This window comes from Solea senegalensis, linkage group LG20 (assembly GCF_019176455.1).
Source record: "Solea senegalensis isolate Sse05_10M linkage group LG20, IFAPA_SoseM_1, whole genome shotgun sequence".
Taxonomy (NCBI): Eukaryota; Metazoa; Chordata; class Actinopteri; order Pleuronectiformes; family Soleidae; genus Solea; species Solea senegalensis.
In genome coordinates this window covers 6,278,972-6,339,919 of record NC_058039.1, presented here as the reverse complement: position 1 = coordinate 6,339,919, position 60,948 = coordinate 6,278,972, and the positions used below count along the sequence as shown (strand labels likewise).

General features: G+C 41.3%; 1 protein-coding gene across 3 annotated transcripts; it reads right to left on the bottom strand.

The window, feature by feature from the left end:
• Nucleotides 1-1,122: 1,122 nt before the first annotated feature.
• Nucleotides 1,123-23,001, bottom strand: LOC122786862 (adhesion G protein-coupled receptor B1-like). 3 transcript variants are annotated; one of them, XM_044053369.1, is made up of 32 exons: nt 22,565-23,001; nt 19,059-19,964; nt 18,059-18,208; nt 17,870-17,968; nt 17,563-17,724; nt 17,076-17,240; nt 16,029-16,193; nt 15,768-15,932; nt 15,552-15,653; nt 15,353-15,459; nt 15,025-15,219; nt 14,791-14,859; nt 13,748-13,856; nt 13,115-13,258; nt 12,954-13,023; nt 12,628-12,730; nt 12,164-12,207; nt 9,955-10,081; nt 6,761-6,864; nt 6,526-6,628; nt 6,234-6,384; nt 6,047-6,116; nt 5,879-5,945; nt 5,689-5,774; nt 5,354-5,525; nt 5,143-5,238; nt 4,987-5,023; nt 4,177-4,799; nt 4,044-4,079; nt 3,825-3,929; nt 3,517-3,567; nt 1,123-3,276 (listed from the first exon to the last, which is right to left on the bottom strand). In XM_044053369.1, the coding sequence occupies exons 2-32, from the start codon at nt 19,759-19,761 to the stop codon at nt 3,079-3,081; spliced, it is 4,578 nt and encodes a 1,525-aa protein (XP_043909304.1). In that variant the 5' UTR covers nt 19,762-19,964; nt 22,565-23,001; the 3' UTR covers nt 1,123-3,078. The 3 variants fall into 3 exon arrangements, with proteins under 3 accessions (XP_043909304.1, XP_043909303.1, XP_043909305.1); XM_044053368.1 differs by having other exon boundaries at nt 4,987-5,026; nt 22,565-23,000; XM_044053370.1 differs by lacking the exon at nt 3,517-3,567 and having other exon boundaries at nt 4,987-5,026.
• Nucleotides 23,002-60,948: the final 37,947 nt, after the last annotated feature.

The following is a 60,948-nucleotide window of genomic DNA, read 5'->3' as shown; positions in this document are numbered from 1 at the left end:
AGTCATTGACAGCTTTAGGATGTTATTAGCATTGGGATTCACACTAACACAGACATGACATCTGCATACTAATTATTACTGAGGAGAGAGAGGCTGTGTCCTTTTCCGTATTATCCATCTATCCATTTTCCACCACTTTATCCTACATATGAGGGTTGCAGTTGCAATAGTCTGGGCCTTTTTATACAAACACTCTGTGTTTATGTATTCAGCATTCAGATATGATTTAATCTGAATTAGGGAACACCTGTCTATTTATCGGTCTATCTTGCTCACTGGTTGCAACTTTCTGCAGATCATAGCTAGAGAGATACAGACAGTGACTCTATTGTATTCTCCAGAATCATATTTCAGTATGAGCTCTGAATTGTCACTCACAGACTGTGCAGACATTGCTCATGACGTTTGGTGTGAAAATAAATTAGCAAGCAGTGTTCTCAAAGCAGAATCACTGTGAAACCCCATCTTGCTAACAAGTATGGAATGCTGTGAAAATGGCACCATATAGTAAATCTCCATTTGCACTGAAACTGGTCTGCTCTCCAGCTGACCTCAAAAAATGAGCAGAGCTCAATAAAAGGATGATGTAAATCTCCCTTTGCTCGTGCCTTGCAGCAGAATTACCGCACATTTGTTCAATTAAATTGAAGAATGGATTATGGATGAGAGGAAATGCAGAGTCATAGACACAGAGGGTAAAACTAAATTTAAAATGATAAGACTTCCTCTTTCTAAAGAGGGCAGTGTCATATTCTGGAATCTGTCTAATTTGTTTGGTCATTACTCAACTTCTAAGACATTTTCTTCCTCTAACAATTTGTCAATAAGAACAGAGGACTACACTTCTTTCATCAGAGTTTGCTATTTGCTGTCCTGCAAATCACAGCTATATATAGAGAGACATGTTTGCCACAGACTTTAATGTGACATTTATATCTCTTTATACACACTGTTGTATTTTTAGTTTATTTATCTTTGTTTTTAACTTTATTTTTAGGTGATTACTCGCTTCTCGGTTTTAGATACTGGCTGTCAGATCGTCATCCCGGTTTATTTGTTCTAAATCTGTGTAAATGTATGACTATGCTTACTGGTCAATAAGTGTGGACCACAATCTTCATGTAATATTAGATATCTTTTTATTAGAAATAAATCACATTCATTTTGTGCTGTGAAAACTGTACATTTACCGAAGGTAAAGACAGAACATAAAAAACAAAGTCGTGACAAGGAGATACAAATGGGTATTCAATACGAGTAACTCGAGGTATGACTCAGGCTGTGGGAAAGACAGACGAATTTGGAGGGACAGGGCAATTAGCTGGTAATAAATACTGATCAGGTACTGACAAAGTTATCAAAAATGCACTGTTACAGAAGACATGAGGTTCGTTTACTCCTCGCTACACAGCGGAGAGTAATTACAGATATCCCGAAGCACAGTTTAGAGATATTCATAGGCTATCATTCACTCAATATAATGTTGACTTTATAGAAGTACAATTATCTACCTGTCACAGCTCCAAATATGGAGTGTTGTGCTAACAAATCTCTAGCAAATAAATTCCTTGAATTACTATAACAGATTTGTTAAACACTATTCTCATAAAGCATCTATATGCTCTGTAAATATGAGGAAGATGGTATAAAAGTTTTGAAACATTGGTAAGAAAAAACTCCTGCCTAAATCACAATATCAGTCTTGCTTGAGCATCAAGCATCCCATCATATTGCACTATTTCACACTGATGGCTAAAACACAAATGTGTTGAAGTCTTGAGGACCTGGCACTGGGCAGGAAGTCGTATTAGTGCCAGGAGCCTCTGCCTGCTCCAAGAGTCCTGCAAGGCTGAGAAACAAAAGGGCGATGATGAAAGGTCTCACTGACCCTCTTGAATCCATATATATGCGACATGGAAGAGCCTGCCTCTTGTGCCAGCTGAGAGGAGGAGGCGTGTTGTCCACCACCACCTCCTCACATTTCCACACAGCGTTTCCCAGAGTGCACTGCTCTTCCTGTGTGAGAGTCTGTGTTCGTCCTGGTGCTGGTGTTTGGTATAGAAGCAGAATGCTGGAGAAACCAGGACATGTTGGGTATTGAACCACTACCTCCATCACCACTCACTATGTTTGTCCCGATGCAGTCCATATGGGCTTAGAACACATTTCAGATGAACTGGATCCTTTTTTCTTCTCTTGGAGCCAATAGAATTGTTATGTAAAAGAACAAAAAATAATAAAACTTGTGCCTGACAGTCATAAGGTGAATAGAAATTCAAATGAATTCAAAAGGGACAACAACAGTAATAGACTGAACACTGACGGTAATCATTAGAGCATTACAAATCCTGATGGAAAACAGCAGAGAGAGAAACAATATCAGCATATTCAGTTCTGTTGTAGCAGTTTCAGGTACGAATCAGTACAAATAAACACACAAACTGAAAAACTGAAAAAGAAATGAATAAATAATCAACGGTGTGAAGCTAAAATGTGTGTGCCCATCACACAATGTGCCCGAGTGTTGGACTCCAAACATGAAACTGGTCCCTTTGCTCTCATGCCTTGTCCTAATTTGGAACCAGGCTGGCCGAGAAGCAGCCGAAAGTTTTGCAGTCGTTCCTTCCGGGAAACGGGGAGGATGCACTGTTTCAGTATCATTAGATTTTTCTTCAAAGTTGAGTTGAAGGAAAAAGAAACACAGACATGTTGACCACATCTTCTGAAACCCAGGCAAAAGGGTTCACGAAACTCCCGGTGAAGCCTAATGGAACCGGTCCGGATCCAAGGAGATCACTGTTCATTCCACTAACCCCTATGCCCTTCAGAGCACTGTGACAAGAGTGAGGTCCACACAGAGAAGCTACATTAAACATCCCATCTTCACCGTCACTCCTCCATCTCGCCCTCTGTTATTTCCTGCTCTGGATAAGGCTTTGAAGACACTGATTCTGGGGCCTACTCTCTCACTTTCCCCCTTTCTTGGTATCCCCTACTCTATCCATAAAGGATTACTTTCCCAACCCAAAAAGGTGACTGAGGTGAAATCAGGTGGCTTTGCCAGACCCCCTCCTCCCCTCAGACCTCTGTCTGCAGATCGATAATGTCCTGCCCCACTAAAGGAATAGTGGTGCCGGTTTTCTCCCAATCCACAGAGTGCAGTTCCAGAGGCGAGGCAGCTAGGGGCTCCATGTCTTTGCGCACCCATGCTGGAGGTGACTGTGGTATTCCCCGGACTCCCTCCCATGGTCTCTCCAGTGGTGCCTGCTGTTTGTCCTGTTGAAGCACAAGGAGGAGCCACTTAAGCACTGGTGTCTCTCATCAGCAACAGAGCAATTCCAGATTTAATCAAAATGTAATGGATTTCATTGCATCAAAAGGGATTTTCTAATGATGAAAGACATGTTGTCATTCAGGGAAATTATTCTGCCTTGAGGCAAGTGTAATATCTGATGGTATGTCTCATTTATAGACATCAACTTTGAGGTATGTGTGAGGTTGTATATAAACACTCACGCTGTGGTTCGTTTTGTCACTTCCACCAGAAGACACACTCCATCTCACAGACTATAAGAAGGAAGGAAGAAAATAAATCTTTATTTATTTGACCTCAATGTAAACAACAACCACAGTTTAATACATAGATCACTGGTTGTTTTGTAAGGCCGTTGTGTATATACAGTACATATATATATATATATGTATATAAGTATATAAAATGTTGCCTCTGTTGTATTTTTTTTTTCTTTTTTTTCTTTTTTTGCATGACCTGGAAATGAGTGTCAGTGGAAATGGAAGAAAATGCTTTCAGAATGATGTGTTACCTTGCTGTCAGAAGCAGGTGACTCTCTATCCTTCTCAGCATGATGTAGCTTCCTGTTTAGGTCCTGGAACATGTTCTGGTGCCGTTTCTTTGTGTGCATAATTTTCTTTAGGGAGCAAAGAAAGGAATGATTTAGAATTGGTATTGCACATTTCATATGCTATGTATTTTATGCAATTCTTATTATCTTAAGCAGAGATAATAGCCAAACAATATTCACCTCAAAGTCCAACTCAGCATATCGGGATTTCTGTCTCTGTGAAGAAAAGACATGCAAAGAAAATTGGTTTAATGTCAGATCAATTTAAAAAAAGGTGCACAAGTATTTGATCAAATGATTTCATTGAACCTACCTCCAAGGAGCTCATGGAGAGCGTGGAGATGGTTTCACTCTTGGACATCATGGAGTTCATAGACTCGAAGGTGTTCTCCAGGCTACTGTGGGTGATGTGAGACTCACTGGACATGTTGTGGATGTTCTGGATGGGCGAGTCTCTCTCTGAATACGACACGCTGACCTGGTCACAAGGAATTGTCTTGATCCCAAAGGCAGCCTGGGGCTCAGCAAAGGGCCCACCAAGGTGCATCAGTCTGGCCTGTGGCAGCTGGTCCACGCTGATGTTGTATTTTGTTGCGTCATCTTTGGGCTTGGACCTCAGGGTGGAGGTAGTGTTGGGCATGAGGACGTAGCCGCTGCCATCAGACATGCTGCCCTCCACCTGAGCCCGAGCAAGATCGGCATCAAGCTGCTTGAAGAGCTCTCCCTCGCACACGTACACAGGTTTCCCGCAGGTTGGGTCCACTCCACCCGCCAGCCTGCTCTTCTCTCTCTTCAGGGTGAGTGTGTGGCTGGAATATTCGGGAACGGCCTGCATGTGGCTCTTACTGGGGTTGGATGGCAGGGTGTGGAAGTTGGAGCCCATGGGAAGAGGCATCTGTGGAGGAGGCATCTTCTCTTCGGAGGAGCTTTTCATTCCTTGTAATACAAATGGTGCAAATGTTAAAACATAATAAAGAACCATCTCACATCTAAAATACTGGCTAATTAAATATGTTCTCTTTTTATGCATGACCAGATGTTTTAAGTGCCAAACTAATAGATATGGAAATGCAAATGGAAAAATGGTTAAGGGCATGAAAAAAGTGGATGTAAAAGTGCTTACCTTGTCTGCTTGAATCTCCATCCTTTTCGTTTTCAGACTGCTGATAAAAGAATAAAAGAATGTTCGTTCAGTGCTTAATGTAAGCACATATCCATTTGGGGGTAAAATACAAGAGGCACTCAAGACATTAAAAAGGCAATAAGCCAAGAAATTTACCATATGCTGGGTGTGGCCATTGTGAAGGGAACTGCCAGAGTCTCCATTGCCATCGTCCTTGCGATCCACTACTCTGCACTTTACAGCTTCTTGAACCTAATGAATGGAGCGAGGGGAAAAAAAAGTCAGGAATTTCTGTACCCAGCACACATAACTTCATAAACAACTTTAATTTCCGTTTTATTCATCTCATCTAAATGTTTTCTTTTACCTCTCTACGCAGAATGCAGTGAACCATCACAATGATGAAGCCCTCCAGAGAGTCGAACACGGCAAAGAGGATCTGGAAAAGGGCTGAGCGGCGGTCGGTGATGGCCAGGACAGCGGACATCCAGGTGAGGGCCAAGAGAGGCAGAACCACGCAGGAGCTCCACAGTGATGCACTGCACAAAAAGAAACAACAAGGCTCGACTCAACAGGCTCATACAGGTGGCTCTGCAATATTTCTCTACTGGCAGAGATCTATTCTCTCACATCATCAATATGCCTGTAATGTGGGCAATAAGAGCAATACTCAGGTGTACAGAGGAGATCAATAAGACCTACCCAGCTCTCTCCTTCAGCTTCACATCGGTGATGCCGTCCTTGGATACCAGCTTGTTGAAGACCAGAATACCAATGACCATATTCACCTGTTTGTAAGAAAAACAAACATGGATGAGAAAATGTAATAATAGATAATTCATTTACAAAGAGACTGTGTATTGCGAAGGACTGGGAAAGTCAGGATACACACCAAAACAACAGCTGCAGCAGGGCCAACGAATGAGTAGAGGAGTCCGCCCTCAAGAGACAGCCAGCAACTATAAAAACAAAGGGGGGAGAGGTTTAATTTTGAGCTCAGGGATGGAAATCTCAGGATAAATCGATAGATAAATATGATAATAATTGAGGCTCGACTTACTAGGTGACAGTGCCATATCCCTTAGCCTTTGTGAAACCCACTGACACAGCAACCACCAGTGCAGGAAGGCCTGTAAGATGAAAACATGCACATAAAACAGAAAACATTAGCACATGAACACAGACAAAAGAAATGCAAAAGAAGAGGAAAAGAAGGGACAGAAGAGAGGAAACTTAAGTGCTCTTACCCCAACCCAAGCACAAGAAGCGCTTGCGGATAATGCGGTTGCGCAGACGACCAGTGACAGCCATGTAGGACTGCCAAGCTTCTGTCAGCACCCAGCAGAAGGAGGAGAGGAAAAAGAAGTGCAGTAAAGCAGCCACAAGAGTGCACACCACCTGTGGGAGAGTGAGAGGAAGCAAAGGTGGAGGGGAAAGATGAGAAATCTGTGTCAGTGGCACTGCTACCCAAAGACCCCAAAGCAGCAAGTCTCAGAAGGGTTTAGAGAGAGGTTAGGATTGGCTAGAGGAGCTTCTTACCTTGTTGCGAGCCTGAGTTTGTCCGACAAGAATGAGGGCATTGGAGCATATAATGGAGAGGCAGAAATTGATGAGGATAACGGAGCGCTCAGAGCGGATGTACCTGGAGTTTTTGAAAGGGGAGAAGAAAATAATAAGGTTAGCTGGGGATTTGTGAGAGGAGAGAGAAACCGGAGCACAAAGCATATATAGATATAGGCTGAAATGGCGAGACTGAGCTCAAAGGTTTACTTACTTCCACACAGAGACGTAGATGATGATGAGGAGCAGCAGGGTGAGGGAGGAGACCCCACAGCCAACGATGAGAGTCACGGATGGGAGCAGTGCCTTGTCCATGATCTACAGAGAGAAGACAAGACCAAACATGTCTCTTAGAGCTGATATCAAACACACATACATGAAGAGAGAAAACCAGCACTGTGACACACACACACACACACTAGTGAAGCCTCTGGGTGTGTGGTATCTGGAACAGCAGACGGCTCCCTGTAGGCAAACAGCTGAATGGCACAATCAGGCCATGGATGAGGCAAGGTGACCCCAAGGTGAACATGTCAGAAAGATGGAGCGGCAAACTAAACAAATGGTCAGGGTCACTGCGTTTCTCCATTGAGCTTTTTAGCCAGCAAATGAGGCGAGCAGGATACTGCACATAGATCTCCATCCACTGAGCTGGGGGGTTGTTCAAGTCCCAGGGGCAGTTCAGGAGGACTGCTGTATTGAATCATTAGTCTGAGATGTCACAGCAACCTTCTAATCACTGACAGACATCCTGAGCTATTCTTTGCTATTCTCTTGATAACACTTTCCCACCATGTTGGTGTTTTGGTGCCAAATAGCAGCTCCTTGCTCACACCCCTGCTGCAGGAGTGAAACAGGTGGACCATTATCACCTGTGCATTAATCTGCCACCACCTGCCCTTCTGATCTCTGACAGCAGCTTAGCGCTTGCCACCGTTGGCAGCGGTGACCATCCCATGTTTCAAATCGCCCTGGCACTGAACCTCTGGTGGAGGAAATGGAGCATGGACCGTCTTATGCCTGTCTTCCCTGCTGCTCGTTCACCTGGAGCGCTGATGGGTCACTTGTGCACACACAATCTCAGCTGCTTAAGACTTCACAAATCTCACGCTATCTATATGTGTGCTTTCACTGCCTCCATCACATTTGTCTGTCTCGCACCTTCTCAGGAGGCTTTGATAAGGTTTTGAGTTAATTCCACACGTCTGATCTGTCATCACCCCACAGCGTGTGATGAGGAGATCCTTGATATGGTGTGATTATAATTTTGGAAATGTGCTGAGAGGAAGGCAGGTGAGAAAGAGCGAGGTGGCTCCAAAAGGTGAGTGAGAAAATGTCCTGAAATATAATAAATCTGCAGGTATCAAATTAGCACAGCTAGAGGGGAAAGAAATAGACACCACTTTGGCCTTCGTGTGATTTATGACGGACATAAATTCTGATCTTACAAGTGTGTGAGGCAGCGCATCTAATACTTCTACCATTCTTGATAGTGTCTCAGGATTTAAATGGCACTACACTGAGCCTTGAAGGATTATTCCTCTCCATCTCAATATGTGATCTGCATGGACGCGACTGATATCAAAGCACAGCTGGTGAGGGCCAGCCTATGGCGGCCAAAGACTAATTTACTGTGGAAAATTTGTTTAAAAATCTATCCAACTACATCAGAAGCACGGCGGAACAGATGGCAGATAGCAGAGCGGTGAGATGTCTTTTTGCTTCAACCTTTATCTGAGGAAAGAAAAAAACAGAGTTTGTTCTGTTCTGTCTCTTCCCAGTCTCTGTATCTGGGTTGACGATTGCACCATGGGCTTCTGAGTGAAGACAGACAGCCAGTTTGACCTAAATATAAAGCACGTCCTTGACTGAATCGTGTAATTTTAAAGAAATGTGAAGCGGGTAAAGGAAGAAAAATGTACGTGGAAACCCTTAAACATTCACGTTTTTCATTTTAAATTGGTGGTAAAGAGCATCTGCTGTAAAAATCTATGTACAGCAGATGCTGGACCATCATGTTTCCAACACTGGAGTCTTGAACCTACACTAACTTGAATAAGCGCTAACACACTGCAGTATGAGGCCGTTTTTCACGTCTCCTGACTCCCTTCTCTCTGCATCTCTGAAATTGCTCATATGATTTGCAGTGTGGTGTTATTAAAAATGTCCACATCAAAGGGACGGATAGGGAAGTGGGAGGAACCATCAATGCATGACCAGACGTCTATGTCTCATTGGTCCTCCTCTCTGACATTTTAAGTCTCTGTGTCCGAAGAGGAAGGAGGAGAGATGTGTTGGACGTAATGGAGAATTCAGAGATACTGACAGACGGATTGATTGGCGCAGCTGCCTTTTTACTGTCATGGGAGGCTGGAAGGAACAAAGGTTTATAGGTGGCGCTGTTCAGACTGACATCGGCAAGACAAATCAAATGTAGGATGTAAACAGCAGGTTACACACTGAATTGATTTTTCAGCTGAAGAAAAACACCGCAGCCCAGATTGAGTTCAGTTGTCTTGCCACTGAATGCACGGCGAACAGAAGAAAGGAGGGAATAAAAAATAATTGCAGATGTACATTTCCTCACACTAACGAACATCTGTTGACTGTCTTCTCTGTGCAGCAGCAGCAGCAGTCACATGCACAGCAGAGATAGACAGAACATTTCCTCTGTCCTGGGGGGCTGTGAAGAGGGGAGGGGAGGGAGGTGGTGTGAGTGTGTTTTTTTTTTCCCCACAGCACCTCAGTTATCAAAAAAATCACACAGGCCGAGTTTGCCTGCAGAAGCCGTTGCCACGGCAACTAAAGAGGAGCAGCTTTAGAGGCAACACAGTCGGGGGGGGACATTACACATTGTCTTTTTGCGCATAATAAGATTTTCTTTTTGTGCTCAAACCATGCACACACCCTCTGTCCCTGTGTATTCAATCTGTATGTATTGATGTCAAATGTAATTAAACTATACATCATAAAACACATAAATAATTTAATTTTTCTTGCAACCGATTGTTATACAATCTGCAATAAATGTTTTCGCGCAAGCAGCTGCACCAGTTGTTTTCCACTGCTGCAGTTGCCCGACAAACAACAACAAAAAAAACATCGACAACATGCCAGTATGCATGTCAGTGTTAGTGTCCTAATTGTGAGTCGCAAGTGCAAAATTCCTGCACATCATCAACACGTTGGTCGTTTTGTTTTGCGGTCAATAAAAACGGGGCATCGAGCAGCGACACCTGCACGGAGACAAAGAGGCAGCGCTGTCTTCAGCAGCAGCAAAAACAAAGTCCACACTGCACCGCATTCACACACACACACCATAACATTCAAGACACAGGGATAGAAAAAAAAAAAAACATCGCACAAAATCTCACATTTTTGTAAAGAAAGGGACAAGAGCAGACTTACCGAGTCGAGGTTGACGCGCGCTAAAATGGCGAAGGTGGAGGGGCTGTCACACACGCATTTGGTTCTGAATGAATGAACGGGGACGGATCTGCAGCTCCGAGCAGACCAAGAGCCAAGCAGAGAGGAACTGCACGGGGGAGGAGAGGAGAAGAAGGCAGCGACGGGTTAGCAGGAGAGGAGAGATCTGACAAGTCTCTCATGTGAAGGGATTTTTTTCCCCCCTCACACACATAGAACCTTTTAAATATATAGGCTATATATATATGTATATAGGCTATACATATATATATACATACATATATATATATACATACATATATATATATATATATATATATATATATATATATATATATAAAATACAATATTCTGCTTATCTGAGTCAAAGCAGCACTGATACATATGAAGATGTAGCTCTGATGTTTTATTTAACATGCAGAGCACACATATACTGTATATATATAAAAGCATATAGGTTTATATAATCTGAGGTGCTCACTTGCATCTCAGGGAGCTTAGATAATGACTTTCACATTTATGTGATTAATAGCCATCTGTGCCATGATTAATGATGATAGGCCTTCATAAATCTCAATATTAGCATAATCTGTATCATGGTTTATCTTTCCCCCAGTAGACACGGGATTATTGGCAACACTTGGCCAGTGCACGCATGGGGACAAAGGACACCATGTTCCCTCTTTTCAAAAGAAGGATGTGAATGTGAAGACAATATGAATTATGATTGTGTGTCTGCACTGCGCTTGATTCTTCAACATCAAATTGAAGTTGTCTTCTTTGAACCTAATATACATGCATAATTATATGTTACCATTAAATGTTTTTATTTTGTGCTAAGCCTGATCAGTAGGAAAAACAATCAATAATGGGTGCTTTCTCAAATGAGATGTACTTCTACAAATCACTGAATCTTAAGTGCTCAGTTCTAAGAACCAAAGATCTGCCTCTGTGTTGGCTGCACCAGCAGCAGATGCCAGAGAGCAAAGAGCAGAGAGGAGGTTAAGGCAATGAGCTGCATCCTCAGACTAACCAACGCATCCAGCCTGTTCCAGACGGCTGCAGGGGAAAACTAAAATGGCAGTTCTGCGTGCTGTGGTCAGGTTGTCATATAATGCAGATACTGGGATAAAAGGTCATGTGTAATTCAAAGTAAATATAATAATATATGTATTTTGATTCTGCGCTGCAAATGGATGCACACTGTTCTATCTGTATCAGATTTCAGTGGCCAGAGAAGATAATCGACCACTTCCTGTGATCAGAGTAATCTCAAACATTTGCAGGTCTGCAAGCAAGCTTTGACCCCTGACTGTGCCCCGAGCAGACCTTCTGCCAGAACCACTGTCTGTTTCCTGCCATTAATCACATCCACTGTCAAAAAAATGTAATTTGACTGAGGCATTGAGGCACACACACATTGGCCTCCCTCTGAATGTGTATACGTTAATTACATTTTCTTCTATGGGTCTCTCTTTTTTTTGCTTTTACTTATAGTTTGACAGTGGCTGTTATGGTTTATGGGACAAAGAGTGACAGCACGTGTGTGTGTGTGTCTGTGTGTGTAGGGGGCAAAACTATTTATATGCAAATGGTGCACCTGTGTATTCTTGAGGAGGACAGACTGAGTCTGGGGGCTGACGGATCCCAGCCCAGGCCACTAGGCGTTTCTTTCATAAGTCACTTAAATGCACACAAGCATCTGTGAGGGAGTGTTGCTATTGTCTGTACATTGACATTCTGATTAGTGTGTCCTGTAGGAAGCTACTATGAATCTATGAACGTACTGCCTAATGTATAGAGTGCGGTCATAAGTGTAGCCTGTATAGTTTTCCCTCCTGACAATGTTTTAAGAAAAGCAGTGAAGTGTCACTAAGTGGACGTTTTCATATTGCAAGTCTGCATTAAGTATGTCAGACCGCCGAGTGAGCGAGACCCGGCGCCCCTGGCAAACATGTTGTTGCTCTGTCCTCTCCAGTCTGAAATGATTCAGAAATGGCGGAAACATTATTGCTCTCTGTCTGGTGACTACGTGACCAAAGAGGGAGGGGAGGGTTGTAATGTTTCTATGCAGTGACAGATGCATGACTGAACGGACTGTGGCTATAATTGAGGGGATGAACAACAACCATGTGACAAGACCAGCCAGGACGGAACAGTTACGTGAGCAATGAAGAAAAACAACACTTACGCTTCGCTCTCGTCCCATGAGAGGCACGTCTCATTTATGGTGCCCTGCAAAGGAACACACAGATGGAAAAGTCAGTGTCAGGATTCTCTACACCAGAGGGAAATGTGTAGGTTGGGACACCATACTATAAACGTGTGAGATGCAACAGCAACAGTTACAAGCCACCTGCCAGCATTTCTTGCCTCCCTCCTCCGCAATACAAATATGAAACCAAAACAGGTTTTTGTTCGCTGCAGAGACTAATTACTGCACGTGACTTCTCATCATCGTCATCATCTACTGATCAGTTGGTTATACTGTGATTTTTTGCCAGGTTTCAAATGGCACAAGTGTCTGTAAAAGTCACACGGTCACTGCAAATGTCAACAAAATGTCAGGCTCTGTGTGCACTGCAGCGAGCAAACACCCGTGAGGAGGCTGATATATGTTTTTCAGAAGACTCCATTAAATTAGGGGGGACTTACATTGTGGAGGTGGGGGAACTCGATCTCGACTGGGGAGGACACGAGAGTTGATGAAGGATTGACAATCACTGACACCACCTTGGAGTTGAGCAGGGTGGAGTTACTGTGGAAAATGAGGCCATTACACACTCAGTTTGGTGCAAATGAGACATTAGAGCATATTGACTTAGTTCAAGGTTTGATGCGAGGCTGAATAGAAAAGATTTAAGACAGAAACTGCAGCAGAAAATAGAGAAATCTTCTAGCTAGGGTGCCATCTTGTGACAACAAAATATACTTCATGTCGAGTCAGTTCTATACACACAAACGCAGAAAAATTGATTTACCTCTGCAAGGACAGAATAGAAGCAAGGTTTCTGTAGAGGACGATGCCTGTCACAAAAGCATCATTGCCATCTAGAAAGGAGAAATGGCCTGTTTAGAGTCAAATTCAACAGTGGAACATCAGCTGATCAGCTTCAAAGTAATGATGTCTGTTTGACCTTACCAGTCTGTTTAATGGATGAAGCATCACGGGACACAGAAATCTTCTCCTCTGAGGTCCTGACCCAGTCAAGCATGCCCCTCCAGCCTTTCACAGGGAAGGTGAAGTTGGAGATCTCAGACGCAGGGCGCTTGTGGATGCTCAGCACTGAGATGGACAGAAATTGACAGAGGCTTTTGTTAGTGAACAGTCAACGAAATGAAGAAAACGCTGCCAAGGAGACTTTCTGTCTCATACGTCATGTGTGTCTTGACCATGTGAGTAGTCATTTCTCTCTCAATCCTGTGAAAATGTCACGTTCATGGAACCAAAAAGAGTTACACTAAGTCACCAAGTGTGAATCAGAGTGTGAGAATTACAGTTCCTCTTACAGTATTTGACAGAAGTGTTTCTGTAAGCCATGTGTTCTGTGGAATATTCTCATAATCGCATGCATAACATGGCACAACTGACAGAGCAAAGCTGGTGGACTTGACACGCTGTTCAAGTGATAACTGATGCATTCTGCTGCTGCTGCTGATGATTATATAGACTCAGAGACGCAGGTGAGGTTAAGATTGATGCACTCTCTGGCCAGAGAAAGGACACATCACCCTGACTAGATATGAGGAGCTGACAGAGGAAATCAATGCTCACCAAAATTCTCGGTCACTTCATAAACGTCTTGGAAGCCGCTCATTTGCAGACCGATCATGTTCACAAAGTCCTCGACCAGGCGGAAGAATTCTTTAACACTGGCACCCATCTGGATTAAAAACAGGGAAAAGAGATAGAGGACGAGTCAGAAAAAGGGAAACGGAAGATAAGGGCAGTGGCAATTTCCTCTCATATCATTATACACAATTGACAAAATTGGTTTAATTGTGCACTTAAACGTGGCTGCAAAACGAGAGCTCCATATATGGATTTCCTCTGAAGTAAACTGTAGTTTATTCTTTCAGAGCGCTTAGCAGCAGAGTGGAGGGAAAAAAAGAGAAAGAAAAGCCACACTTCTTGCTGCTATGCAACCTCACAACTTCCTGAAGGCCATAAATGGGCAGGCTGTTGATTCATACACAGGTTTTTTCGTCCTCTCCCTCTCATTCAGTGTAAGGGAGGGCTGCATGACTTGCGTGTCTCTGACGCAGAACTGCAGTGATGTGGGCGCAAGGTGTGTGCTTGGATGCGATGTTCTGTCTGTGTCCCTTTACAAATGCCATCAGTATGTAGGATGGCATAGAAACTCACAGACTGCAAAGTGGGCGTTGTGATTCTCCCTGATTCAGTCGCACTCTGCTCTCTCTTGTTGTCACCTTCGACCGTTTGCTTTCTCTAGTTGCTGGGGTCTCTGTGATTCAGTTAGTGTGTGCACAAACACGCATTTACTCTCTGCAGAGGGAAGTCTTTTGTTCACTAACTTTTCTGCAATGCCCTCGTCTTTGTGTAGGGATATTGAGGGGGTAAGGAATACGTCAACAGGTGGTCAAACAAGACAAAGTAATGCTTAATTAATTTTTCTTTCCTACGTCATGTTCTCTTTGCTCTTACGTGCTGTGTTTGAGTGAGTAAAAGGGCATTTCAGAGAGTTAACTAGTTCAAGTACGCCATCAACGCTCCACAATTTTGTCCAGGAAATGCTCATCTCACAAGTTCGCTTGTGAGTGCCCCCCCCAGCCCATAAACACATTCTTATCACTTACCAGCTGTACTTCTTCCCATTTGTCACGATGTTCCTCCTTCAGCAGGTTGCTGATGGTCTGAACGTAATTCTGCAGATCATTAAGACAGAGGTGTAAGAAGAAACCAAATCCAGCTTTATTAGAAGCTATTTTGGTCAGAGAGGCATGAGAAAGACTATTTCATAATATCACGTTTAGAAATGTGCATAAGGTGTCATAATTGAAAATTAAAAAAATCACAGGATTTCCTCTTACCACAACATCAGCATTACTCAGTCTCTGCCTGGAGCCGTTGAACAGTTCAGTGGTGTTCTTCAGGGTTTCCATAATGGCTAAGAGGTCACCACTGTACTTGGTCCCTTCATCAGAGGAAAATCTCAGACGTGAAATCACCTCAGCAACCCCATCCACGCTCTGCCCCATCTGTGCTTTGGAGATGTAGTCCCTCGACTATTGAAGAGGAGACAGGAGGTTAATCTGAATGTCTGACACTTACTGATTTGACCACATTAGTGTAAAATGAGAACATGGCAGAGGAGATATTTAACATTTTAATTAGGGCACTTTGTCTTGCAGGGCTTACCAGCATCTGAATGTTTTCATAGTTCTTGGAGACACACTTGATGTGAGTTGGAGTCTCCCATGAGGCAAGACCTACAGCGTCCAGAGAGCACCGGCGCAGAATCAGACCTGTTAATGAAAGGAAGTACTTGTAGCTGGTGTGATGGGCATAACAAACAATTAACATCTCCAAGAAAGCGAGGTCTTCAATGTCACCGCACCTGAGGCATCAGCAGGGCAAGCAATGGCAGCCATGTCTCCAGCTGCGGTTTTCTTCCAAACAACATCTCCAGTGTGTTGCTCAGGGCAGATCTCATGGGGCTCTGAAAGGTTCGAAGAAAAATACTACATGATGATTTGTAACTAATTTATTTGCTTATCGGGCTATATTGTAATGAAGATGCTGCTGTGAATTGCTTTGTATTGAAGTCACAAACCAGGGCATCTCTTCTCACTGCAACGCCTCTGCTCTCCCTTTTCACCAGGGCAAGGTTCTCCACCAAAGAAAGGCCCCTCACAGACTCTCTGTCTCTGCTGAATGCCTCCACCACAAGTCTTGCTGCAGCTGCCCCATGAGCTCCATGAATGCCAGCGTCCGTCAACTAAAGACAGAGAATATTTCACAGCATGAATTCTGCTTTTACATTGCATTTGGAAAGTGGTTTTAAAGATCTGGGAGTTTGGTTCTGTTTCTTTACCGGGACATTCTTTCAGGAAGCAGTTGGCTGTCTCTTTCCAGCTGCCGTGGCACTCAGAGCCACCATAGGATGGCCCGTTGCATTCCCGTGTTCTCTGCATGGTGCCGTTGGAGCAGGACGCAGAGCATGCACTCCAGGCAGCCCAATCGTTCCAGAATCCGTCCACTGGAGGGAGACAGAGAAATTTACATGCAATTTTAGTTAGAGCAGCAAGCAAGGACAAGACAGACTCCGAGGTCACGGGCATCGAGATGCAAAACACTGATTTATTAATATTTCAAGTTAGATGAATTCACGGAAAATAGATGGAGGACCTTATCTGACATTTAAACATGACTGCATGTGCTTTCCTTCCTAAAATCAAGTTTATCCTATCATTAGACGGTCGTAGATGATCACATTCAATTTGTAATCATTAGCTATTGCTGTTACACGTTGCCCTTTAAAACTGTGTGGATTTTCAATGTTAAATTGGCCAAAAGAGAATTTATATCTTTGCTTAATGGGCTATTAAGGGAGGACTCGATTTCCTTAGCCTTTCATTTTCAAAAGACCCATTGACTTCTCCTAACAGGTGCACTGGAAGTAAACGAGCTGCAGTGTACAGTGACATCTGCTGATGGCCACATGTAATTGCAACAAAGCTATCTCTTGAACTGTGAACCATCTTCTTTGAAAAAAGAAGATGGGACTGACTGTACCAACCGAGGCTGTGAGTGAAACACGGGCGAAATCCTTTCAGCACACGTGTAGGTGGCAGAATGGGAAAGAACGGGCTAATGTATGAGTCAGTAGTTATTATAAAGACTTTGAGTCATGCCAACAAAGGCTTTTATTCTGTTGATGTGTCAGATGTAATGTCAATCTGCCACTGCAGTTGTTGTTTGTGATAGTGGTGGTGCCAATAACTGGTTTAATTGGCTCTTATTCAGTGTGAATCAGTTAAGAGGCACGTATCACAGAGTCAGTTGTTATGAGAAATAATAATTTGCATGTGCTTAAATGCAAATCAACAATTAAAAAATTATTTTACAAAGTAAAACTCACCAGGGCAGACAGCAATGTTGCAGAACTTTGTTTGTTTTGCAGGACCATGGCAAGGCTGTCCTCCGTTCTGGGGCTGCTTGCATGTGCGGGTGCGGTCACGGTAACCACGGCCGCATGTGGATGAGCACAGGCTCCAGGGGGTCCACTCATCCCAAGCACCATCAACTGCACATGAAGAAAAAAAAAAAAGAACTGTCTCAAAACTATGTTTTAAAATGGTGCAATTTTCTGACTCAGAATACCAAGCTGTGGGGTGTGCACTACAGGGGCTTTCAGTAAATCCTCCACAAGGTGGAGCAATCCTCCACTCAATCCTACACATCAAAACTATAATTTGGCTGAAAGTGAATTGCACCTTCCTTTCCATACTTGAAAGCTCATTATGTGAAAGTTGACAAGTAACTATCTTGCCTCCACTTCTTGTGAGAGAGTACTTTTTTTTTTACTTTTTCTTTACTCTTTATCCGAGTATACATCAGGCACTCACCGGGACAGACGGCTGTGTTGTTGCAGGACCTGTTCTCGCGCAGGGGTCCGATGCACTGGGTGGTGAAGGAGGAAGTAGCACAGACGCGGGTACGACTCTGCCAGCCTTCCCCACAGGTGACTGAACATGAACTCCAAGGGGTCCACTCATCATTCTTAGCATCTAATGTGCAAAAATAAATAAATAAAGAATAAGAAAGAGTCAGCACTGATTAAGATTAATCGGTATGCTTCAAAAACTGTGTGTTTAAAGTAGTTTTTGTGTAAAATTTGCATTGTGAATACATAAATGATCTCAAATAAGTCACCTGTTTGGGTTGCAACAACTCCATAGTTGGAATCAGCAGTTCCGTCTCTCTTCAAACCAATGATGGCCCCTAAACCCTGGCTCCTGTTGCGCTCTTTGCCTGAGAGAATTGGAAGAATTACACGATTAACACACTCAATAGGAGCCATCTGCAGCCAAGTGCTTGCAGCTAAATGAAAGGCAGGCTTACCGATGCAGAGCTGAGGGTTGCAGGCCCGCCCTTCTTCAACTGTTCCTTCACAAACGTCGTTCTCTGGCTGGCAAGTTCGGCTGCGCACCTGGACTCCGCCACCACATTCCTGGCTGCATGCAGACCAGCGGCCCCAACCAGCCCAGCCCTCTGCAAAAGAGGTCATGAGAGAAGAAGCTTGAGCAAACTGTATGACAACTACAATAATGTCATTGAATTTGTGTTGTGTAAAAGTTGAGAAGTTGAAAGTTCCCACTTTCTTTGCACAAAAGCATGACCCAAAAGATGCTGCCTTGATGAACTTTGTCAGAACAGGAAATAACATTTGTTTTAAATGCAGCTAAGGAGAATTCTATGTTAGCAGGGAGCACTCAAGCCGATAGGTGTTCCATTTGAAATGGTGATTGTTCGCTTTTAACCACTCTCCATGTGAACCATGACAGAGTGGTATGTGAGGATGTCAGGTGGGTTGCCATGACGACTAGGAGTGCTGCACTTCGATTTCCTCTGCCAGTTGACTGAGGTCTTTGTACTCTTGTCTGCTCTCCCCACCTCCCCACCCAAACTAACACACAGACATGCCCTCTATCTCTCTCCAAGCCCTGACTTCTTGCCAAGTGTTAAACACTAGAAGCCTACCTCTGAAAATCAGAGAGCTGTGGGTGTGTGCAGTTCAGGTGGTGCTGCCACTTAGGCCTTAAGAACTCTGATTTACTTCTCATTGCTTTGTGGTGGCAGAGTGCACACCCTGTCTGTGCCTCTGTCCCACAAACATGGATCATTAACTTCAGCAGCTCCTAATCCCTTGTAATCACAGAATGATTACAGAGCTGTGTGAGCTTCAAGCACATGATCTCCCCATCAACTGTCCAGTCTCGTGGAGGCCAGTTCAAAACAACACACCACACCTTGGGGATTACATAGTTTTTGCTAGTTTCAATATAGATAAACCAGGTGGAATTATAGTTTAAGTTTACTTTGAAAATAAAAACAAACTCACTGATAATCTCAGCATCACGTCCATTATCTTTGGGAACAGGAACACATTTCTCAACGTAGACGCCACCCCTGTAGCAGCTTCCTGGTTTCCTCTTTGGGGCCTCCCAGCACTGGCAGGGGGTGTTCATGATGCCACAGGGATGATCATGGGTGCTACTTGACAGGCACTTCTCCAGCCACTGGCACAGCATCTGGCAGGCGGGCATACTTGGGTTCCTCTTCCCAACAACCAGGAATTCAGCCTTGAAATCACTAATATCGCTCTCCTCTGCCACAAACTCCAGCCCATTCCTTGGTGCCACCTTGCGGATTTGCAGGAACTGCTTGGTTGACTCCAGGTAGGTGACAGTGGTTGAAGCGTCGCACAGCCGGACCACCTCGTCGAAGCTCTCCATGCCCAAGTAGGTACGAGAGGTCTCAATGAAGGAGTCGAACTGGAAGGTCCTGATCTGGCGGGGCACGCAGGAGTCGGTGGGCTTGGTAATCTTCATGTAGACTGTGTAGCGGCGAGGATCAGGGTTCTGCAGGGTCCAAGAGCATGGTGAGGAAGGGAAGGTCGTTGTAGAAGAAAATACGCCAAAGAAACGACTCTGCTCAAGGGTGGCACAGGTTGCAGAGGCTGGGCCAGAGGGAGTGCTGGAGGTCGAACCAAACAGGAGGAAGAGGAGGGCCACACAAGGGCCGGTGAGAGCTGACCACGCCATTGTGTCAGCTGAGATCAAGGATGCTGCTGCTCTCTTCTGTGCTTCTGTGGTTACTGGTTACACCAAGGTTATTTCGTTGACTTCTTTGTTGCAAGTTACTGCACTTGTTTCAGATCTTCTGACTTATCTTTACAACCTCTCTGAAGAACTGATGGACTGATTTCTGAGCTTCAGACAATCTGTCAATTGTATCAGAAAGGGCGCTGCAGAGAAATAAGGAATGAAAAAAGAGGAGGAAAAAATCTGTCAGTGCAAAGAAACCTTTTTGCATATGTGTCACAGTGATCATGGATTGCATTTGTCAAATAATTTAAATTCATCAGAGATTTGCCCTCTGATCAGTATCATAGCGTTTCAGGCAGATTCAATGATCTAAATGCCCAGATCTGCAGGACATAATTGCTCTAGCAGTGCAATTACAGTCCTTCACAGAAGGCTAGTATCTCCGAGCTCTTGCTCTTCCTCCCACACAGTGAACTGATCTGTGAATCATGTGCGTCAGTCTGACGTTCATAGATGCATTGCCACCGGCAACCACAGACGCTTATTAGTTTCATTATTTGTGCGACACACTCCTCCTCTTGAGTGGTAAACAGGAGAAATTGTCCGTCTGTGACCATGGTGAAAGTGTGATTACATTACCTGCTGTGGCATTTCAACAACTACTGTGGAACTATTTCCTGCACACACAACAGTCCACTGATTAAAGATAAAACACTTTTCTAGAATGACAAATGACAATCATGCTTGCATAAGTGCATGCACAATGTAACTTCAGCAATCACCTAAACTTCCTTGGATCAGGATGTTTAATGCTGCTCTGCAGGAAGGCTACATGCATTCAAATAATGCATGAACAATTTTCCCTCATTTAATCTTTTCCCATGTAACTCATCTTGCAAAGATAATTTGTGAACACTTCACTGTATTTGTAGTGACTCTGACCCGTGTCTCTGAATGACCAATCCTGCCTGGAGAGAGCCCCCCGAGTCACAGTCAGGGTCTCTCTGTTCCACAGGAGCGGCTAATGTAAAGGGAGATGCTCTGTGGATCTCAAGCCAGTAAAGGAAACCCTGTTGCCCGGCAACATTTTCCTCAAGATGTCAGGATATTTGTGTGCCTTTTCATGCTCTGCGACATATTCTTACCTTTGTCACTAATAAGAGTCTGCCGAACAAACCACAGATATCATCATTATGTGTGCAAATGATGTGATCAGGAATTGGATAATGTTTGCATGAAGGAAGATTCAGGTCTGTTGTAAAAGACTGCAAGTAAAAGTGAGTGAATAATCATGTGAAAGGGGCAGTGAAGAGACATGGCAGCACAACTGATGCCTATTGTGATGTTCTCTTTGAGAGGCACCTGCACTTTTCAGGCAGAGACTTAATAATTACCATCCGCACATTTCTTTTCACCATCTCTCCCTCCCTCTCTGTCACCCTCTTCTCTCTGCACACAACACAGCAAAGACCTCTGCTTTGTGTAGGTGGGCACCAACTCCCCCGCCTCCCAACAACCGGAAGCACCATGAATGGCAATCTGATGAGATGCATGGTGGAGAGAGAGAGGTCCAGCTGTTGAGGGAGAACTCTCGAGTGCCTGTTGCTGTTTGTCTACGTGCTCGCGCACCTTTTTTCCCCGCCTCAACTTTCTTGTCCCTTTCTTTTGCTTTTTAAATTTGCTGTCGTCAACGACGATTTCTACAAAGCAGGCACCCTACAGAGTGCGCAGTTTGTTGTTATGGTGACAGGATTTATTTTTGTGCAGATCAGTGTGAAACACAGCAGAGAACTTGAAAATAACAATGGGCAATCTGCTCTCTCTTTTTGCTGGTGTGCACAGTTTTGTCGTCTCATCACAGTCGCTGAAGGCTTTCAATAATTAAAAGAGAAGCAAGACTGCAGATGGATGTCTGAAACATAATTGCACCAGAAAGCTATGAAAACAACATAAATCTTATTAAAGTTTGAATAAATTAAGACCTTATCTGATGGTTGTCATACCCTGTCTATGCTGTAGCTTTTGAGATTTTTAGTCTGTGGCTCAAGACATGTTTCTTTTCCTTATGAAATGATGCATTTTCTTTCATGCGTGTGTCCAGTTGAAGACACAGAGAAAAGCAGACTCTGACCTCACTCTTTTGCAACTTCCTCTCTTTTGTTGAAGAGTAATGTGGCTATTAAACAAGCAATCCTTCATCCACAAGTTGCTCATGCTCTTTCTATTGCAGTGCCCGCAGCATGTATGATGTGCAAGAAACTTGACCACTTTGCAGCTAAAAGCAACAGACAGCTAAATCAAACAAGTCACTGCAGATGGCTGATATTAAGTCCCTGGCATCAGGGAAGAATGTGGTAGTGCTTGTTCATAAGGTGTAGTCATGGTCTTACAGATAAGTAGTGCAACTTACCAGGCATTTAAAGTGAAGTGAAGTGAATGATATAATGCACAAACATGGTTTGAGTTTTTTGTAAGAAAACACCTAAACAATCACACAGCCTTTGGGATACAAGCACGTCAGAACGTGTTGTCATGCAACCTGTTGCATGAGACTAACTTTCACATGGCCTCATCCAGCATGATTAACAACTGCTGTACATAAGAGAGGGAAAAACTTGAAGTCAGTAAGACATGATGGAAACCGTGAGTGTTGAAGCTGTAATGAATGTTTCAAAGTGTGAAAACAGAAACTTGAGAGTTTAAACTCATCATCACTTTACAGCTTCGCTCATGAACACATTGCACAATAATTCACACATAAAGCAGAAGCAAAGACACAAGGCTCGTCGCTTCTCCTTACCTCAACTAAGTGAGTGTTGCTTGAAGACCGGTCAGCGGCTCTCTGTCCCGTCGTCCAGGTGTCTCGTCACTGGACTCGGTCACAGCAGCGGCTGAGTGAATCTCAAAGTCTGACTCGGCTCGAAGTCTTCAGATCTTGCGCTCTGGCCAAAAACTTTCGCAGCGTTCGAAGCGGCGGAAAGAATGCGCCAGGTCCAAGCCCGACCGCGAAGGGTCGATCCCAAGTTCCAGTGCAGTCCACTCTCACAAGCAAAGAAAAAATAATGTGACTCTAACCAAACTCCAAAGAGTTTACTACCAACTTTCTTTAGTGGCTATATCCAGAGAAACTGGCTTATAGCGGAGTGACAAATTGGTTGTATCGGAGCTCCAGCAGACAGTCCGCAGAATCGCTTGTCTTTTTCTCTCTAAGCTCCAGTATAAATGTTGGTAATTCTACTCCCGGCTTCGGAGTCTTCTTGCTTGTGGTCTTTGCACTGCAAGTGGATCCAGTCTCAGTGTAGCTCGTGGCCTGCTCCTGCATGTATATATCCACCCCCCCCTCCCTGCCTCATGATGGAGTTAGTGCGTGGATGGCACACTGGAATGAATGAGACAGCACCATGGACAGCGCCGACACGAGGGGAGGGTGCGGGGGAGACGTGGTTGTGTGAGTATGCGCGCGCGCGCAAGGCAGCGCGTGCGTAAAGCTGTGTGTCAGCGCACAGAGGAAGGAGGAGGGAGGAGAAGAGAGAGGAAGGGAGCTGAACAAACTTTACGCAGAGCTTAATAATACTGCCGGTGTTCCAGGTTGTGTTGGACGCAATGAAGAGAGATGAGCTGACATTTGTGCACACAAAGGTTTAGTGACGGCAACGTTGTGCTGCATTATTTATGACACCTTCTTATGACAATGAACTCGTTAGTTAACAATAAATGGTTGTAGGTTTTTTTTTTATTTGACTTTTTCATGTGTAGTTTTCGCACACATTCGCCTATTTTTTTTCCTCTGAGACCTGAAAGGGTTAATCATATTTTAATGCAGGGGTCAATTCATAGTTGAATAGTCATGTGCGGTGGGGTGTAAATGACAGCAGCGCAGACAGCGTAATGCGCGCGCTCTTTCCGGCGGCTGTCATAGTGACGGTACCTCCACAACCAATGGAGGTGCAGACGATGCTGTAATACAGGAGAGGAAACACAGGCGCGCGCTCTAACCCTCCCTCCCTATGTCTAACTGCCTCTGGCTCTCTCTCCAAACACACACACACACACACACTACATACACAAACACACAGGACTAGGCGTCACCAACCCCCTCCCCCCCCTCTTCTCCCTCCATCCCTCCCTCCCCTCCTTCCTCCACATCCTCCTCCACCACAGTCTCTCTCCAGGGAGGTGGGCGGATCTGGGGTAGTTCTCCAAGTGTGGAAGGGATAACCTAACGTGGGTGTCTGCCTGTTGGTGTGATGGGAGAGAGAGAGAGAGAGAGAGAGAGAAATAACGAATGAATGAACAGGCCTGCTGTCCAAAAACAACATGAGTCAGGAGGAGGAGATGATTCCACGGTGATCATCATCATCAGTCATTGTCCTTCCTCTGTGCTGTCCCCTAGGTTTCTTCACGCACACACGTCTGGTGGGAGTGAGAATTCACTACATGGGAATTTTTAGATCCCACGTCTTCTTGGGGGAGAAATTACTGTAACAACTAATTATAAATACTACTAAAAGTGCTGTGTATTATTATGTGCATCAGAATGTGCACCAGGGCAGTGGCTAACTTGACCTGAGGTTAAGGTGACCCTTCAGGACTGAAACCACTCTGCTCAAATTATCTGGGAAATGTAATCTATTCTCAGCTAATGTACAGGACATGTACCCAAGATGAACACACCACACAATGTCAGATTATTACAGAGCAAAGTAATTATCCTGGCCACACTGTGTCTATACTGTATATATATATACACATATATAAAGCTCAACTTACATACGTCAGCTACATTAAGGCTTATATTTATTAATTAATAATTAATTAAAGCAAATGCAGCTGGCAGTGGCTATTCCTTTGTTTTAAGTTGGAAAAAAGTCTTTCAAGTTTACCTTTGGACTGTTGTTCCAAGACCATGGACTATTTTGATTGACACGATTTTTAATTTTCAGCTTTCAGTCAGTCTATATATACGTTATATATACTTTGAGTATGACTGCATTAACAGCAGATTAATTATTTTTTATGATTCAGTTTGTAGTTTTAAGCAAAAAAAATAGTGAATTTATTATTTTATGTGTGTGTGTGTGTTTAATTACTGTATATATCACTGTTTATTGAATAAAGATGACACATTATTGATAATTGGCCAGGCGAATGAGATGTAACCTTAAACGATTTCTTACTAATTGATTTGATGTTAAAAATCTGAAATGAGCTATTAATGGTGTTAGAACAGTGACTTGGTTTGATGTGGTGCATATCCTGGAGAGTAATCTGGATGTGGCTGACCAAACGTCATATGTGAAGTTATTGAGTGCATGTGGTACGTGGGGAACACTGGCATGATTGTTACATGGTGCACCATGACAACAAAGAAGGTCAACATATAAATATATGTTACGAGATTACTTCCTTTTCATTCTATTTCAAGGACATGACAAATGTGGAGGATTGTTTGGCATTGGTGAAGGTCATCTGTACTGTAGTTGTAACCTTTTCTCCGTGTCTTGCTGCTATCTGTGTTGCTGTTCTTCTAGTGTGGCAGTAAACCAAACCAAATTATTTTGGTGATTTACACTTAATGATGTTTTGGCCATTTATGAGAACAACTTTGTGTTAAACATCGACCCCTTAATGGAGTCAGCAAACAGCCTTTATTACATTAAGTCACTCATGTTTATCCCTGGAGTAAAATGTGTGACCATAAAACATTTTACTCACATGTACAATAATTATAATGCAGGACAACAGACTCAAATGATTCAACCACAGAATCTGTAGATTATATAGAAGAGGATTACACAAAGAAACACCATTTTTCACAATTGTTTTTTTTCTTCAGCTTGTTAAATGTGTTGATAATAACAGTTACAGCTTAATCTGAGTTTACATTTCATTCCACATCCCTTCTGCCCCAGAGCAGAGATATTCTCATAGTGATGAGCCAGATTCATGTCCAACTGTGTAATCAAAAGAGCCCGGCATGAGAGAAGCCAAGGACAGGTTTGACCCGATGCTGAATGCCCCTGCAGGTTGTATAATTGTGATGCTGGGCACATGGGACCAGCAGAAACGATGATGAGCTGGTGTTTATTAAACTGTACAAACAGTGGCAGTCAGTCTGCTGGGAAACTCCCAGACAGTCTGGGAGTCTCTTTGTTCTCTGTTTACTGCTAAACTGCCCTTAAGCAAACTCCAGCTTGTGAAGCAGTGGCCAGAACGCAAGGGCATGTGTGCATATTTAACAAATATACACCACGGGCAAATAAACACAAATAATAACAATCAAAAAATCAAATTCTAACATCTGACAGTCAAGCTGCTGAACCTGCTCATTGGGACATGTAATCACAGCTGGTTTCTCATGCAGAGCTCATTTAAAGGGGAGTCAAGGCGTGGGCAGCTGCAGGCACAGTTACATAAACACACAGAACAAGTGCTCATAGAAGTGAGTGTTAGAGGGAAGAAAAAAAAGTTTTGAAGGCATGTCCTGCACCTGTGCATCCATCTCCTCCACACTGTGTTCCACGTTATCCAGGACATCCCACTCAACACAGGTAATCTGGAGGCAGGGTGAAGCACTGGAAGGCCGGAAACAGGTGTCATGTTCAAGGAGAACATGGTTCACCACAAACACCACCCTGACCCATCCCACTCCCTCCAACACTCCTTTCAATTAATGCCATCAAGTAGACTCTATAAAGTCCCACTGGCCTGTAAAAACATTTACAAGAAGTCTTTTATTCCCTCTACAAGTCCACCCTTAACAAAATCAAACAGCCATCACACTGTGAGTGTGAAAGTGTCTTGAGAGTGTTGAATGTGTTGTATGTTTTGGTTCTGTCTTTGAGAGTGTCTCTATGTGAATGCAAAGGTGATTCACAGGATGGAGTTTACTCCCTAAAGAGCTTGTTTGTCTGAATCTTAAACAGATGATGAAAGGCAAAGTACACCAGTGTTGAATCTTTCAGAAACAATCTTGATAGTTCTGAAAACCCACTGACTTCATTGTGAATGTAGCATTTCTACATTCTCCTCATGTTGCTCTCAGTCAGGAGGTTATCTGGGCCCTAGATGGTGCTGTTTTCAGCTTCCAGTGTAAGAATCTGCAGCAGGTTGTGTCTATGGTTTATTAAAGAATAAATAGAATCATTAATTCATTTGCACAGTTGTTATTCAGAATAAAAATCAGCATCAGAATAAGAATCAGCATCAGCATCAGCATCAAGATCAGGATCAGGATCAGGATCAGAATCAGCATCAGGATCAGAATAAAGAATCACGTTTCTTAGAATGATGTTTATTATCACCTATCCAAACCTATTAGGCCTTAAATTGTTTACTGAGATGGTATGAACATAATTCAAAAACAGAGTTTTGAGGACCAGCCAAAATGTCCTCACAAAGACAGGTTCAAATCAAAATTTGAGGGCGAGAGAGATTCATGTTTTCATCCAATTAACAGTAGAACATCTAATGTATCCTACAGGGACCTGTACTGTATACCAGTGTCAGCTGTAGCAGTGTGTTGAATTGCCAAACAAAAAACAGGCTGTTCAAAGTCCAGCTGAATGAAATATTGTCTGTTTCACACTAGATTCAATATAACTTGCAGCTTGCAAGAGAGAGAACGATGGATTCACAGAAAGTGTGAGCCTAATCAGAACTTTTTTTTGTTGCTTCAATCCTCTGTCCCCGCAGACTTGGACAGCAGAGCGCAAAAGTGGGGCACACACAAAAGAGCGGAAACGAGGCCAGGTTCATGTTTGCCTTAACAACCGTGACCCAACCCTGAACTGTGGATGTGCAGCTCCTGTGATAAAGAAGGCTTTTCTTGAAGGCATCTGGGCCACCAGGACAAGGTAAAGATGAACAGCATCTTGGATAAAAAAGTGTGCTCAACCATAAAAATCTGAGCTGTTAGTGTGAAATATGAGCATATTCACTGTAACGTCTAAAGAATAATAAGAGATTAACAAGAATTCAAGACGTATATTCATACTGATATTGACCTTTGAGCAGAGTACTGAAATATACTACTCAAGTAAAAGTACCACTATTTTGACAACATTTTACTCAAGTACTGGTATAAAATGTACTCAAGTTAAAGTTACTTTTTTGACAAGGTTCTTTCTTGTGTCGTGCAAAAAGGACAAGGGGACACAAATCTCACATGAATTGTTTTTAATTAAAGTAAATGTAATTCATTACTTTCCACCTCTGCCTTTGCGATATGAGAGAATGTGTCTAACAACAGTGAGACGTTGCATAATCACCAGCTGCCTCTTCATCAGCCCTTGATAACAGTCTAACATCCCATAACAGAAGTTCACTCATCACGATGCACTCACAATTGAAGAATATCAAAACTTTTCTGTGTGACATGAAGGTCTTAAACTGACTGTTTTTTGTAAACATGGCCAAGATATCATAGCAACCATTTAAGCTGCAGCATGAAACAAAAGACAAAAACAGAAGTTGATGTGGGTGTTTGCAGGCGTGAGTGAACCATGTAGTCATCAACCGGCTTTGCTTGGCATGCAAATAAAATACTGCTAAAATATTTTGTGTGTGTGTGTGATATTTCTTTGACGGATTGTCAACATTGACTTGTGCTGTTTCTTTCTTTCTTTCTTTCTTTCTTTCCTCTCTCTTTCTTTCTTTCCTCTCTCTTTCTTACTTTCTTTCTTTCTTTGTTCTTTGTTCTTTGTTCACCCAAAATCACCCTGTTTCACGTGTGGCACGAGTCACAGTAATAGCTTTATGAATATTATTAAGAGGACAGGCCGCCCTGTCTCCTCCCAAGATAAGAGCCCTCCTGAAAGAAAAGGAAAAAGCACAACGTGAGGATGGGTACCACTGTTCCAACATTTAGGGACAGAGCAAGATAAGCAGCAAAGCATGTGCAAACTGGCCTTTAAGCCAAAAAAGTGACAAAAGGAAAACTCGTACCACCTGAAGCTGAGCAAGAGGGTGAACACCTTTGAAAATACTCGTTAAATTAGATCTCGAAACCTTCATTCTCATCTCAGAGAATCCACTCCTGCTCTTGCTGTGTTTTCTTCTTTGGTTCTTGCCTTTTCTGAAGAACTGCAACCAGTGTAAGTAGATTTCAAAATTAGTCTGAAGTGAGAAGCTGCAGCCTTTGGGCTACACAACACCTTCTGTAGAAAAGGCATAGCATATTACTCTCTTTTATCAAATGTGCACTTGTAACACACAGGTCTGAAGCCTGCAGTTGCTTTGGTGCATTGTCGCTACACTACCTTTCGGTTTTGTTGAGAAACCTTGTGGCATACATTTTCAAAATGTGCAGTGAGAAACTAACCATTATTATGAAAATAAAGCATAATCTGGATGGCATCACTTTTTCCCTCCAAACACTGCTTTTAAACGATTTCCTGTCAAAATTAATCAGAAACAAAAAGTTACAGAGACCTCAGGACTCTTACTCAAACTGAGACTCAGCAAGTAAGACGCTAAGCTGGGCTCTCGCTCTGTTGATCAATGTCTCACTGGGTTCATCAGCTGGTGATAAACTCTGCCTTTGTCTCCAGTTCCCATCGAGTGCTGCATCTACTGAACAGGGTGGCCGTAAACTTGTTTTTGGGGATCGATATAGACCCGGAGAAGAAAAAGGCTGCTATTTGATTGCAAGCAGATTGATTTTCTTTACTGCAACATCCAGCAGCGTTCAACTGAGAACTCTGACTTTTTCTTAAGAGCAGAAATGGTTATGATAACCGACCCTGTTGAGCAGAGGTAGAGGTATACAGAGGCTCATGCCAAAAAGAAACACACAGAATGGGACGGAACATTGTGTACGGACACGTTTCTGAGTTTGTTTTGGTTCATACCAGGGACACGAGGGTTTTGCAATAAAGAACCCAAAGCCCACTTTAATCCGGCGGAGGCTTCCCTGCTGTGCATCACTTTCACACACTAATAGCAAGAGCAGTACCAATGTGCTCTTACTTATGCATATCAAATAATTACGAAAGGACCATGATTCATTTGGAGTCGAGGGCCAGGTGTTGTGAATTTTATTAACACTAGCAAGTGAGAGATGTAGGCATGTAGCAGAGTGAGTCACAGGAGGTTTTCTGCATCAAGTGCCAGAGAAAGGCCTCCGCCTCTCCCCAACAGGTTACCAGGGAAAGACAGTGATACAGCAACAGGAAAGACATAGATGGTGTTACTTGTGGATGACAAATCTGGTGAATCCCAAACAAATGGAAGAAGAAGGAAAGCTGTAACCTAAATATAATATAATATAATATAACATAATATAATATAATATAATATAATATAATATAATATAATATAATATAATATAATATAATATAACATAACATAATATAATATAATATAATATAATATAATATAATATAATATAATATAATATAATATAATATAATATAGGACAGTCTCCTTTGGGAGAAGATTCCTCAGACGGACAAATATCCCATATCCCAGTCTGTTAACACACTGGTAACATTGTAAATCCTGTCTTCTGGCAAACAAAGATGAGAGACGGCCTGTATTGGCTCAGAGGGGATTACACTGATTCTCTCTCTCTCTCGAATGACAACGCTAGATTATGAGCTGAGCTACACAAAATGATAAATGGAACTTCTCTCAGGGTTTTACAGATTTTTCTTTCATGCATATCATTGCTGCTTATCCTTTGAGAGTCAGAGGGGAGCTGCAGCCAGGCGACACTGAGTCTCATAAGCAACTATTTAGAGGTTCAAATTAACCTAACCCCAAGTGTCCGGAAGCTGGTGTACCAGAGAAAATAAAGCATGGTGGCATCCTGACTCGGCACAGACAGCTCCCCTGGTTGAACCAAATCCTGAACCATCATTTTAGAAAACTTCTAAGCCATTTATACCAACCTTACCTTATACCAACCTGAAATCGTGAGGTCAAATGTGTTGATCAAAGCCGCTGCATGTTTTGATACAGGAAAGCCGTGAGGAAACCCATGCAGACACAAGGAGAACATGCAAACCCAGCACCTAATTGCTGTGAGGCAACAGTTCTAACCACTACAACACCCTTGCATCTAGTATTAGAATACTTCCTTTATCTGTTAACATCTAATCTGAACATGGAAACGTCCCCACTGACCTTGTTCTCCATGCTTGGTTCCAGGAATGGAAATTTTGGACGGACTGTCATACAAAATGAATGAAGACATTAATGATTGTCAATGAATGACTCAAACCCACTGCTAGGTCAGGTTACCTTGGCAAAAAGATGAGTCTGGTTCTGTCCAAAGGTACAACATCTGCCCGTTCACCTGAATATGCAAGTTTTCGTACTCACCCTGAAACTGAAATGAAGAAATAAGGAACATTTTTGTGTGGTTTTGTGGTGTATTAAACACAGTTTAGGGTCTTAAAACAGGACTACAGGGGAAAGAAATGTGCAGTCTCACTGCAGTCAGTTTGAAAACACAGTCCTCTATTTCCCAGTCAACATTTTAATTCACCGGAAAATGCATGACAACAGCCAAACAATGGAAACACAGAACAATGAGCGAGAGAATGTTATGCACAGTCATTGCTTTTGATGTCTGATCTCATTGTGTTTCTCAGTGGAAATGCAGATGTCATAAAGTGTGCATTACTTATTTGCAGGTGAGTGCACAGCATTTTTTCCCTCAGTGCTTTCACGTTGATATTCTCTCGCAGTCTCTCCTTCTCTGTCTTGCACACATCTAAGACTGAGGGAGTGTGGGAGTCTGAGGGATGAGTCATCTGTTGCACACCTCATCGTTGCCTGGCCATATTTGGGCTGCCCGGAAATCCTCTCTTGTCTGTGCTTGTGTAGTGGAGAGGAACAGACGCTGTAGAAACGGCATAATGAGGTTCTGCTCTTTCTTTTTCTTCCGTACTATTTTTCCAACCAAGGACCCGTAATTCAATCAGTGTGGCGTGTTCACCATCACTGTGACTGATATGTGGACGTTTCTGCAAGGACACTGCAGTGTTCTCTTTATTTAGGGAACATTTTTAGATTTTCTGGTACAATGAATCCAACATGTTTTTATGCATGTTCATATAAATGATCTATCTTAATATTATCCCACACTGGATAGCCATGTTATTTTTCTTGTTAACGTCATATTTCTTAGAAAGGACAAATGTTTGCACTGGTATCTGTGTTTTATGCACTAAAAATCAATCCCTTGTGTCTGGATGATATTTTATCAAATGTTTCCCCTCTGTCTCTGCAGGTAAGCCCTACTTCCTGCAGGCTGTCAGTGTTTGACACGTACACAAATATCCTAAAAAAAATAAAAGCTGCTGCTGTGACAAAAAGCTGCTGCTGGCCTCAGTCTCAGCAGCAGCTTCTGACTGTGATAGCAGCAACCGGCAGACACAGAATCCATGTGAGACTGTAGCATAACGTATGTATTATCTTCTGCATCTGCATTCATTCATCCATCCTACGGTAGCTGCATGGTCTTTCCGAATGCCAGATTTAATCTGAGCAGTGTCAGAGCATTTTTTGCTCTGTATATCTTTGCTTATTATTGCTGCTGCTGCAGAGGCTCCACTTTCCTGCCACAGTCTAAAGACATGCTGGGGTGTGAAATGAAGCCTTTAAAATGCCCATAATGTGTTTTTGCCTATTTGTGCCGAGCACTGGCCACGCAGTGATGATGCACAGGAAGAAGTGAAGTGGAAAATGAATGAACTAATTAATCTCAGAGGGAAAGACAGAGACAGGCAGACAGACGGTCGGATCTATATGTTTATTTCGTCTTCATGCTCACATATTTGTGGCAAGTGTCCATGCAACAGATTAACCCTGATTTATGAGGAACCCAAGGTTTAAGAAGACTGACATCCAGCCTCATCTTTAAAGCCATAGTGTGGAACATCAATCACCTCCTTGGTTTTTGAGTACGTACCAAAACTCTGAAAAGTGAAAAACCATCACAACTAAATGCCAAAACCAACCAGAACTCAAATTCTAAATCTAATCTTAACGCCAGGACTTAAACCCCAAAAAGACCATTAAAAAAGTGAGGACCAGCCAAAATGTCTTCACTTTGCCTAAATGTCCTCAATCTGCCAATCGTTGGTCCTCACAAAGCCACACTTTACTTAGACTTAATCCAGGGAGCTTTATTATAGTTAGGCAGCTGTACAGGGAGTGCTTGATTGCTGTTGTTGGACCACTCATTTTAAATAGCGCACACTTATGTTCATGAGAAGCCAAAATTGTGATCATAAGACAAATACGATTGTGTTGTACTGGTACTAGTAGTGCTGCCGTACACGGTTAGTGGCATGGAGTTTGCATGTTCTCCCCGTGTGTGTGTGGGTTTTCTTCCCGGTTCTCTGGCCCTAAAACAACAAAACAACAACTGCTATACATGCGGAGATGATTGGCATAATCAGCAATGTGTGAATTAATGTGACAACATTTTGAATAGAGCAGAAACTGGTTCACTATATCTTCAAATAGCTGAACTCTCCATGACTCTCCATGTCGAGTTAAAAGTTTCAATTATTTTTCATAAATTTGGCAGATAATGCTGTCTGTGACAGTATATCGTTTTCTTTTTGGGAAAAAATGTGACGCTTTAATGCTTCACTGTGTTCTCCACCTACGACAATTTACTGCGTCTGTCTGTAGTTTACACATGAGCAGGTTGAGTGCAACGGGTTTATCAGAGCTGCATGTCTGCACCTGTGGGAGTTTATGAAATGGAGTGTGGCCACAAACGACACAACCGAAACGGTGATGGGCTGAGAGACATGAAAATCGGCTATAGACAGTAGACAGTATAATCTACTGTACTACACATTTCTATAGCACTGTCCTTAGTTGGTGGAGTTATGTGTTGGTGGAGACGTGTTAAAAGGACCATGGTCAGTGAACAAAACAAGGAGCCAAACTTGACTCCAGTGAGCTGGACACACAAAACATTTTCTAAGTGTTAAAGTATTCTAGGGGAAATGATCCGCCAGAACTTATTGGAACACTTAATGTTTTGAGGAGAAAAACATTTGCCAAAAGATCATGTTGACCCCGTGAAAGTGTTGGTGTGGCTTTGGATGGTTATCAGTGTAATGGTGGAAAACATATGGATTCCTGAATAATGTTTTTCCAGGAATAAGGAGAAAACTCCAAATAGCACACACACATTGTCTCACACACACACACAAGCAGTGCAATAGAATCACATGCGAGTGACGCTGAGCACGCACATAGACCAGCAAGTGTATAAAAGATAGTTCCATCTGAGTCCGAGAGTTCCATTTACATCCATGCTCCATTTCAGTTAACTTTGTAAACTCAAAATAAAGCTTGTTGCTTCGCTAGGCTGAACCTTCACACCTGCCATCCTTATTTTCTCCACAACAGATGTAGGGACCTTATTTTCAACACTGTTATCATAAATTCATAAACTGAGAATTGATCTCAATTGGTTAAGAGTAGAATGGGAGGTAGAGCCTTCAGTTACCACACTCCTCTCCTGTAGAACCAGCACCCAGTGACAGTTCGGTAAAATCCTCCTTATTGATGAACCTTATAATTAGGGCGTCTCTTAGTTATGCTGCTATAGACCTAGACTGCTCGGAGAAATTCTGTGGTGCACTCACACTCACTCAGGGTATGAATATGACTTCAATACATGTCATTAACCTTGTTCTTTCTCTCCCTCTCCCTCTCTGTGTGTCCTCATCTTGCAGGCTGCAGGACCCAGATCCAGTTTCGAGGCGATTTATTATCATTAGCTGTAGTAGTATTGTCATTATTAGTATGCTATAATTAAAGTTGATATCTGTATAATTTCTTTTTCTCAACAATCTCTGCTGCGGTGTGTATAAATGACATTGCAGTACTATAAACATGCCATAATGGGTAGCCCGTGGCCAAGTGGAAAGGGAACTTGACTTGTAACCGGAGGTACTCAGTGTGGCAGCCCACTGCTCCTAATTCTAGGATGGGTCAAATGCAGAGGAATACTTTCCCCCAGGGCATTAATAAAATTAAAATTCTTAACTGAGTCTAAACCTATAACAACACAATTGTTATTTTTCCTTTCACCCCAACCGGTCGAGGCAGATGGTCGCACATTTTTGAGTCTGGTTCTGTTACACTAAAAAAAAGAGACTCCTTCTTCCTATTAAAATGGAGTGTTTTCTCTCCACTGATGCCTAGTCCTTGCTCATTGCGTGAACTGTTGAGTTTCTCTTCTCTGCCTGACTATGTACAGTGCCTTGAGATAATGTATGTTGTGATTTGGCCCTTTACAAATAAGTTGAATTGAATTCCATTCATAATGTCCTCAATGGAATTGCATCACATTTTGTCATGGGCTCATTCTGTGTCATCCTTCAGTTGGCAAGGAGAACTGCTGGACCGACTCACAAACACTGGTGTGAGGTGGGTGAAGACGAAGAGGAAAAGTCTGTGTCATTCTTTTATTTGGTGACGCTCCCACGTGTTTTGTCTTCTTGCCTCATCACCGCAGTGTTTGTAGTTGTCATCAGCCTCTGTGGCTCAGCTGGCGTCACTGTCATGGTGACTTAAGTTAATTTGACATCACGTGTTTTTTAACCCACAAGATGAACATAATGATTTGACTTTTTTTTTTACATCTTTAAAAGATACTTTTCAATGTCTGTCTCAATAAATATTGGACTAATGCCTCAATCAAATACACCACATCCACATTAGAGTTCCTTTGAAATTCTCTGCGCCAGCATGTTTTTGGTTTGCTATCAGTTAACACGAGAAACTGCATTTACTGAACGTCACCACTAATGTCAATACAGCTTTTCATCGCACAGCCCGGCCTGGATGCATTAAGGCACGCTCGTCACAGTCTGCTTTTAAACTGTGATGAAAGCATTGAGGAAAACACACGCACATCACATGCGTTTGTAGCTCAAGCGTGACCAAACAGAGATCTTTAGAAGCAAGATATATGACAGACACCATCAATGTGTCTAATGAGCCAGGAGCAGAAATTTGCAAAAAGAGCCCCAAAGTGATCCTGACTCCTGTCCTCGGTGCAGCATTTACAAACCCCATCATCTTATAGTTCCCACTAACATGACATGTAAAGTCAGTGGTTATTTGATTTCAACATGTATTGAAATATTATATTATAGCAGGCACAATAAATTGACAAACTAATTTGTTTTGACAAATTATTTAAATTATAAAAAACATGTGTCACACAAAACATCTCATGGGTATTTAGTACTGACAGGTTTGACACTAATGACGCAATTCTTTACTCCTTTGTTGCAAATGATTTAGTTTAAAAGCTTGAAAACAAACTTTAAAAAAAGCAGTTGACCATGCTTTTAGTTGAATCAGGGTTTTGTATGGCAGCCTGTTTTATCTACTTTATTTTATTCTTAACTCAACAAAGTGGCTAACCCACAAACAGTCACTTGAAATCCTTTTTACTTTTTAATCTGATTTTGAAATGTACTGTTATTTGGTGTAATCAGTGTTGTTTTGTCATCTGTAATTGGTGAGCCAAAAACAATTTTTAACCTCAGTGGAAAATAAATATTCTATTCTATTCTGTTCTATTCTATGATTTAACCTGACCATTGGACACATAAGTTAATTGCATGGGAGAAGCCTCAGTCGGCTATTCCTATTGTTCCCTATTGTTCTGTACTTTGTATTTCATGCTGTTATTTTATTGTGAAGCACTTTGTGATTTGTATCTGTGAAAGGTGCTATTTAAATAAAGTTCACTCACTTACTTAATTGTGCTACAAACTTATTAAAGCACAATTAAATAGGTCCACAACAAGGGGTAGCGAATAATCTCTAAATGGCATACTCTCTCTCTGCTGTTTATTTAAAAAAATAAATAAAATAAAATGCATTTGTTACACACATTACATTTATTTTCTTATTGACTGTATGATTTTCACACCAGGGCTAAGATTTTTATTATGTATGTATAATTATTTAATTTAGTTCCATTTGTGTAACAAGCAAGAGAGAGTTGTTGTTTTGTAATGTTGTTGGAAGATGGCTGCGGCAGTGACATACTGCGAGTCACTGAATATACAGGTGATTTGTCCACCCACATTTCCATTGACAGAAGAAAAAAATATAATTTAACATCCATACGCACGTTTCTCTCTCAATCCCTTAATGATTCATGCTCACATACTCATACGGAGAGTGGGACTCACAACACAACCATTAAAGTCTCTTGATGGAAGCTGAGGCTGTAAATGCTGCGACAGCAACTTTAAATGACACAGTGGGGGAATTAAGTTCATCTGCCAGATGTTGCTCACCACGACTGTCCATAGTAAATGGGTGGTTGTTGGAGACGTGCGTCAGAGACATCTTCACATCCAATCAAGGGCAGGTTGAGAAGGGGAAGACAAGAGCTCTTGGAAGTGCAATCATATGTCAAATACAATTGTAAGACTAAGAGATAGTGGGGATTATGAGATGTGTAAAATAAATGAAAAGGTTCACAATGGCGTAGCTGGCATCTTGCACCTGATGGAAGTGCGTACACCGCTAGAATACAAATGTCTTACATAAATGAAGACATCTCACATTCACTTTTATAAAAACTAATTGAGCAATGCTTCGTAGTTGCAAAAGATGAAGCATGGATGTCTCTTATGCCTGTATGTTATGTTTTCAATGTTGTTTCTCAGCACACCACAATCAGAAGTGTTCATTGTTGTGCCAAATTGTCACTGTGCATAATACGTAAATTGAAAGTAGCACATTTCCAGACTGTCCAGAGAGTTACTCTTTGAAAGAGAGACTTCAAACCCTGACGCCACCTGACAGTCGACGTACCCAGCTTAACCTGCAGTAAAAACAACAAAATCTGTTTGTGTGAATGTGTAATATGTGAAATATAATGTGATCATGTGTTATCCCTCTTTTAAAAAGCTATAATATAATAGTACTTAAATTATTACTTTACTACAAAAAAAACTGTCTCTCCCAATAATTAATGTTCCTACAAATCCCTTACAGTGTGACCTTCCATGACTTCCATGTGTACAATATATCCTCACTATCGCAACAACAAGGCTTTAATGACTACACTTTTGCCTTTTTCACTTGCACACATGCAAAACCATACAATCAAACTCAAACTCTGGACCAACTCTATTTTTAGCCCATTCACTCCAATGACTCCAATCAGCTGCCATCTTCTCACTGCAGGAGCAAGGAAAAGTCACCCACAGCTCAGTGAGGGGTTGAGTACTTATGTCGTCCATGGTGCACTTCAGAATTTGTTCTCCACATCATGTTTTCTTTCACACATACGCAGCTAAAAATAAAACTCTTCTGTGTTCATGTAATTTTGTTTCATGTAACTGGTCTGCAGATACTTGTCCCATTTTACCTGTAAAACCAAGTTATATCCCTAAAACTGAGTCTCAAACCTCCTCCATTTGGGTAGAAACATGGTAAATGCATTCACCATCTTACAGTCAACCAACAAACCACAAACAAAACAACAGGGAGGTGAATTTTGAGGCAGGATTGCTTTGTTTTTGCAAAGCAATTTTGAAGTTCCATAACCAAAGCACAGTAAAACTTTTATTTCACCACTTTCTAATGAGGCTGCTTTCCACAACCATTTCATAAAGATTTGCTGTGACTTATTATTACACAGTTTCTAACACTTACAATAAAGTTTGGACTTTTGAAAAAATCGCAGTTGGCACTCATCTTCATTCCCATCAACTTCAAATGCTGGTGATCCATGAATCAATTGAATAAATGTCATTTGTTTTCTCACCTTCTAATAAGACATCAGGCTCACAGTTACAAACATGACTCATTCAGTTATCATCGCACTTTCCAATGTCATTTTTGTATTTGCCATTATTACAACCAGGCCTCAAGGAAAAACCTGATTGCGTCAACTCCCAAGAAACCCGACAGGAACACACAAAGCAAACCATTTTAAAGGTTTATTAAAAACAAGTGCAAAATATCTGCTGGCTGTGAGCGGTGCAAGGGACGTCCACTGCAGCTGGGACGATCAGGCCTTTTAGACTGCAACCTCCTGCAGGACCAGGGTTTGATTGTAAGAGTTTCTGCTAAGAAGTTGAATTTGTTGAGTTGCAGGTATGGACCAGAGTGAATGAACTGTTTAAATACTACTTTTAGGGCTAGGAAAACGACTTTAGTCAGTTTACCTAAGTGGCTCTCACTTCATTGCTTCCTCACTTCCTTCTCCTGAGGTTATTTTGAAGCTCTTTGCATTATTGCTCTGCCACTTCACTCCGCCCTCTCGCTGTTGTTTTTGTTTGTACAGCATGTAAATGCAATATCCTCATAGCACTGCTCAAAATAACAACATGGCCGTATTGCTCAGACTGTCAGTGACGGAGGAGTCTGCTCCGCAAGCTGTGCATGTTGTTGAAACACCACAGTGGGGAGTTAACGATGATTTTGTCTACGTGTCCTCCCACACAGCACAAGGCTCGGGCCAAACCGCCACTGTCCATCCCAGCTAGAATTCCACTTTTATGATACGTCACAAGGAACACATCACACAGAGCATGAGGTTTGTGAGTGGTAAATCACCCAAAAGAATCAGAGAATGTTGGTAAGGGCTGGCACGTCCACAGTATAAGACACAGGACTCTAAGTGCCATAAGGGTTGAATCATCAGTGGGTTTGGCACATGGAGGCTGGGCCTCCAACCTACACAATTGCTCCTCTAAAGACAGGAGGAGTACAGACAATACGTCACAGGGAGCCCACTACAGTAGGAAAAACAGTTTAACCTAATGCTGAATGGTGTCAGGACAGAGGATGATTCAGACCAGAACCTAATGTCTTCTGTCGGGACCTAAAGGAAGTTCATCTATTTAACATTCACTGACGTCTTCATGGGACAAGAGCAGGATGTAGCCAAAAAAACACACCTGTAGTTGCTCCCAGAAAAAAAAAAAATCTTTATTACTGACCAGGTATAACAGAGACAAAAGCAGGATGAAGGACTTTCACACAGTGCTAATACAGCTTAATGGATAAAATTAATGTTTCTAGCGACGCCTACAGATACAGAAACGTTGACAGGAAAAATGCATTGCAGGAAATAAGTGAACCTTTAAAGGAGCAATTTAATATATTTAAGCTGGGATGAGCTGCTTGATTGCAGTTTCTAATTTGCTGCATAGCTAACCACTTTAACATGTGGTGGGCTACAACAGCAGAAGTCCATTAGGTGAGCTGTGTACCTAATAAAGTGGACGGTAAATCATGTTTTTTTTACTCTTAACAATCACGTAACAAGCACTGTACGCAAAACTGTCATTCACAAGCTTATTCTGCTACATATAGTGTTTTTTTGTCTTTCATAATTGCCCAAGGACACTTCAGCACAAAGACTGGAGGAAAAGGTATAACTGTTAATAAGAGGATCCTCAAAGTGCAATTCCTAAAATGCTGATCTGTCCCTTTCCCTGTGACATCAGCTGTTGCACAGCTTTAATGTTGCTTTAATTTTGGCGGAACACCCCTTTAAAGGCGACATAGTCCGGAAGCTCCAATTAATGCTGCGTTTGTGTGTGTATCTGCGTCCTTACCTCGTTTATGAAACCCTAAAGTTTCAGAACAAACAGTTTAGCCACTGCTGAGAAAATAGGGTTTTATTGATTTCCTGGTCTCCGCGAAGCGGATCGGCACTTCTGTAGGTTGATGATGTCTTTAGAAAACCTCACCACTCCTCTCACCACCGTAGCGCCTCCTGTTGCGGGCACTAGTCCGGGCACATCCGGTTGCGTACATTCAACCGCAGAAGAAGAAGAACTACTCTCCTTGTAGCTGCTGAGATGCAGAGCATCCACCGTGCCAGAGGGGGAGCTGTGTATCTGAGAGCTGGCCTGCCAATTACGTCACTTCCAGGTACCTGGCCAATCACAGGACAGTGGGAAAGCTCCTGTTGGCTGGCCAATCACAACACAGTCCACGTTCTGGGGTTGTGATTTTGGTCTGAAACAGCGTGGCTGATGAGAGCGTCAGTGAGGAGATATTTTGAACGGCTCGTTTGCAGCGACAAGGAGGTTTTTAACCATGAAAACAAGTTAATATATGTAAGTAGACCTCCATAACTAACATATATGTGTGATACAAGCATTCTATGTCACCTTTAACTGAAAGGCTGTTGAGTCTTTTTAGGTCTTGATTTGGTAAAAGCAAATGTATCCACCTGCACATCCACAGCTGTGCACCTATTGAACTCATGCACCCACATGCAACCACCAAACAAACACTGTACATAGTAAACTCATATAAGAAGAGATTTTGAAAGGGTATCACTGACAGGAGCCATTTGGACTCAGCTTAGTAATATAATCTGTTAATCCTGTTGGCTTCTTCCACCAGGTGGCTTCCCTTATTTGTTCTGTCTCTCTTGTGCTCCCCTCTCTTCCTGAAAAAAACCCCTTGATTTCCCAAACTGCTCTGTTATACAAGAGGAAATCACATTTGCTTGAGACACATGGATGGATTTAAAGAATTAAAAAGAGCTAAAAAGTCATAAACATCACTTCATGGGTTAATGTTCCTGGAGAAAATGACTTGTGATTAAAACTTGCAATGAGATCTTTTTCTGACAATTTTCATCCGTGTGAATACCTGATACTTGAAAGAACACAAATAATTGCCTATATTTTCCTGGCAGATAAGTCAGTGGATTTGAGGCTTTGCGAGGGCGACTGTCTCAGATTACCTGTAATGATTTAGCTTTTGTGCATTTAAATTACAGGTCGCGGTGCTATAATGACATGAGACCTAAGCACCCACTCTTTCCCAGACTCGTGACTTCTGTCTTTTTGTGATGTTCAAACTCCGGTTTTGTAATGGACTTGTTTATTTCTGAATGCAAATCACGATCCGCTTTTCAATAGGAAGTTAGTCTACCATCATCACATTTTAGAAATGTGCTGTGTCCTCATCATTTATTCACCTGTTCTCATCATTCAGTACAGTACTTCACAATACTTCTACAATACTTATAAATTACTTTAAAAGTACAGGTACACAAAACACCTACTCAATTAGAGTAACATGAGTAAATGTAATTCATTACTTTGCACCTCTGGCAATAACTGACAGTGTTACAGTGATGTACTGTCCAACCGGTTGGAGATGCTGTATTATTTCATTATTTCAGTTATCTGTTATTGGTCCAGTCAAGTTGCCTTAAACAGGAGTTAATGAAGGAACTTCATGCAACAAAAATGATAATATTTCATTTGATGCTTGAGTCACTCACATCCGCAGCTACTTTGTCTCATTCATGTTTGACACCAGCAAAGGGAGGGAAGGAGAGAATCAGACGCAAAAGTCAAATGAAGTCTCAGGTGGATGATTCCAGTTTTTAATAAATGGCTCCAGTGAACCTTCAACATTACATCAGAAAAGTGAATCATATTCATTCCATATCTTATCCAGGTTCATAACTCTGTTCTGATTGATACATGTGCGCACACACAGTCATTCAGATAAAGAACTATATATATATATATATATATATATATATATATATATATATATATATATATATATATATATATATATTTATATATAAGATTTCTAACTCTTAAAACAATGTATTTTCATTGTTCAGTCCAGTAGTAAACTCAGAATTAAGTATTTTAACTACACATGACTATAGTTTTGTACACTTGGTCACTTTTATGAACTATATATTCTGGATGGGGCCACACGGTTGATGTAGTGTAGAGAAGTCCACCCACAGTCCAAAAACACGCAATATGGGGATCAGGTAAATCAGACACTCTAAATTGACCATAGGTGTGAGAGTGGATGGTTGTTTGTCTCTATGTGGTCCTGTGATGGACTGGCGATCTGTCCAGGACGTACCCCACATGTCGTCATATGTCAGCTGAGATTAGCACCAGTGACCCCCGTGACCCTTATGTGGAGGGTAAAGCGGTAGAGAATGGATGGATGTATAAATTCTTGTACCTTCCTTGAACAGCCATCTGCACAATTCCTGCTTTTTCATCACATCCTACACGCAGCAGATCATCAGATCATTTACATCACATACACCAGCTTGTTTTTTTGTAAAGGTGTTGGTGATTTATCTGGTACATATACTTAAAATAGTCACTGAGGAATCCCTCCCTTCCTCCCTCCGCATACACAGATGCATACGAGTCATTCTTTTAAAAAAAGAAAAAAGAAAAAAGAAAAACGTGTGTGGGAGACTCAGTCATACAAAGGGATTTCCGGCGCTCACACATTCTTATCATTCCCACCATCCCAGAGTGATACATCTGTTTTAACACACACTCCTCCGTTCATACATTTATCACAAGGTGCCTTTGTTTTTTGCAACAAAGATGTGTGCTAACTATATCAATGCTTGTGTGTGGGTTTCCTGTACATGATGCCCACTATTCAGTGTCAAGGCGGGCAAAGGCTCACTGGGTTTGAAGTGTGTGGTAGGCGGCGGAGAGAAGGAGATGATATGGTCAGCTGGCACAGACTGAAAGCTCTGCATGTGCAGTCACGTTTCACGTGATTCACGTGATCAGTTATTGTCTGATTGATACCACTCTAATTAAAATATATATCTATCAACACATCACAATATCTGCACCTGCAGCAACTCCATTGACTTCCCATCAAATTCTGCATCATTTATAAAACCTTCAGCAACCTCGCTCGCCCCTCCGCATCTTACTGAGCTCCTTCACACTAACATACCCAGCCGTACTCTTAGGGTTAGGGTCAGCCGCTCGGCCCCCGCGCCTCTGGAGCTCTCAGCCACAGGACATAAAACATTCCGTTTCTTTCACCTTCTTCAAATCTCACTTTTTCAGACAAGCATATTCACTTTAATTCTGGGACTGTAATGACCTCAGTGTTGCACTTAACTGATTTATCATGTTCTGTTTTACTCTTCATGGATTTTTAATCTTGTCTTTTTGTACTGTGAACTTTATTTATAATATAAACACAAAACTGTATATACATGTATATACAATTGACAGACGGTGTTTGCTGTCACGATCATGTGTAGATTTCAATCAGCAAGAGGGAGCAGAAGAAGTGTGGAGAAAAAGTGGGCGGGGGTGAGAGGGAAAAATGATCTCTGGCAGATTGTTATGGAATCTCCTGGTGATGTCATCCTCTTTTATGACATCACAAAACCACCCCTAAAAAACTAGAACACTGTACTTAGCAACAGAATGAGACGTTCCTGGTGGGTGATTCATTCATAATAACCTTCTTTGCTGCCATCTGCTTTAAATGTTATGTTACGAATGTTCAAATGCACATGTCAGTGTAATTGTCTTTTTTTTCTCCCTTCTTGTCCTGACGGCTCCATGGCAACCGTGCAAGCTCTGTGCATGACATATTTCAACGAAATGGCAAGTTCTCAGAATGTATCACTATTTTATGTTTAGTTGTGGCAGCTTGTCATGGGAAAGAGTGAGAGGGAAGAATAAGTCATAATTGCAGGTTGTATTTATGAGATGAGGATCATGTTTGGATCATGATTTTGTTTTTAAAACACATTCAGTCACTCATTTGTCTGCTCCTTTTTGCTGGGAGTCAACAGTACTGAGTCACCATTCCACTAATTAGGCACCAATTCTTTAATTTCAGTCACTATGATTAAATTGTGTTTAAATTTATACATTTCAGATTTTTTTTATTTTTCTTGGGTTATTTAACAAGAGGTTTTCCGTCCACTGAGCATGATGAATGCATTGGCAGATATAAAAGATGTATCAATTGTAAACTTAGGACTCCTGAGAGCTCTTCTGAGTAAAAATGATTTGCTGGCTCTTTTTATACATCTCTTGCTAGGCAACATGATAATGCCATTGGGGTAAGTCCATTAAAAATAACTGCTGGGATGTTATTCATAATCCGGTTGCTAAGCCAACTGGGACAAAAAAAAGAAGTAAAAATAAAACTTGATGACGAGACGAATCAGCAGGAGAGCTTCCTGGAAGAGCAAAGTTAACTTCAGAAAAATACAGTACGTTAATATGGATCCAAATGCAGAAAGTTTTGAATATGATAAACAAGGTGGCTGCCATGCTCATTTACAACATGACTTATCCGCTTTCATATTTTGTTGAAAACTATAATAACAAAAGAGTGGTGGTGACAGTGTCTGATAAAGTGTGGTTTATCTACACCATGATTGTTACGACTTTACTGTTGTAATTTGTCTCCGTATATTCGTTAAAGTTAAATAAAATCAGATATCACTGGTATCTAAATGTTAAAGGTCCAATATGCAATAATCAATCTAAATATATAGTCAACAGCTGCTGCTGCATCTGGAAACTAACACCACATTATGTGGGGATGGATGTTTTTAATGCAATACAACTTTCCATCAGTTATATGCATTTTTCATAAACAGCCAATTCTTTAAAATGAAATATGCATGTGAATGAAAAAAGTGACTATTAAAACAATCATAGTGAGGATTGTGGAGTTTAAAATATAGCCATGACAATGTTTCTTGATGTACAGAAACTCTAATTGCGTTTTTGCAGCAGAAGACTCGAAGCCTCAGCAAACGCCCTCTGCAGTGTGTGCAGCACAACAGTGTCTAACTTGTGAAGAGAGATGAAAGTGTTTAAGAGACAAAAACAAAGTGAGAACACCTTTAATGAGAACACCAGGCACAGACAGACTGGCTTCGGCCAGGCCATTAGAGGTTTGATGGTTGCATAAATTGTCTGGTTTTGAGATATCTGATGTTTTGATGACCAGGCGTCCTGCTGACACCTGTGTCGTGACATGCATTCTCAACTTTCATCAGATCCACCTCCCTGGCCATTTGTTTGTTGGTACATTTATGCAATTCCCCAGAATGTCAGAAGAGGATTTTGTTTCTTCCTCCTAGTTAAATGTTAATGCATGTTTTGTGGTTCACAACGTGGTAATGAACATGCAAATTATAATTATAGGCTCTGCTAACCAAATGTGGCAAAACAGGTGGTTTTGAATAATGAGTTGTGAATTTCAGTGTGTGAATATCCACAAAATATGATGAATGCTTTATGAATGCATTACTGCTTCACTATGGTTAGAAATAGAGAAAAGTAGACCAGGGTTGTGTCCTTCGGCTAGATAACTCACTTCCTGTCACCTGGTACTTTTTTAGTACCTACTCTGGCGAGGTTCCAAGTGAGCTGAGGCGATACTGAGGCCACTGATTGGCACTGAGTACCGTCACAGGAAGAGACGCCCGACCCAAGAATCAAGCCGAACAATGCCGAATCGTAGATCAGTTAAAAAGACTTAATAATCCTACAATTACGAGCGAAATGTCTAAAATGTCAATATTGAACAGAGGAGTCTGGTGTATTTAGGGATAACACATGTTTGTGATGCACGAGTGGCAAAATCCTTTTGACGGAGATGTATTATGGGGATCGCAGGTAAATTTGCAGAGAAAATCATAAGCATATCGGGGTTCTTTTAACTATGTAGTTACCTTTGCCTTATTTTGCACTAATAAGCAACAATTATAATTGTGGATTGCCTTGAATATAAGGGAGGGTGTACAATGGAAAAGTAACAGATTGTGAACAAGGATGACTAAAGCAAAGCAACCAAATAAACGTTTTATTAATGAATAAGTGAACAGACTGCTGCAGGAGGAAGAGGAGTGTGCGCAGAAAAGGTCATTTCTATTGTCCTTTTTAGTCCTTGTCTGTCTTTTTGGGGAGCACCTGTGGAGATACAGAGTCAACCAAAGGCCAATTTGTGCTGTGCTGTGCTCTGCGAGGTGGACAGGAAATCCCTTTATCACCATGACAACACCATCCACCTGCGTCGGAATGGCGTCAACCGAGTCCCTGAGCCTCACAGCAATATTTTTTTCCCCTGTAAATCAAAAGAAAAGCTTGTCCTTCAGCGTGAGTCATGTCACAATCTTGGTGTGAGGAACAGGAAGTGACAACAACAGGCTCTGATCAGACCACTTACAGACAGCTGTGGAATGACCGTGTTCTGTGGTTTTCGAAGGTACATGTGCAATCCTAATCAATAACAAATTACACCGGCTACTGAGAGATCAGCACGCCGTCGGTTTGACGTCCAGACATTCTCCTTTATGGACTGATCCTGGAAATCTAGGGCAGGTTAGCGATGCTATGATGACAGCAGCAATGTTTTGGTGATTGATGTTACACACTGGAGCTTTAAAGTGAGATTTATTGAACACATATGTCTGTTCCACTAACAATTTAAGCCTCCTACTAGGTGTAAATGCAACTTAAACCTTTGATCAAACAAACTCCATTTCTCTTTTCTCCCCTGTGAACTGCAAATGTCAATGTTTAATTAGTTGCCACATATTATAATGAGATTTGTGCTCTCACAATGGAGTGCGGAGAGCCTGTAGGTGGAAAAGAGTCTCTTTGATACCATTAGTTCAGTAACCCACATCCACTCAGTGGGTCTTTCTCAATTTGACTCGTTTGGTTTTAAATTTATGCTAATCCTTACAAAGTATACAAACAATTGTCAGTAAGACTGTTTTATTATTGTTATATGAAACTGCTGGCTTCAATTTTTAAATCAATATATGAATACATATGACTAGCAAAAGGGCAGGCTATTGATTACAATTTTTATAAATGGTATTATGATCAACCCTCTAAACTGATCGTAGGTGTGAGTGTGAGAGTGAATGGTTGTTTATCTCTATATGTGTCCCTGTGATGGACTGGAAAACTGTCCAGGGTGTACCCTGCCTATCGCCCTATGTCAGCTGAGACTTCCAGCCCCCCACCGGTAGAAGCGGTAGAAGACAGATGGATGGATGGATGGATGGATGGATTTGATTAAACCCATTTTAACAAATAATTACAGTCTGAATTATCTCCTATGAAGAGTTAAAGAGCATGCTGCATGCTCATTGGTCCACTGATGCTAATGCAAAGTATTGAAGTTCAATACCCAACCCGATAGTCCCTATAGAGATTTGACACAGAATCTCTCGCGTGTCTTAAATTGCAATTGTAACGTGGACATGTCCATGGACTTGGTACCATAGCAAAGAACAGAGAATCTCAGATCACATTACACAGGGTCCTTGGGTAAAAGGACCCTGCACCTCAAATTGGCCCTGATGAGTAATGGAGGAGTGATGCATGTGTTTATAGAACAGTCATATGATTCATAGAATAAAAGTGCTTTGGGTCATTAGGTGCAATTAAATATCATTCATTAACATTCATTTGCTGTTGGCAATGTATAGTTCATCTTATTAAAGCAGTGCTTGGATTGAATTGTTCGGTTTTGAAAACGTAAGGTTCACTTAAAGCTGCAGTAGGCAGGATTACTGAAAAAGGTACTCTCACTAACTCTCTATTGATGTATCGTTTTTGGTTTCTTAGTAGCATTGCAGGTTTTTGTCAGTACAGTAGCATCATAAAATATGTCTTATAAAAAGTGAATCTCAGAATGTGTAATTGTAACATGATTAAGCCTGTGATAATAACAATAAAAACAAAGTTTGTCTCTTGACATGAATATATCAAGTTGTGAATTAGCCTACATTTGTTCAAAACACAAGTCATTTTGATTTTTTTTCCTAACAAGTTGTACGTAAGTGGCTCAACAAAATCTTCTCATACAGACCCACACAACACACAATTTGCTCGTTGTATTTACTCTGCTCCAACTGCGCCCCGTGTGGTGCATTCTGGGTACTTTGCGTTAAGCGTCATGAGCGGCAAAAGAAGTTTGGAAAAGTGGAAGACTGGAGACGGTAAGAGTTAAGTTTATGTTAGTGATATAGTTTGTTAATTAGAGTCTTTAATGTTTTATATTGTTGTATAAAGTTTTAAAACTTTTGCAAGTAAACGTATGCTTTTCTTCTTCCACGTAATGTAAACAAACGGCGCCGGGTGTCGCGTTTTCGGCTGCATGCTGAGCACCCTTGTGCGGTGTTAGCCGTTAGCCAGGGGTTTTAGCTGGAAGTCGGACGTGTGTGTCAGGGTGTGGGTGGCCGATTTTTGGTCGCAGCGGTGGTTGGAGGTTGTTAAGTTAGCTCTGCTTGTTAGCCGCTGAACCGCAGCAGTGGGCAGAGCGAGCCCAGCCGCAGGCGATAGACAGTGCCGACTTCAGAGTTCACAAATACGAGAGCCCACTGTCCAGGGGACAACGTTTGATGCGTGCTGCATAGACGATCTATGTGCTCATTAGGTATATTCCAACTCGACAAAACGCTGCTAGTTAGCTAGGTAGTTAGGCTGAAATTCATTGTGAAAGTCCTGCTTGTTTACATAAAGACGAATGGGTTTCTTGAGGGAAGTGTGCTCTCTTTTTTACCATATACCATCTCTGGGGTTACTTCCCAGCGTCAGCTGTGTTTCTCACTTTACGCATGATTGCACACCGTGAAACGGGCCCAGGAAGTTTGTTTGTTGTTGTTTGTTTTCCCTTAGTTTGACACTACACTCATAACTACATATACTCCTACATATTGCAACAATCGGGGTATCCTATGCTTGGTCATTCACTTGGTTTATATAGTAATATAATATTTCAAATTTCTATGGATATTTTTTTATTAGAAATCTGCTGCATTTGGAGTCAAACTTAATTTCTTTTTGATGGTCTTATTTGAATGGGAAAATGCCTGGGCGAAAAACAGATGTATTGGATTGAACAAACAACCATTAGTGAAATATAATTAGTTTTCCAGTCTGATATCTGAGAAAGGTCAAATTCCACCTGGGCTTAATTTTGTTGTTATGTCATTTTTTTCTAGCACAGGTTGACCAACACATAGATAACATACTGGATTTAAGTAGCTCACCATGACAAAAATTACAAAAAACTTACTTTTGCTAGTAAAGTCAATTCACTTTTGTTTGCTTGTAAACGCAAGTTAGATTTACAAGTGAAATTAACTTACATTTGGAAGTGAATTCAACTTAACACAAGTAAGTTGACTTTACTTGCAAAATTAATGTTGTACAAACAAAGACTACTCTTGTTTGATCTACGGGATAAAATGATGCAAAAAGTTGCCTTACTTTTTTAAGTAGATCAAGCCCCGTATTTTTATCGCAAATAGGTGGTGCAGGAAAGTTGTTTAAAGATTATTATGGAATTATTGATCAGTGATGCCAAAAAGTCCTGTCTATCCTACTTTGCTGGATGTATGGTTATTCATTTATAGTTGGTATTAAAATGTTGAAACTCACAGTATGTGTATCTTTCAATCGAAACACTAACAAAAGAGCTAGTTTGATGGTGTCAGGAAGCAGCGTGGGATCATGGAAATCCATCATCATAAAAAAGACCAGAATGAAACTGTCCAATACCTTGAATAGAAATGTGGATTTCCATGGAATTAGAGTGCTGGATACATTTTATCTCATGTAATTTAAACACTACTCAACAAAATATATAACTACAGTCTTGTCCTTTTAAGATATTTAATTGCAGAAAATGAGATAGAGCATGAAATGTAATAATGTTGCCTTGAATATCTGCTTTAGCTGAGAGGACCTTTGCTGCTTTATTAATGTTGATGTTACAGCACACAACACAGTCTTGTGTTGCGCTCCACATTTAGAGTTTGCTGTACACGAGCTGAACAGCTGAAGAAAAATATGCATCATATTTAATCATCTTCCTTTTGATTTGACCTTTGAAAGACTCAGTCTCTAGCAAATGTCAGGTTGGGGGGGGGTGTCTCGAGTCTGTCACAGTAACATCTGGACACTCCCACAGGACCTTCACACCCCGGCTGAGGACCAGAGCATTACTGCTAATTCTCAGCCTTTAAATTCACCCGTAGAACTAACACCCTTCCCATCATCAAACTAACACACTTTTTTTCCAGGTCTCTGACATTCTGAACTGTGGAAATAATGCAAATGGGATCTGCAAATTAGTTAACTGTCATAGTCCTTTCATTTCTCCACGTCTGACTCACTGTGGCCCTCTGTGTTCCATCGTGTTTGATCTAACTTGCGTGGAAAACTGCACACACACTCCGAACAGCCTTCCCTCAAGCTTACACCCACAAGAGCTGTTTACTCTTTTAACTACATTAATCTCTGGAGCTCACTGTAAAGCCTGTTATGATCAGATTGTTTATGTTTTGGTGGAGAGGAACAGAAACAGATGGATTATGCAGAAGATGAGAGTGCATGAAAAGCAGGGCAGTAAATAAGCTGAGTTGTTGTACAGTTCTGAACTGATAGATAAATATCTATCTAAAACTTTTCAGTTTTCGCTGAAAACAACAACAGTGAAATGATCTGTCACACTGTTGGCAGGTTTATGTTGTTAATATTTGTCACATACATGGTTACAAATCCATTACTGTGCACTTCATGCTCCTCACTTTGATTTCCAGCCCCACATTGAGTGTGGGGCTGATACTCAAATGACAAGTCATATTTTATATTGCTTGTAGTCGGATACATTTTTAGAAAAAGTGAAGGTGGTACATGATTGCGATGAAATTCATTAATTTTATTAAATGCATGAAAAAAAAAGAAATACAAGTCAAGGCACACACAGTTAATTATCTTTTCAGGGCTTAACACATTAAAAACACACACAAGCACATTTAGGCTTATGTCTAATCTGGGTGTGGAGAAAAGAGTTTAAAGGCAGAGTAAAAGCCACCACAGGTGTGGAGGTTGCATGTCAAGGTTGCATGTCATTTGCATAATGCATGTGTGAAAACTGAATTCACACTATGCCACTTGTCACTTTGATGACATGTTAATGCTTGACTATACATTTGCTATGCCTAACACTGTCACAGCTGGACCATAAAAGATGCTCATACATTATAAAATCAATTAATTTGAACTAATTCATCCTGTAGTCATGAGGTGCATGCTCACTGTCCCGAATACACAAAACATGAAACCTTCACCTTTCTTTTTTATCCTCATTGTGTGTCTGGTCAGCAAACAGTGTGCGAGAGATTGGTGCCTTAATTATTCCACAGAAAATGATAAACATTATACCATTTTCCTAATTATGATGGAGGACACAGAGTGACTAACACCTTGTTTCACAACCCATCTCTGTTCTCTTTTGCCTTCACAGACTCAGTGAGACCTATTTCAGCTAGTCTTTTGATGTCATTTTCTCCACCACCTTTTGTTGGACTCACTTTGCTGTCCAGCTTGCTGTGCCCAGGCCTCAATCAGAAGGACTCTTCAGCTGCTGCCATACTGTCAACTAGAGACCAAATCTGCGAGTGGGCAGCCATGTGGACTTTGTTGATGCTCGTACTGACAGACACTTCATATGCAAACTCTCTCCTCGTACACACGTGGGGAGTCAGAAGCGGGGGAAACTCAGAGGCCCCTTAATGTGGGTGGAGTGCTCGGGTCACTGGCCTGGAGATGAAAGCAATATCATCATCATTAACATTCAGAGACGCACACAAAGGTGATGTAATTCATTAGAACTGTCAAAACCATGTGGACAGTATGTTCTCTGCATATCTAAGTAGTAACTTTCTTGCCTGGAGACAACTTTATTGCTTAAACATGTTATTATGATGTCATTAACTGATTGCACAGTTGTAAGGTGATAGAAAAACAACACCATTTGCATTTATATTGGTCACCTATAATTACTGTGGCTGTCGGCCATGATGTCGCCCATAAGAACCTGAACTCGGGTTTTTGAAGCCTTGGGATTCACAATTTAGCCGATAGCCATGTCAAGTTTCCATTCTTATTGTCTGTTTTCCTTTTAAATGGGAACATTCTACATCATGTGCCATTAATGAGAATTAAACCCATCAGGAAGATGGATGGATGGACAGATAGATAGATAGATAGATAGATATATAGATGGATGTACTTTATTGTTCCCAGACTAGAAAATTGTTCAATCATCTTCTTTGCATAGATTTCAATCCAAACTTTTGTTCAGTTTGCAGGGAGCGGCTGCATCTTTACTACAAAATAGGAACCACAACAGACACAGAAGTTGTCTGTTGCCTCTTTTATAGTAAGTTGCTGTCAATGTACGGTGACCTATGTTAATTACAATGATGTATTCTTTGGCAGTAACCCTAATGAGAGGTAAAGTAATGCAACATTCTAGTTGTTTCGAGTTATTTACAATATCAATTGTATATAATTGTACATAATAATAATTATGTATTATTACAAGCACATCAAGGTCTGAACAGGTCAAGCACATAAGGTCTTATGGGGTGGAGTGGCTCAGTGGTTATGAACGGTACCCTGTGTGCGAAATGACATCATGGTTGAGAGGGTCGCAAGTTCGGTTCCACCCCTGGCCGATTGTACTCAATTCCATTGTAAGTCGCTTTGGATAAAAGCGTCTGCTAAATGACATGTAATGTAATGAACAACAACCTAAAAGTTCTAGAAATGGGATCTTCTGAGAACCTCGTGACATATAGTTGTAGCATGTCATTGCTTGATGAACCATCGTATTACTATTAATGTCTCTCTCCAGCCAAGAAGATATTGGCTGTGGCCAAGAACACCGCCGAGAATTATAGCCAACGTTTTCGCATCAATCCCTTAAATAGTCACACATACGCACTTTGTCTGGGCAGGCGACCGAAAATAGTTGTTGTCAAATTTAAAAAACAGGGTACCACTTACAGCCTGGCAGCTATGAGCCTGCCAACCCCCCACTGCTCTATGGAGCTAATGTGCGTCATTGCGAGTGTTGGCAAGCATCTCGGCAATAGGCGTAATCCATGTGAGTGAAATGAGACGACCACAATTTTCTGTTAATTTAACTTACATTTTAGGTTATCTCTAGTAGTTCCTGATAACATCACGTCAAAACTTGGTGTGATCTTTCCAACGTTCATTACTTGTATTAAACAATTTGCAAGGAGCGTCTTCGTCCGAAAAAAACAGTGGAAGACATTGAGTCAATATCCGCAAGACAAAATAACATGTCCCCTGTGGAGAATAATGTGGCCTCTGTTGTAGTCTTCCCTAAAGAGCTGTAATTGAGTTAGGAACTAGATCATTATCTAACATTTTCACAGTTTGTGTGGCCACCTATTACCATTAATGCTGTGCCTGTCAAGTGTCATTTTCCAGCCTGATCCATTTGGCTGTCATCACTAAAAGAGGTTGCGTATTTTGGAGAAAAGCTGCTTTTTTATTGTTGTGATCCATTCTAAATAGTCCTCAGCAGAGCGATGCCGCCACGTATAATGGGATTACTCCCTCATAAATATGCATGGATCACTCCGTGAGTGGGATATGCTAGATTTTCCCATTGTCATGGCTTCTAAAATTATTTAAGAACAAACTGGATGTTGTTGCTACTGTGAAATGTTAGCAATGAAGCTTCCCAAAATAGACATGCCAACAATAAATGCTGTCAGCCAGTGCTGGGTTGTGGAGCATTGTGAAGGATTGACTATCATGGAGAGGTTGAGGCTTCTTGTGTCAGTAGAGAGGTGCTTATCGAGACATGCTCAGTATCTGTTGTACTTTTGCTATGTCTGTCAGTACACTTGTGGAGTTCATATGTCTTTAATCGATTGTTGAGAAATTAACAAATGGAGTCAGCGATGAGTTAAGTTGAAAGATTTTATTGAAGACAGCTCAGATGTGAGTAGAACTGAGACAACGCCTGACATCTGAACCGTGAGGCGTCATTGCAGATTGTAGCGAGCAGCGTGCCAGGTCTGATGCATATAATTAGTAAGACTTGAGATAGTGTATGAGGTCAAGATGCCCGACACCTGGTATCTAGAGAGGGGTACCTTGAAAGGTGCCTAGTTTGTGTCTTGTCTATATTGAACACCAGGTCTGGTTATAAGAATATGTCAGTAATTAAACCTAAAGATGGCTGAAGAGTAGATTTCTCTCTCACATCTTTCTGCGTCTTTGAGTCCAATGATTGATGCTGCAGTAATGAGGTGTCTCCTCAATGGAAGACATCCCTTCAACACGTAAAAACTGTGATTCTCATTTTCCCACTTCACTCATGAGCATCTTCAGCAAGAATTAATGCGTGTTTACACCTCTAACAGAGCAAAGACAAATAAATATTCCACTGTACATCATTTTCCATTCTACAATATTGTCTTTGCTGTGGTGGCTTTACTCTATATCTGATCCATATTTCATAGTGGCTATGTGGTGTGTGCCCATATGGGAGCTTATGTGGGTCATTGATGTTACTCATTCACGCCACAGTAATCCCTACGTATACATTATCCTACGCACATGACCATACATTCTGACATTTTGGTCACAAACACTTAGATGCTGTTAGAAGTTTAGTGAGCGGCAGTGTGTATTGAAAATACTAAATATTAGAGCTGTCTGACCCTGGGTGACTTTTTTTTTTAAATGAGGAGAAAAGTCAATGTTGCTGTTCTGATGAATCTCAAATTAATTTTTAGTGAGCCTTAATAGCTGCCACAGTTTTCCGGCACCACAACATTGGCTGGAGACCAATATCCAATATGGAACAGTGTTATTTTTAAAATGTGTGTATTGAGTTGACAATTTCAACCCATGTGTTAAAAAAAATGGCCTTCTTCATAGTTATCTGACAAATCTGTTGTCTTCACACTTTGATTGTATGTGTGTTCCCTATTAGCTTTGCCCGTGTACTCTTCCTTTCCCTCTTCTGGATTTAATGATTTCTTATTGCACCTTATTTAATGTTCTCTTTTGTGTTTTCACTGCTCACATGCAGTCTAAGCGTATTTGCTATTAGACTTCCTCATTAAGTACTTTCAAAGCTTCCTTTTTAAGGTTCATGGTAAAACTATAGTCATGCAGGCAAATTTAAGGAAAATGTCACCTCAACCTCTCATTATGTTGTCTGTAATTTCCTACTGTAAAATATTCAATTATGTAAAATTAGAAACGCTCATTTAGAGGTGACAAAAACACACCCTGGTTCCTGACTTCCCCCTCCCTCAAGTTTTATGCAATTTTACTGCAAGAAAATTAAAGGCAAAGCTTAAATAATGGCAAATAATATTATATACTCATATAACATTTTTTCTATTTAAATATTCAGTTTAAAAAAATCATTATATAAAGTATTTATAAAGTTTCAAATACTTGTGTGCATTCATGTTTGCAACTGCAAACATTGCAATACATTATTATTGCAAATCATTATTACTATTGATGTATGAATGACAACCTCATCTTTCTGTGATAAATAATATCATCACAGTGTTATCCATAAAGAAGAAGATACTAGTGAATGTGTTTGAAAGCCTGGTTCCTACAAAGATTTAGTTAAACCTTTGTAATATGTATATTCCGAGAGTAGGCGATTACCAGTGTTAAATTGCAGTGTTGTATGGTGTACTGTGTTTGTGACTTACGGCTGTGCAACCCCTCGTGTGAAAACATGTATGTGTACAGACAAGCATGTTCACCCCACCCACAAACACACACACACTACCCCCAAACCCAATCTGCTCCTAGTAACTCCTTGTAGCTCCGCGACTGTGCCATAATCCCCCCATCTGTAAAAGTTCAGATGAATCATATGTGAAATATCTATGAGGCTTATTTCACCTTCTGTCCCAAACGCAACAGCAGTGGTAGCATGTACTCGATAAATAAATAAGATTGGTCCACGCAAAGATTCCACAACAAAGAGACACACAATATGCAGCAGCAGTAACTTCTGACACACCGACGACGAGGACCTTCAATTACAATACATCAACAAGGTCAAAGTCATCATCTTTTTTAAAAGCCGATTAGTCACCCGTGGCAAGTCTCAACATTGTCAAATATGGATTCAGTCATATTGTCAGCTTGTTCTCCATGTGGGTGTTTGACAGAGACAAAAAGATCTCTGACATTTGGAAGAAACACATCATCATCAGTTGTCTCATACATTTTCGCCTAGCCTCATTTCCATGGCATCGTGTAGTGACATGGATTACACAGTTGTTTTGACTAGTGTTTGTTCTGATGACAGCAAAGAAAGTGTGTGCACCTTGCACTAAATGGCACTTCATTCGCCAAAAAACACAATAAGAATGTTAGAAATCACAAATTAATCCCAGTGGGAAAAACTGGGTACTCTAACTACAATTATGAATAATATTACAAAGACTTGTCAATTAAACTAAATGATAAAACTACATGTCAAAAAAATCTGTAGTTTATCATGTAATATATTACACAATCGTATATAATGGTATATTTATGCTAATAATGTCACACTAAATATGTAAAGAGGCAGATCCTCTCAATAGACAACTTTGGGAATGATGCCAAAGTAAAACCATGAACCTTGACTCTCACAATATTGTCATTGCTGTTCTCTCTTCTTCTTGGGGCCCTCTGTCTTGAAATGACGCCACAGTTTCCTGTGACTTCCTTAAATCCTTAAATAACCACTTGATGTGGCTGAACGTGAAGAAGTATTTTTATTATCACTTTATTATTAGTTTGACAAGTTATCTTTAAGGTTAATTATAGTCAATTAATTATAGTGGTGTAAAAATAATGAAGGCGTGAAAGAGCTGTGGGAGTAAAATTGTGAACCAGCCTTTGAAATAGATTCACAGTTTTTTCCCCCCTTCCAAATCAAAGGTGGAACTGCGAGAACAGAATCAGGCTATGTGATTTCACATGTAAGGTGTAAAATTTCCTGCCATGTGACCATAACTGTGGACGCTGTAAAGCCTACTCAGAACTGGAAATAACTGGGGCATGTCAGTGCATAGAATCTATCCATCCTGAAGCAGCTCCATGATTTGAAGCAATCATCTTGTTTTCTTTCTCCTCTTGATTTGCGTCATAGTGTATAGTGAAGCTCCATCCAACCATTCTGCATGTCTGCACCTTTAATATTTATTATTATTTATCCATTTACGGTACCAACACTGTCTTTGCACAGATAGGCGTAAGTGTAGAAAGGTCGTAGAAACTGCAGGATTAATTCCAGGAATAGTATGAATCTTCTTTGCCCCGCGCGAGATACAACGGCCCTGAAGTGCCCAAATTTCACAAATTAGGAGAAAAACAGGGTGTTCACTGAAATGAACACAACAACAATCAAAAACACGGGGGGGGGATTGTGTTGGTGACACATGAGCACTATTTCTAGTCGATTAAATTAGCTGTAAATAGCACAGGTGTTGTACCACATTTGGTCATGGAGATGCCAAACTTATCCTGCTATAAGGAGCCCATTATTTCATAATGCAACAGTTCCCAGAGCAGAAATAGAGCTAATGTAATTGACGTCATCAGTGTTCGGTTCACCACTCACTCGTGCACTGCAACTACCATGAGGTGACACTTGACTCATCTTCAGAGGCTTTTTGAAAATAGATATTTTCCTGCTTTAGTCGATGAAAGTAAAACATGAAACTTGAAATATGATGTCATTCATTCATAGCGCCCTGCTCATACTGTACTGTGCCGCTGCTACTCCTGACTAAAACAAGGCACCAAGTGGGTCCATTATACCCATTAAGCTCGCGTGAACTCATGTCTTCCTTTCCCACATTTAGCAGCCTCGGGAAGTGCTTTAGGAAGTACACCTGTGTAAACCAACATATTGTTGAGATCCATTAGGACATCAGAATACGCCAAAAAAAATGGAAGCAAAAAGCGATGTCTACTTTTTCACTCAACAGCTATGTAATAGATATAAAAATAGGGGGTGACATTCAGAAGAAGCACCACATTGTGTTTACGTTGCGTTTGTATGAAATTGTTAAGCGGGCACAGCAAACACATTGTTGTTGTTGTTGTTGTATTACAAAGTAAGCTTGGCAGTACACATGGACTGCTTTGGAAATGACATTTCCAAAACCAGTATGCAATATCATTTACATCTGTTAAAGATTGTGACTGTCATTCAGTCTGAAGCTGTATTTCGCTCTGTTGTAACTGCACCCAATGGCCTCAATATATCTGCTAGTGCATGCATTTACCAGAAATGTAGATGGATACAATTTGCAGGATAATTATGTTTAACTGTGACACAGAGTGCACCAACAGTACAGTTACAAAGGTATAGCAGATAATTGATTTCCCTGTAATTTTCATGTATTATTCTTTGTTGTTGCATAAAGGTAAAGTTGGTGGCTTGAGGATCTTGATGTTTAATGAATATGGGACCTAGAAAAACTGTAATCAAACTACGACTGGACATAACCTTATTCCCTATCTTCCTTAAAGTTTTAAAGAATGGAGAAGGGGTTTGAAACTAAAAGCGTAAAATGAAACAGGATTGGAGGTCAATTTGATGTGTGAATTTACAATTAAACAAACTCAATTCTGAAATCAGTCAGCACGGATGACCTACATACAGCTTTGCAGTCATTTTTGTTTGGAGGGCAGAAGGTTTTTCAGGCAAAAAAAAAAAAAGGTGTCCACTGAAAGGAAAAGCCACAGAGAAGTGAAATGTGTGAAAGTGAAATGCAGGCTGTGTGAAGAGAGAAATGGACAAGCGGGAGAAAACAGCTATTAGTAGAAAAATAACAGTCTCACATTATGCTGACGTTAACCTGGCGGTGAGACAAGAGCCAAAGCAAAAAGAGAGATTTGCAGGGAGGGAGAGTTACTGAGAGCGAGCGGAAGTGGTGGGCGAGGCAGGAGCAGACAATATGTTGAGTTGAGTGAGGAAAATATAAAAGCACTGCTATAGCAAATACAGAGAGAGAGAGAGAACAATGTTTGGTGTTGCTGGATCAGAACAAAGAGCTCATCAAAGACGAGGTAGCAACAAATCATGCTCTATTTCAAATGAGTATGTACAGTATGTCATTTGCAAAAAGACATGATGAGGAGGGAATAGAATGTCTAAACATTCAAGGATAATATTATATATATATATATTATTTGTATATATATTTACATATTAAATACAAACACTTCTTTCTTTCTTTTAATGGAACAAAGCGGCTTGTCGCTGCAGCTTTTTTGATAGTGTTGGATTATGGAGATCTTTCGTAAATGCATGCTTTTGCTCAGTGTCTTCGAAAGCTTGACACTGTTCACCATGAATCCCTGAGGTTTATTACGAGTTGTAAAGTGTCGCCACACCACAGCGAGTTCTACTCTTAGGTGGGATGGCGACTCCCTTGAGGTTCTTAATCTCAATGGGATTTTCCTGGTTAAATCAAATAAATAAATAAAAATCCAGTCATCCTAACCATCCATCCATGCATCCATCATCCATCATCCATTCATGATCTAACTATCCAGCCATCTAGCCAGCCACTCAGCCATGCATCCATCCATCCATTCATCTATCCAGCCAGCCATCTAACCAGCTGGCCATGCATCCATCGATCCGTTGAACCATCCATCCATCCATGCACCCTTTCATCCATCCATCCATCCAATGGCTGGAATTATACAACCTATCATAAACACACAAACAGTGGACATATGGAAAGTCTGACGTAATTGTTGCTCCATTATCTATTGTCACATAACGTAATATGGGAAAAGTCTGGAATTGGGGAATGAATGAATGGCAGGTGAGTTAAAAGCATGTGGTGAGAGACCCTGTACTCTTGCCAAAAAAACACCATGTCATTCCTCCTGTCTCACATTCTCCCTGTTCCTGTCGCTCTCTCTCAGCTGATTGGGTTGCCTTGGAGACAGAGAAATATTCTGTAGGCAGGTGGTAAATTCTCGAGGACCGGTTGCTGGCAGTGGGTTTTCCACTTCTGACAGGTTAATCAGCTCTCACAGGAAATGCAAGAGACAAAAGAGCCGGAAAGAAACTGAGGGAAAATTCTCGCAGAAAGCAGCTGTCATAGTCAAGTACTTCTCGCAATAATGTATTCATCAGCCCGATGTCATTGCCTCTTCATTTTGCATGAGGCATTTTGTTATGTAGTTAGTGCAAGTTTTTAAGCTTGTAACCTTCACTTTGGCTTTACTTCCTCTTCATTTAAATGATTATTATGGCAAATAGGGAATAGTGTTTTCACATTTCCACATGCTATATAGGTCTTGTAGTTTATATAGGTCACACATGAACACATATGTGTGTCTAATGCTTGCCAGTAGATGTTGTCACTCATCTCACTAAATAATTCTAACAAAGGTCACAGTGAATTGGTATTGACCTGTACTGGTGAACTTGACTTGCTTTTGTTATATTGACTTACAACAGACATTGTGAAATCCACAATCTTTGTGTGAAAGTGTAATAACTACCATT

What these genes read in the sequence shown, in the direction of transcription:
- LOC122786862 (XM_044053368.1), bottom strand. Translation starts at nt 19,761, where the DNA reads ATGGCGTGGTCAGCTCTCACCGGCCCTTGTGTGGCCCTCCTCTTCCTC. An exon ending in TCATGGGACGAGAGCGAAGC is followed by an intron (nt 10,082 to 12,163) that starts GTAAGTGTTGTT and finishes TCCCCCGTGCAG; the next exon opens with TTCCTCTCTGCTTGGCTCTT. An exon ending in TGGAGATTCAAGCAGACAAG is followed by an intron (nt 4,800 to 4,986) that starts GTAAGCACTTTT and finishes TTGTATTACAAG; the next exon opens with GAATGAAAAGCTCCTCCGAA.